Source organism: Canis lupus, chromosome 24, assembly GCF_048164855.1.
Source record: "Canis lupus baileyi chromosome 24, mCanLup2.hap1, whole genome shotgun sequence".
Classification (NCBI taxonomy): Eukaryota; Metazoa; Chordata; class Mammalia; order Carnivora; family Canidae; genus Canis; species Canis lupus.
In genome coordinates this window covers 23,892,064-23,964,152 of record NC_132861.1, presented here as the reverse complement: position 1 = coordinate 23,964,152, position 72,089 = coordinate 23,892,064, and the positions used below count along the sequence as shown (strand labels likewise).

The 72,089-nt window shown below is 33.4% G+C and overlaps 1 long non-coding RNA gene across 2 annotated transcripts; it reads right to left on the bottom strand.

Annotated features, from left to right (window-relative positions):
• Positions 1-19,991: 19,991 nt before the first annotated feature.
• On the bottom strand, positions 19,992-57,263 carry LOC140616451 (uncharacterized). Of its 2 annotated transcripts, none has more exons than XR_012016933.1 (3): positions 57,067-57,263; positions 46,643-46,839; positions 19,992-20,200 (listed from the first exon to the last, which is right to left on the bottom strand). It is a non-coding gene; the product is annotated as an uncharacterized lncRNA (long non-coding RNA). The 2 variants fall into 2 exon arrangements; XR_012016932.1 differs by lacking the exon at positions 19,992-20,200 and adding an exon at positions 23,216-23,397.
• Between the last annotated feature and the right edge of the window lie 14,826 nt (positions 57,264-72,089).

Sequence of the window (72,089 nt, the reverse complement as noted above, 5' to 3'; positions counted from 1 at the left end):
GCCGTGTAAACTAAAATTGTAACTCATAGCCCTTTATTTGGACTTCATCATGTCACTTAGCAGAAATATTTTATATCAGAGTTGTATAAAATTATTTCTTAAACTATATTTTATTCATATTTTAAATTTTTATTCATACTTGAAAGGATGATTGTATTAGTATATTCCCTTTTCAACACTGTCATAAATTTTCATGTTATAAATAATTAAAATCGATTTACATTCACTAAAATAATCCTACTAAGTTTATCTTTAGAAAATTAAATCCTATTTGGATTATAGCAGCTTTTATCAGAAAATGTTTGCCTGGTCTTTGAAAATATGAAAACGAGGGGCACCTGAGTGGATCAGTGGTTGAGCGTCCACCTTCAGCTCAGGGCGTCATCTCGGAGTCCTGGGATCAAGTCCCGCATCGGGCTCCCTGTGGGGACCCTGTTTCTACCTCTGCCTATGTCTCTGCCTCTCTCCCTCTCTGTATCTCTCATCAATAAATAAAATCTTTTAAAAATTATGAAAAGGAAGAGATGAGATTAATTTCATGAACAATTAGCTCTGCCACCTGGTTTTTGTTGTTGTTTTGTTTGCTTTAGTTAATAACTTCTGGTTAAAAGTCATTTTTATTTAAATAAGAAAAACCAAAACTCTTTCATACATGATATTTCACATACCATACAGCTAATTGAACTCTTAGAATTTTGTACAGTAGAAATTTGTAATGAGGAATTTAGGTCATTGAAGTAAATTAAGAAAATCAAATGAGGGCTTTTAAAAAGCAGAAATTACCTATGCCTAAAATATTGATTTGATTAGAATTACTATCCTTCATGGGAAGAACTCACACAAAGAGGAAGTAAGCTGGCCCAAAATAAGCAAATATACAGAAAAATGTCTTTTTCCACAAAAGATAATTAACAATTTATTTTTAGATTGTGGTAGAGAATTTATTGAACAAGTAAATATACCTTAACATGCAGTTATTAAAATTTTATTTAGGAATTCTCTGAAACCTGAACATGAATTCAAAATCAAGTATGAAATGTTTGAGGAATGACTCTAAGTCCCTCAGAGTTATGTGAGGAGGACTTTCCCCTCACAAACTATATAGGTAACAAAAATAATATTGAGCTTAAGATGACAAAAATTGTACATAGTGCGTGACCTCATATATAGAAAGCTCAACAACGAGACGCTATTAGTCTTTTAGGGTGAGAGTTGTGATTTATTTTTTTATTATTTATTTACTTACTTACTTGACTTACTTATTTACTCTTGAAAGGAGAAGTGACTGAAAAGGGTATGTGAGTCATCTCCTAAGATTTAGAGTGTTCTATGTCTTCATCTTGTATACATGAATCAAAAACAAACACACCAAAACCAAACATACCTTTTGCAAGAACACATTCCAATAAAAGTATATTTGTTCAACATATACAAATGGTTATCTTTCTGATGAAGTCATAGAAGTTGTATGAAGATAAAAGGGAATAAACTTAGTGAGAACTCTTATCATTGATTTTACAATATATATCTCTGATTACTTGGTCTAAAATTCCTGGGGCACTTGGGCGGCTCAGTTGGTTAAGCCTGACTCTAGATTCTGGCTCAGGTCATAATCTCATAGTCATGAGATTGAGCCCCGCACAGGGCTCTGAGCTCAGTGGGGAGTCTGCTTCTTTCTCTCCTTCTTCCATTCCCCCTGCTCACACTTGTGTGCCTGCTCTCTTTCTAAAAATGAATAAATAAGTCTTTAAAAATCAAATCAAATCAAATCCTGCAGGAAGTTAGAACCATTACTTTATTCTGCAATGTGCAGAATGGCTATTGATTTACCTATTGTTTTTTTTTTTTTTTTGATTTACCTATTGTTAATTAATTCTAAAGTATCTATACTGTGTGTATATGGCTATATATAAAAATGGAGAAGCCACATAGAAACATGAATTCTACTATGTATGAAGGAATTATTGTCTGCAAAAATATCCTCCTTAAAGCTGTCAGCTATCAACCCCAGCTTTGGCAGTCAACGTGCAGTATATTACGCAGAGGCAGCTCCCAAACTGAGTTCAAAAAATCCCTAGGAATAATTTATAAGCAAACACTCTTTTATGACTCCTTCAGATATCAGATCCTCACACAACAGAAAATAGATATAAACAAATAATTTATTTTGTCCCATGCTCCTGCACAGAAATATAAAATTACAGATGCCAGTGTTAGAAGAAACTTGTAAAGGTCAGCTCATCATTTGACACAGATTTTAGGAAGTGGTCATTCATATAATCAAGCAAAAGTTTCATGAAACCGGAAAAAATAGATCTAGATAGTTTATCTGACTTCCAAGGATAGTTTTAAGGGTAAATCTAGGACCCAGATACCCTTATCCTGACCATATTCTTTATACTATCTATAGCTGCCTCTATTACCATGATTTTAGGAAAATCTACTTTCAAACTAGGAAAAGTGATAGCTTAGATTCAGTTTGAGACAATAATGAAAAACATTATCTATAGTTTATACTCTAAAGATTTTAATATTTAAAGATGTGGTCTTGTATCTAAATGAATTTCCCAAGGTACATTTTAAAAACCATGTCTAATTATTTAATTGTTTATTGCCATGAAAATAGCTTTCAGAATCTCCTTCTTTTTGGAGCTTTAAGCATTCTTTAATGATTTTTATTTCCTCTCCCTTTACTGCATCTCAGAGGTCTGAGTACTTAAATACTTTCTCTAAGTTCAACAGCATCTGTTTGAACTTAGAGAAACAAAAACATCTGTTTTTGCTATTCAAAATTTTTGGTGGTTCCTTCTTCAAACCTTCAAATTATGACTTTCCACTGACTACTAACTTCCTGTCTATTGATATACAGAATATTTTCAATGTCTGTCTCTAACCAAATCTGTATCTACATAACTATATAAAGTTTTCTATAGCTATCTCCACCAAATCTGTAGCTCCATAACTATATAAGCTTTCTATAGCTACCTCAACCTTAATTAACTTTCTACTCTCTCTCTCAACTTTCATTCACAATTAAAAAAAAATCTCAAAAGGAAACTTTGGCTCGCTTGTCCAATATTTCAGTAAACTTTACATCCCCACATGTAGAAAAATGCAACATCCGTCCTGGGATTCATAGAGTTCAAAATCGTATAAGAAAAAGTAATTGAGAAATAAATGGAGTGTGTTACATGGAATAAAATGTTTGCACCTAATGCTATTCATCAAGGATGTTAAATAATGGCATACACACCTAAACAAAACAAGGATTCCAAATGATGGCCTCAAATATTGTACCTTGAATCTCTACAGTCTGGAAAACACTTTACACAATTTGCATCTAGCATTCATCACTGTTTTCTCTCAATTCTCTTGACCACGAGCTTTTTGCTTTATTTTTAAATAGCACTTGACTCTCTACTCTTGGAATATGATAAAATAATTCTCATTTTTATTGCAGTCCTCCTCTATCACAATGATGACATTGCCCTCCATTCATAGACCAATTTAGGTAATTTCCTAATTGATTTCATTAACCTCACCTTCTTGCCCTCCCTGCACTCTCTGCATATTAAAATGTATGATGTTCTCCATAGTCTGGCCACTCTCAATGTTCAAACTAGCACTATAGCATATACATCAAAATGTGGGTCTGGTAATCCATCCAGGGAACCAAAAAAAAAAAAAAAAGGCATGGAATAAGTGCCCAAAATAAATTATACTTGACCAGATTCATTAATAAAACATTTGATGGGGATCCCTGGGTGGCACAGCGGTTTGGCGCCTGCCTTTGGCCCAGGGCGCGATCCTGGAGACCCGGAATCGAATCCCACGTCGGGCTCCCGGTGCATGGAGCCTGCTTCTGCCTCTGCCTGTGTCTCTGCCTCTCTCTCTCTCTCTCTGTGTGACTATCATAAATAAATAAAAATTAAAAAAAATAAAATAAAACATTTGATAATGTAGTTTAAGTATGAGAGAATATTCCAAAGAGAGAGCAACATATGTTCTATAACTTTCTATTAATTTTTAAATTTATAAATCTAATAATATGATACAAAAAGTGGAGAAGATTATGTTTCTCGTTCTCATACTAGACTCTTAGGACATATTTTCCATTTCAGAGGTAGGATAACATGAATTCTTCCCGAGACATATGACATGTTTCATCTACCTATTATTTTATATACAATTTTATATACAGGCATTAAAATATACTTTAAATATATTTTATAAATTTTATATATGTCTTGACATTGTAGCTAAACTATGGTAGCACAATATTGCTATCTCAGCTACCGTTTTATGTGGCCTTGCGGCCTGCGAGGGCCTTGAACTGACTGTAGCCTCTCCTATGAATTCATGCCCTAGACAATTCATGCCCACAGAGTCACAAACAAATACAAGTTCCTGATATGACTTCCCCGGAAGCTCTTGTGAACAGCAGTATCCTCTACATCCCAGGTCTTCTCTTTGTGTTCCCACTGCCGAGATTTGATCAATCTGGACTTAGCCTCCTAAAGCTCTCCTCCTATAGGCCCTAATAAAGGCACGTGCCCCAGGTCCTGACTCTCTTAACATTCCACAGTGATCCCCCAAGGCGTGCTGTGTACCCTCAGGAATTGTGAATAATAAACCTCTCTAGTTTGCAGTCTTTAGTTCACTGTCCAGCACCCCAGGGCTCTACCTTGTAAGTGTTCATTTAACAAAGTTGCAACATACATAAATGCGTATATATAATCAAGAATGTCTTTTAGTTAAAATGTCTTCTTAGATAAGGTTTGGTTTTACCAGATCAAACACACACACACACACACAAACACGTAAATGTATATACACACACATAAATATAAGTCTGCATATATAAATACACAAATATATGTGTATATATACAAAAATATATATGTATCTACACACATATATACACAAACATATATGTGTATATATACACACACATATATATATAATATGTATTTTTATAAATTTGTGTGGACATTACACAACTGGCCACAATAGAGAAGTATTAGCTTCAAATGTACCATATTGTATGAGAACTTGTACCATCAATGTATGAGGATGGGATTTTCCTCATAAATTCTTACCAAATTTTTTTTGTGGTTTTTTTTTTTTTTTTTTATTTAAGATTTTATTTATTTATTCATGACAGTCACACAGAGAGAGAGAGGCAGAGACATAGGCAGAGGGAGAAGCAGGCTCCATGCAGGGAGCCCGACGTGGGATTCGATCCCGGGTCTCCAGGATCACGCCCTGGGCCAAAGGCAGGCGCCAAACCGCTGCGCCACCCAGGGATCCCTTTTTTGTGGTTTTTAAAAATGGTATTTCCAAGTAGTTTTGCTTTGCATTTCTCTTACCAGGACTGCCATTGAGTCTTTTTCAATGCATATTTCAGAGTAATTCTCATTTGCTTTTCTCAGTTTATACTGTCCACTCATTACTGCATTTTTTTAAAGTGATTTTTATGAACTCCTTTGAAATTAAGAAAATTAATCTTGTATGTGATATCAGTGAGTTTCAACTTCCTGAACCAACTGGTCATCTGTCTTTTGATATTTTTAAAAATATAATAAAATGGGTGACTTCTGTGTCATTATAGAATTCTCCCAGTATTTCTCTTCTTTTTTTTTTATTTTTATTTTTTTTTAATGATAGTCACACACACACACAGAGAGAGAGAGAGAGAGAGAGAGAGAGGCAGAGACATAGGCAGAGGGAGAAGCAGGCTCCATGCACCTGGGAGCCTGACGTGGGATTCGATCCCGGGTCTCCAGGATCGCGCCCTGGGCCAAAGGCAGGCACTAAACCACTGCGCCACCCAGGGATCCCCAGTATTTCTCTTCTAAACATGAATAACTTTATTCCTATGTATTCAATGTGTAATTAAAGTAATTTACTATTATATGAGACATAAAGATCCAACTGCTTTTTTTTCAGTAGCCATTCAGTATTTATAATTCCATTTATTACATTTTCTTTCATGGTCTTTGAAATATTCTCTCTGAAATACAATGACACATTTCCACTTTCTGGAAAGACATTTTTTACCCTACTTCTAACAACTAAATTTCTTCATTTCTTACCCTTTTTGGGGCTTTGTGTCAATATTTTTCTTTTTTGAAAATGAGTTATTGCTATCGGTAGGGTAAACAAATATTTCAAATTATAGTTAAAACATTTAATAAGCTATATGCCTGACATGTATGTATTTTTTTTTTTTATTTTAAGACAAATTCCTCTGTTATCACACTGGACAAGGATGATCTATTCACCCAGGCCGATTGTCATGACTTCCATATGTCCCTATAAAGGGAACATACTTTGCTAGCAAAGAAAGTAACAATCCTTCCCCTATATCTGATTGTTTTAGCTTAGATATTTCATATATTCTGTAAAATAGACTTATAATCTACTGAATTTAACTTTCTTCTTTTATTTTCATTTTATTTATTTATTTATTTATTTATTTATTTATTTATTCCCATAATGTGCTCATCCCATCAAGTGCCCTCCCTCGGTACCCATCACCCAGTCATCCCAACCCCCTGCCCACCTCCCTTTCCACTACCCCTTGTTTGTTTCCCAGAGTTAGGAGTCTCTCATGTTCTGTCACCCTCACTGATATTTTCCACTCATTTTCTCTACTTTCCTCTTTATTCCCTATCACTATTTTTTTATATTCCCCAAATGAATGAGACATATAATGTTTGTCCTTCTCTGATTTACTTACTTCACTCAGCATAATACCCTCCAGTTCCATTCACACTGAAGCAAATCGTGGGTATTTGTTGTTTCTAATGGTTGAGTAATATTCCATTGTATACATAGACCATATCTTCTTTATCCGTTCATCTTTCGATGGACACCGAGACTCCTTCCACAGTTTGGCTATTGTGGACATTGCTGCTATAAACATTGGGGTGCAGGCGTCCTGCCATTTTGCTGCATTTGTATCTTTGGGGTAAATCCCCAGCAGTGCAATTGCTGAATCATAGGGCAGTTCTATTTTTAACTCTTTGAGGAACCTCCACACAGTTTTCCAGAATGGCTGTACCAGTTCACATTCCCACCAACAGTGCAAGAGGGTTCCCCTTTCTCCACATCCTCTCCAACATTTGTTGTTTCCTGTCTGATTGTCACCATTCTCACTGGTGTGAGGTGGTATCTCACTGTGGTTTTGATTTGTATTTCCCTGATGGCAAGTGTGTGGAGCATTTTCTCATGTGCTTGTTGGCCATGTCTATGTCTTCCTCTGAAATTTCTGTTCATGTCTTCTGCCCATTTCATGATTGGATTGTTTGTTTCTTTGCTGTTGAGTTTAATAAGTTCTTTATAGATCTTGGATACTAGCCCTTTATCTGATAGGTCGTTTGCCAATATCTTCTCCCATTCTGTAGGTTGTCTTTTAGTTTTGTTGACTGTTTCTTTTGCTGTGCAGAAGCTTTTTATCTTGATGAAGTCCCAATAATTCATTTTTGCTTTTGTTTCCCTTGCCTTCATAGATATATCTTGCAAGAAGTTGCTGTGGCCAACTTAAAAAAGGGTGTTGCCTATATTCTCCTCTAGGATTTTGATGGATTCTTGTCTCACATTTAGATCTTTATGATTATCCATTTTGAGTTTATCTTCGTGTAGTAAGAGAATGGTCTAGTTTCATTCTTCTGCATGTGGATGTCCAATTTTCCCAGCACCATTTATTGAAGAGACTGTCTTTTTTTCCAGTGTATTCTTTTCTGCTTTGTTGAATATTAGTTGACGATAGAGTTGAGGGCCATTTCTGGATTCTCTAACTGTTCCATTGATCTATGTGTCTGTTTTTGTGCCAGTACCACACTGTCTTGATGATCACAGCTTTGTAGTACAACCTGAAATCTGGCATTGTGATGCCCCCAGATATGGTTTTCTTTTTCAATATTCCCCTGGCTATTTGGGGTCTTTTCTGATTCCACCCAAATCTTAAGATGATTTGTTCCAACTCTCTGAAGAAAGTCCATGGTATTTTGATAGGGATTGCATTGAATGTGTAAATTCCCCTGGGTAACACTGACATTTTCACAATATTAATTCTTCCAAGCCATGAGCATGGAATATATTTCCATCTCTTTGTGTCTTCCTCAATTTCTTTCAGAAGTGTTCTGTAGTTTTTAGGGTATAGATCCTTTACCTCTTTGGTTAGGTTTATTCCTAGGTATCTTACGCTTTTGGGTGCAATTGTAAATGGGATTGACTCCTTAATTTCTCTTTGTTCAGTCTCAGTGTTAGTGTATAGAAATGTTACTGATTTCTGGGCATTGATTTTGTATCCTTCCACACTGCCAAATTGCTGTAAGAGTTCTAGCAGTCTTGGGGTGGAGGCTTTTGGGTTTTCTACGTACAGCATCATGTCATCTGCAAAGAGGGAGACTTTGACTTCTTATTTGCCAATTGAAAACTTTTTATTTCTTTTTGTTGTCTGACTGCTGAGGCTAGGACTTCTAGTACTATGTTGAAGAGCAGTGGTGAGAATGGACATCCCTGTCTTGTTCCTGATCTTAGGGGAAAGGCTCCCAGTGTTCCTCATTGAGAATGATATTTGCTGTGGGCTTTTCATAGATGGCTTTTAAGATGCTGAGGAATGTTCCCTCTATCCCTACACTCTGAAAAGTTTTGCTCAGGAATGGATGCTGTATTTTGTCAAATGCTTTCTCTGCATCTATTGAGAGGATAATGTTTCTTGTTTTTTCTCTTGTTGATATGATCTATCACATTGATTGCTTTACAAGTGATGAACCAGGCTTGTATCCTGGGGATAAATCCTACTTGCTCATGATGAATAATTTTCTTAATGTACTGTTGGGTCCTATTGGCTAGTATCTTGTTGAGAATTTTTGCATCTGTGTTCATCAGGGAATTGGCCTATGATTCCCCGTTTTGGTGGAGTCTTTGTCTGGTTTTGGAATTAAGGTGATGCTGGCCTCATAGAACAAGTTTGGAAGTATTCCATCCCTTTCTATCTTTCAGAACAGCTTTAGTAGATTAGGTATTGTTTCTTCTTTAAATGTTTGATAGAATTCCCCAGGGAAGCCATCTGTGCCTGGACTTTTGTGTCTTGGGAGGTTTTTGATGACTGCTTCAATTTCCTTCCTGGTTATCAGCCTGCTCAGGTTTTCTATTTCTTCCTGTTCCAGTTTTGGTAGTTTTTGGTTTTCCAGAAATGCATCCATTTCTTCCAGATTGCCTAATTTATTGGCATATAGCTGCTCATAATATGTTTTTTAAATCGTTTGTATTTCCTTGGTATTGGTGGTGATCTCTCCTTTTCCATTCGTGATTTTATTAATTAGAGTCTTTTCTCTTTTGTTTTTAATAAGGGTGGCTAGGTTTATCTATCTTATTAATTCTTTCAAAGAAGAATGTTGATCTGTTCTACAGTTCTTTTGGTCTCGATTTCATTGAGTTTTGCTCAGATCTTTATTAACTCTCTTCTACTGGGTGTAGGTTTTATTTGCTGTTCTTTCTCCAGTTCCTTTAGGTGCAAGGTTAGCTTGTGTATTTGAGTTTTTTCCTAGTTTTTTGAGGGATGCCTATATTGTGATGTGTTTCCCTCTCAGGACTGCTTTTGCTGTATCCTAAATATTTTGAACTGTTGTATCTTCATTCTCATTAGTTTCTATGAATCTTTTTAAGTCTTCTCTAATTTCCTGGTTGACCCTTTCATCCTTTAGCAGGATGGTATTCAACCTCCATGTGTTTGAATTTCTTCCAAATTTCTTCTTGTGATTTAGTTCTAGTTTCAAAGCATTATGGTCTAAAAATATGCAGGGGATGATCTCAATCTTTTGGTATCAGTTAAGACCTGATTTGTGACCCAGTATGTGGTCTATTCTGGAGAAAGTTCCATGTGTACTTGAGGATAATATGTATTCAGTTGCATTTGGATGTAAAGTTCTGTAAACATCTCTGAAATCCATCTGTTCCAGTGTATCATTTAAAGCTCTTGTTTCTTTGGAGATGTTGTGTTAGAATATCTGTCATTTGAAGAAAGTGCTGTGTTGAAATCTCCCAGTATTAGTGTATTATTACCTAAATATGTCTTAACTTTGGTTATTAATTGATTGATATACTTGGCAGCTCCCACATTAGGGACATAAATATTCATGATCGTTAGGTCCTCTTGTTGGATAGATTCTTTAAGTATGATATAGTGTTCCTTTTCATCTCTTACTACAGTCTTTGAAATAAACTTTAATTTATCTGATATGAGGATTGCTACCTCTGCTTTCTTTTGAGGACCATTTGAATGGTAAATGGTTCTCCAATCTTTTATTTTCATACTGCAGATGTCCTTAGGTATAAAATGAGTCTCTTGTAGACAGCAAATAGATGGGTTTTGCTTTTTTATCCAGTCTGAAACCCTGCGTCTTTTGATGGGATCATTAAGCCCATTCACGTTCAGAGGTACTATTGAAAGACGTGGATTTAGTGTCATCATAATATCTATTCAGTCCCTGATTTCATGGATTACTTCTTTGGGCTTCCTCTTTCTTTTACAGAGTTCCCCGTAATATATCTTGCAGACCTGGTTTGGAGGTCACATATTCTTTCAGTTTCTGCCTATCTTGCTTTTTTTATTTTATTTTTTTAATTTTTAATTTTTTAATTTTTAATTTTTTTTTTTTTAGTTTCTGCCTATCTTGGAAGCTCTTTATGTCTCCTTCTATTCTGAATGAGAGCCTTGTTGGATAAAGTATTCTTGGCTACAGGTTCTTCTCATTTAGGACCTTGAATATATCCTGCCAGCCCTTTCTGGCCTGCCAGGTCTCTGTGGACAGGTCTGCTATTAATCTAATATTTTCCCCCATATAAGTTAGGGCTCTCTTGTCTCTGCTGCTTTAAGGATTTTCTCTTTATCTTTGGAATTTGCAAGTTTCACTATTAAATGTTGAGGTGTTGAACGGTTTTTATTGATTTTAGGGGGGACCTCTCTATTTTCTGGATTTGAAGGCCTATCTCCCTCCCCCAGTTAGGGAAGTTCTCAGCTATGATTTGTTCAAATACACTTTTTGGTCCTCTGTACCTTCGACACCCTCTGGAACCCCAATTAAACATAGATTTTTCTTTCTTGAGGCTGTCACTTATTTCCCTTAACCTTTCCTCATGACCTTTTAATTGTTTTTTCTCTTTTTTCCTCGGCTTCCTTCCTTGCCATCAACTTGTCTTCTATGTCACTCACTTGTTCTTCTACCTCATTAACCCTCATCGTTAGGACCTCCAGTTTGGAGAGCATCTCATTTAATTGATTTTTAATTTCTGCCAGATTACATCTAAATTCTGCAAACATGAAGTCTCTTGAATCTTTTTTTTTTTTTTTCCCAGAGCCACCAGTAAATTGTGCTTCTGAATTGGCTTTCTGACACTGAATTGAAATCCATATTCTGTAACTCTGTGGCAGAGAATACTGTTTCTGATTTTTTTGTGGTGAGTTCTTCTTTCTAGTCATTTTGTCAATGCAGAGTGGCTAAAAACGAGTTGTACTGGAAAATGGAAGAAAAAAAAGAGAAAAAAGAAACAAACAAACAACAACAACAACAAGGAGGGGTATCCTCTGGTTCTTTGTAATGTAAATCCCTCGACTTCCCCTGGCGCTTTCCAGCAGCACTCTGTTAAGAACGTGCTCTTTCCCTGTCCTTCCAGCTGTTCTGGGGGAGGGGCCTGCTGTGCTGATTCTGCCCCGCCCCCTGCCAGGTGCAGGGAGCTATTTATCTTGTGAGGTCCCTGTTCCCTGGCGCCCAGCTCCATCCCAGGCACAAGGTGACACAGGGAGGAACAATCACACTGGCAGCGGCCAGCTCTCCAGCCCTGGCATCAGCTCCCCCAGTAACTACCGCAGCTCCCAGTCTGCACTGGCCTGGATGCTCTGGGGCGGGGGGCGCTGATCTGCATGGTTTGGGGGTGCCTGGCGGCAGGAGTGTTCTTGCTCTCCTGTGCCCTCCCGGTCTCCGCCTGTCCGGGGGGTGGGGAGGCACACGATACTGGGCTGTGTCCCTTGGCGTACTGAAATCTGGGGCCTGAGCTGCTGGAATCATGCTCCCGGGCCACCAACTTTTTTCTTTTAAAAGGAGAGAGGAAAGTAAATAAATTACATCTATTGATCATTTATTTTGTGAAAATAGTTCTCGAGGCATCCCACATAATTTCCTTTAATACTTGTCTTATGATTTATATATATCCTATGATTTCAGTAAATTGCTAAACATTTGGAGGCTGGAGAGCATATGTCCACTTTTTTGTTGCCAAGCACTCTTTTCTGAGGAATTCATGTTCCATGTAACTGAGACAGGACTAATAATTTCAATTTCTCCCCTCTAGGACACAGGCGGTGCTAATGGCCATAACCTGGCCAATTATGTTGTCTCAGCCTCTGAAAAAATAAATATTCTCAGAAGTTGCATATAACCATGTAATTTTTCCAGCCTTTTAGATCACAACTCTTAAGGAAGATGCTCTATTTTCTTTTTAAAAATTAATTAATTTATTATTGATGTATAGTTGCCATACAATGTTATAGAACTTTCAGGTGTACAACATAGTAATTTGATAATTCTGTGCATTACTTAATGCTCACCATGATAAATTAAATAAAATCTTACTGCACTGTCATTGACTATATTCTCTATGCCATACTGTTTATCTCTGTGATTTAGTTTATAATTGCAAGTTTGTACCTCTTAATCCCCTTCACCTATTTCACCCATCTCCCTGTACCTACCTCCCCTCTTGCAACCATTTGTTCTCTGTATTAAGAAAACTGGGTTTTGTTGTTTGTTTTGTTTTTTAGATTCCACATATAAATGAAATCATATGGCATTTATCTTTCTCTGTCCCGTTCAGTAGGTTGCAAACTCTATTTTCAAAGTGTTTTCTCAGTTGACAAGATATAAATATTGAGTTGTCAGACTCAGCAATACTTAATCTATTAACAGAAGGCTTCCAATGTAGTAGAGAGAGTGAAAAATGCCTTACTGATCTCAGTATTTGAATCCATAGATTGAGCGATGCCGATAGCTAACATTTTTCTGAACAGTTCAATTATGTAAGCAAATATACTCCTTCCCTTTATACCTTAATTTAATTTAGAGAAACTTTTGTACCTTATATCTCTAAATGTTTTAACTAAAACAGATTTATAGCTAGAAGTAGGACATTATATATATAATAATTAAAACAAATTGGATTATGGCCATGTGGTATGAAAGTAATTTATAAATATATACATTTTAATTTATCTTGTATATTTTCACCATGTTGTAACTAAAGTTCAAGCATTCATGAACCTGATAATGTCAGGATATTAGATTTTGCTGTTACTTCTTATGACTCTCTGTAAGATTCTACAAACTACAAAAACAAATTTAAAAAATTCTTACAGCATCACTACTAACAATATTAACTTTAGTGTAAACTGGAAAATAGAAAGCACATAGGCAAGAAGTTACAACCTACAAAGAAGACACTCTTTCACTTTTTTTTTTTTCTTTCACTTTTTTACCTATAAAATCATGGGCCATGAATTTATATAATTGTCTTCTCTGTGAGATTACACAATTTATAATTGTATACGCAAAACTAATATGAAAGAGAATTGGTCCTCGTGAAATTGCAGAATCAGCAGTGTAGGAACCATGAACTGTGAAAGCCAAATACCCCTGAAATTTGGGGATAATTCTTCTGTGAAATCCATGCCTAAAGTGAGTAACTCACACACTGGGGCAAGTGAGAAATTGGCTCTGTCTCATTCACTAACCCTTTATTTTAGAAGCAGTGAAAAAATGGGATTATTAATTAAATAATTAAGTAACTGCATAGCTGAGAGTCAGATTTGTTTTAAGGAATTTATAAATATCAGGGCATAGTACATACTTGGAGAGCATGTATACATTGGTAACTAATGCAGAAGATTTTAGAAATCAAATATTGGCAGCTTACTGAAATTTTCAGGTAATTTATTACTAAAGATAACCCAAGTTTACAAACCTACCATATGCAACTTTTTTCAAAATATTTTTATACTGTGGTAAAATATATATAGCATAGAATTTGCCATTTTAACTATTTTAAGAGTATTCATCAGTTGCATTACCTTATTACATTCTTGTGTGAACCACCACTGCCTGTTCTAAAACGTTTTCATTATTTCTATAAACTTGTTATTATTAAGCCAAATTCCCCGCTGCCCCCCTTTTAAAAATGTCAGGAATATGTTAGTAAGTATAATTAAAAAAAAACTTGAATCATTAAAAAATTTAAAAAGTAAAAATAAAAATCTTAGTAATACAATACATCAATATGTAAGAGAATAACATATCATTATCAATGGGTTCATCCCAGAAATAATAGGTTGATTTAACATTCCAAAACAAAAAAATCAATGTATCCTACATACCAAAAAGTAAAGTTATACAATGATCTCAATAGATGAAAAGAACATATTTGACAGAATCGAACACTTAAAAAAGAACTCTCACCAAACTAGGAATAGAAAGTAACTTTATAAGCTGATAAAAGACATTTACAGAAAATGTATTCTACATACTTAATAATAGAAAATTAAACACAGTGTTCTTAAGACTGGGAACAAGGCAAGACTTCCCACATAAACACCTCTATTCAAAAATACACTGAAGATCCAGTACAAGAATATAATACAATGAAAAAAAAAAGCCATATAGATTCACATATTATAAGAACAATGTAAAGATATTTTAATTTACAGATGGTATAATAGTGAGTCTACAAATTTTAAGGCATCTGTTGTATGAAAAGACTACTAGAAGGAATACATGTCTTTATCCAGGTCACAAAATATACAACTGATATCAATGATATTCCTATATGCAAGTAATGAACAACTAGTGAATGAAATAGAAACCTCAACTTATAATAGTGTCCAAACATGTGAAATTCTTAGGAATATATTTAAGAAAATATCATCAGTAGGGAAAAAATTAAAAATGTAGTATTTTGATAAGAGAAATTTAAATATATCTACATATAGAGTTATGTTCATAATCAAAACTCTCCATATTTAGAAGATATACTCTCCCCCAATTAGTTCACAGATGCAATATAATCTCTACCCAAATCAAAATTGGCTGCTTATTTGTAGAAATTGGCAAACTTATTGTAAAATATATATGGTAATGCAAACAATGTCAAATATCCAAACTAATTTTATAAAAAATATTTTTTTGTGTTCATACATTGCCTGATTCCAGGACTTACTATAAATTTATGGCAACTGCTACAGTGTGGTAATGGTGCAAGGATAAACATTAAACGAGTACAAAGAAAAAAATAGCCCACAAATTCAGATATATACCTTAATACACACACACACACACACACACACACACTCACATATATGTGTGTATATATACACACAGATATATATATATATATATATATATATATATATATCTGAATTTGTGGGCTATGTATATATATACATATATTTAACTGATTTTCTTTTTTAAAAATATTTTATTTTAACTGATTTTCTTTTTTAAAAATATTTTATTTATTTATTTGAGAGACAGAGAGACAGAGAGAGAGCATGAGTGGGGAGGTGGGTCAGAAGTAGAGGGAGAAGCAGACTCCCTGCCGAGCATGGAGCCTGATGTGCGACTTGATCCCAAGATCCTGGGATCATGACCTGAGTCAAAGGCAGAACACTTAACTGACCGATCCAAGTGTCCCTATAGTTAACTGATTTTTGACAAAGATGCCAAGTTAATAACATGGGAAAAAGGAGCAGTCTTTTTTTTTTTTTTAATTTAAATTCTAGTTAGTTAACATATAGTGTAATATTACTTTCAAGTATAGAATTTAGTGATTCAACATTTACATACAATACTTGGTACTAATCACAAGCACCCCCTAACCCCCATCACCTATTTAATCCATCCCCCACCCACCTACCCTGTGGTAGGTAGCCATCAGGTGGTTCTCTATAGTTAAGAGTCTCTTTCTTGGTTCATCCTCTCTCTCTTTTTCTCCTTTTGCTCATTTGTTTGGTTCCTTAAATTCCACCTATGAGTGAATTCATATGGTATTTTTCTTACTCTGACTTATTTTGCTTAACATAATACCTCTGGCTCCACCCATGTCATTACAAAAGGAAAGATTTCACTCTTTTTTTTATTGCTGAGTAACATCTCATTATAATATATATATATATATATATACACATATATACATATATGCATATATGTATACATACATTTCTTTATCCATTCATCAGTTGATGGACATTTGAGCTCTTTCTGTAATTTGGCTGTTGTTGATAATGCTGCTATAAACATTGGGGTGCATGTTTCACTCTGAATTGGCATTTAAAAATATTAATTTTATTTATTTATTTATTTATTTATTTATTTATTTGGGAGGAGCAAAGGGAAAGGGAGAGAGAATCCGAAGCAAACCCCACTATGAGTGCAGATCCAGACATGGGGCTTGATCTCGGGACCATAAGATCATCATTTGAGCCAAAACCAAGAGTAAAACGCTTAGCCACTGAACAACCAAGGTGCCTCTGATTTAGTATTTTTGTATCCTTTGGCTAAACACCAAGTAGCACAATTATTGGATCATAAGGTAGCTCTGTTTCTAAGTTTTTGAGAGACCTCCATACCTTTTTCTAGAGTGGCTACACATATTTGTATTCCCACCGATAGTGTAAGAGGGTTCCTTTTATCGCCCCTACATTCTCACCAACACCTGTTGTTTCCTGTGTTGTTAACCTTAGCCATTCTGACAAGTGAGAGGTGATATCATTGTTTTGATTTGTATTTCCCTGATGATGATGATGATGTTGAGGATCTTTTCATGCACCTGTTAGCTATCTGTATGTCTCCTTTGGAAAACTGTCTATTCATGTGTTCTGCCCATTTTTAAACTAGATTATTTGGCTTAGGTGTTGAGTTTGTTAAGTTCTTTATATATTTTGAATGCTAATTATTTATCAGATGTGTCATTTGCAAAATCTTTTCTTACTCTATAGATTGCCTTAACTTTGTTAATTGTTTCCTTTGTTGTGCAGGAGGTTTTTATTTTGATGAATTCCTAATACTTTATTTTTGCTTTTGTTTCCCTTGCCTGAGGAGACATATCTATTAAGAAGTTACTTTGGTCAATGTCAAAGAAGTTACTGCCTGTGTTTTCCTCTAGGAGTTTGATGGTTTCCTGTCTTGCATTTAGGTCTTTAATCCATTTAGAATCTATTTTTATGTATGGTATAAGAAAGTGGTCCAGTTTCTTCTTTTGCATATTGTTACCCAGTTTTTCCAATACCATTTGTTGAAGAGACTGTCTTTCAGAGAATACAAAGAAATAAAAGGCATCCAAATTGGCAAGGAAGAAACTTTCATTATGTGCATATGACATGATACTCTATATAGGGAACCCAAAAGATTCCACCAAAAATTGCTAGAACTGATAAGTAAATTCAGTTAAGTCACAGGATACAAAATCAGTGCATAGAAATCTGCTGCATTTCTAGCATCAATAATGAAGCAGCAGCTGAAGAAAGCAAGGAATTGATCCCATTTATAACTGCACCAAAAACAATAAGATACCAGGAATAAACCTAACTAAAGAGATAAAAGATTTGCCCTCTAAACACTAAAAAAACCCTGATGAAAGAAATTAAAGATGCGACAAAGAAATGGAAAAAATCCCATGCTCATGGATTGGAAAAACAAATATTGTTAAAATGTCTACTACCCAAAGCATGAATGAAATATTTATAAATATACCACCAGCATTTTTGACAGAGCTAGAACAAACAATCCTAAAACTTGTATGGAACCACAAAGACCCTAAATAGCCAAATCAATCAAGAAAAAGAAGAGCAAAGATGAGGCACCGTAATTCCAGACTTCAAGTTCTATTATAAAGCTATAGTGTTCGGGGATCCCTGGGTGGCGCAGCGGTTTGGCGCCTGCCTTTGGCCCAGGGCGCGATCCTGGAGAGCCAGGATCAAATCCCACGTCGGGCTCCCGGTGCATGGAGCCTGCTTCTCCCTCTGCCTATGTCTCTGCCTCTCTCTCTCTCATTCTGTGACTATCATAAATAAATAAAATTAAAAAAAAAACTAAAAAAAAAAAGCTATAGTGTTCAAGACAGTGTGGTACTGGCACAAAACCATACACATAGATCAATGGATCATAATAGAAAACCCAGAAATGAAACCACAACTATATGGCCAATTAATCTTGGACAAAGCAGGAAAGAACATCCAATGGAAAAAAGAACAGTCTTTTTAACAACTAATCCTGAGCCAACTGAATATACATATGGAGGATGATTCACCTTAATACTCATCTCACTATACATAAATATTAACTCTATGTGCATGCTAACTTTAAATGTAAATTTTGTAACTATGAAACTTACAGAAGAAAACAAGAGGAAATCTTGGCTGCTTTGGGCAAATATTATTATTATAGGCAAAGATTTCCTATATAGAAGACAAAAATTATGAACCATAAAAAATAAGGTGATAAATTGCACTCCAACACATTAAAAAATGGTTATTCTTTTAAGACACCACTGAGAGAATGAACACGTAAGCTACAGACTGGAAGGATATTTATTTATTTATAACAAATTATTTGTATCCATAATATGTAAGAACTTAGTAAGACAGAATCCAACAAAAAATAGCAATAGCTTTGAACAAACTTTTGAAAGAAAATACATGCATGCTAACATACGGACATGAAGTTTCTCTCATTGTTAGTCATCAGTGAATTTCAAATTAAAATCAATGAGATTCCATTGTGTATCCATTAGAATGGCTAAAAAATGAAAAGACCGGCAATTCTTGGTGTTGAGCAACTAGAGCACTCATATATCTGCTGCTTTAGGGAAATACAATGGGAAAACCATGTAGGAAAAAGAGTTGGACTGTTTCTTTTTAACTGAAACATGAATTTCCATTTGACTTGGGAATTTCACTCCTAGGTTTCTAACCAAATGTGATGAAAACACATGTCCCTATCAATACATGTACATGAATATCCACAGAAGTTTTACCTATGATAGCCCCATGTTGGAAACAACAGAAATGTACATCAATAGTCGAGTGAACAGAAATATTTGGTTGATATCTGCAATATAGGAGATAAACTATAAACTAAAAAGGTAGGATCTTCTAATGCACACTATAACACAGATGAATCTCGAAAGCACAGGCTGTATGATAAAAACTAAATACCACAAAATGCATACTGTATGCTCTCATTGTTATGACATTCTAGAAATGTGAATGGATCTCTAGTGACTGAAAGCAGATCCTATATGGCTGGTTTCTAGGGTTGGAAAGAATTGGCTGCAAAGAGCCTTGAGGGAAGTTTTTGGAATCGTTAAAATATTCAAATCTTTATTGGGTGGGCAATTATACTAAGGTTTATATCTGTTAATTTTATTAAATTCTACACCAATAATAAATACATTTGATTTTATGTGAATTGTTTTAAGTTAACCTTCAAAGTTCTGAATTTTTGTCTGAATTCTATGATATTATTTCAGAGTTTTGTTTGTCAAGGGACAGAGATATTGTGAATACTTTTATTTGGTTTATGAATGTGCTAAAATACTTAAGACTGCAGCTCAAATTTGTCCTAATGCATTCAGTCTCATTACACCTGGCTTTGGTGTCCACTGGATCCCAGTTGCGTGTTCTTATTAGAAGAACCTGGGAAATAGTGGAATAAAGCAGTGAATTATCTAAAAATCAGGTAAGAAAATTTCATTTTTAGTCTACATTCTGCTATAGTGGGTTTATTTGAACAGTTTAAATTATTGGTCTAATTCTACTTACCTAATAACAAAAGACTTCAAGGTACACTACCACATTACTCCTATTACACTTTCAAATGATTTGAGTTTATATTATTTCAATAAAAAAATATAAGAGAGAATCAACGGTTTTTCATTCATGATATATATTTTTAAAATTTCATCAAGGTTCAGTCAATATTGAGGCATCTGCTTGTGGTGATAAGACAGGAACATACTTTGCTATTTGGACTCCACACGGCAGAAAGCAGAAGTCACAGGATGAAGTGTAATCAAAATTACTTTCTACATTTTTTTCTCCGAGTTGAATGCAGCTTAATCAATAGTCTTGAAGCTTCAGATTATATATCTATCAAACAGAAAATCTGTCTCAGGTAACTAGATCCTCTAATCAAATATTGGCAGATGAGATCCTACGTGTGATAGAAAGATTTAAAATCCACAGTGGCATTATTTGATGCACTTACTCAAGTCATAGTGCACTTACTCAAGTCAAGGTGAAACATATATAGTATATACTTAGTTGTTGAATTAATACTATTACTTGAAACATAACTACAAGTTATCATTACTGTTCTCATTAACACATATCTAAAAGCAAAGGTCAAACCTTTTCCTATTTGCATAACTAAGATATTTAATATATAGCAGTAAGATTATCTAAATCCAAAATACATTATAAGAGTAGAAATGTTCAGATGTGAAAGTAATATTGAATCAGTTTTAATATATGAACATTACTATTAAAATATTTATAAATCTTATTATCTTATTCCAGGTCTTGTGAAATCACTCCCTGAAACCCTAAATTACTTTACAAATTAAGTAGTATAAAATTAGGTAGCTAAATGTATGCTATCTAATAGTAGAGATTTCAGAGAAAGAAGAGAACTTAATTCATTTAGAAATATTTAGTGTGCTAATATGCTATTTATAGTGTTGTATGGCAATCTGGACATTTTTAGTGTGTCCCTGAGTTTGTGAATTAATGAATGGATATTAGAGGGTGTAGTAACCACTATGCTTAGGGTTCAGAATAGGAAAGTGATTTTTATACCCAAGGATATAATCTATGTAGGATTTGAGTATAGTCATTTCCCTATAAACTATTGCCTGTGGACTGCCATGAAAGAGCAGAATCACATTGCATTCATTGTTTAACAATGAAAAATTAATAAATTATATAAATGTGTAATACATTGCAGGAAGTGATGCTTAATAAAATGTCAGTCTATTAGACATGCTTAACAGCATGACAATAAGCCAGAACCCTTGGAAGAAGGCCTAGTTTACATATTACAGTTTTGTAATATGTAAGACATCCAAATCACATTGTGACCTACCATTTTATTGTTGGAATTGTCTGCTAATACCAATACCATTTACTAATATCAAACCCATAGCACTTCAATAAGTTTGACATTTCTTTCTCCTTTTCCATAACCTAGTTCTTCAAAACTGAGAGAAGTTTGAGGAAAGTTTGTTATAGGATTGCAACAGATGGGTTATAGAAGTAAGTCTTCAACAATGGTTCTTCACTGAGATTAAGACTCCTTGATTAGTGCCACCCTAAAGCATCACATTTTATGGCTCCAGAAATGCCAAAATGAAAATACTAAAAATGAAACTCAGGACTTTTTTGCCTAGCTAACGATAACAATACACCTAATTAATAGGAAGAATAGAGGGCTAATTTATTTGTGAAATGTCAGTAAGAATAGAAATATAAGGAGATATCATTTCAGTAGTTGTGGAGTCTAAGAAAAAAAACAGTACTGACTTAACTTTGTGGTACTGATAATTGCTCAAGAAAGAGAACTGACTGTTGTAACTAGATTATTTTAAATGTTTCTAATTTTTAAAACTCTGATTACCATGAGAGGCAAGGCCTTCTATGGCACTCTGTTATAATTTGTGCATGACTCTAGGTCCCTGTATTCTATGAGATGCAAGCCTTAAGTAACGAGAAATGGTCCTTTTTTTTTTTGAAACAGACCTTTCCTAACAGCATTTATCTTAGCCACGAATTAACTCAGGAAATAAAAATTAGCAAGAACTAAGTCCACTCAGAGGAATATCTTTACTATTTATTAGTTTACTATTTATTAGTCATAATTCAAATGAGGATGGAAATGTTCTATGCAGCCCATAGAAACATACTTTTATAACGTATCCCATTTTTAATAGAGAATAGAGAACTTGGCAAATCTTATCCAGCAATTGACTTAAAGGACTTATGTCTATACTTTTTTTTTTTAAAGATTTTATTTATTTATTTGAGAGAGAGAGAGAACATGAGGTGGTGGTGGTGGTGGGGTGTTGTGAGGCAGAGAGAGAGGGAGAAGTAGACTCTCCACTGAGCAGAGAGCCTGGTGCAGGACTGGATCCCAGGATCTTGGGATCATGACCTGAGCTGAAGGTAAATGCTTAACTGACTGAGCCATCCAGCAACTCCAGGACTTATATCTATTCTATGCCATCTTTCTCATCTCACTATCTGCTGTAAGATGATAAAAACAATATATTGAAAGCTTACATAATAATACTGAAAAATAACTAATAGTAAATTAAACATATAATATGTTACAGATACTCTGCTACAATCCTTGTGTAATTGTCACAGAATGTCTTCAGAGCTATCCTACAAGTATCATTATTACTCTCATTTTACAGATGTCAGTGTGCTTATGGTTTGCTTAGGGTCAGACAATTGGAAAGCAGCAGAGCTAGGATTGAGTCCAGTCAAGTGGATTCCATATACAGAGACTGCTACCCTGTGGTTGACTCAGAGTTCTATTACGTATAATGCTAAACTTTCTTAAACGCAGAAGCAGCAGCTATGGATTATTTGCCAGGTAAAATACTGTGTGACATTGATGTGTTTCGCATAGCAGTAATCATACTACCAGGGTCACAAAATATTTAATCCTGAAAATTATTAGTATGTTGATTTTTTTTATAAAACAAAAGACAACAGAATTTATCAACACATGTTGTTACAATAATCCTCAATCATCCATTCCTAAGGAGATTCATATAATGTGAAGCATGCTGTCAAATAATACTTTTACATTTTTCCGAATTAAAAATATGTCAGTTATCCTGATATATAACCAAGAAGCCAAAGATGGGGTCCATGTAATATGACTGATAAGATCTAATTTCCTTTTTGTTTGATATAACCTCATTTCTACCTTTGAGTATAAAAGTGAAATTTTCTTAAGTATGATATTATTTAAAGTCAATAAAATCACGTTTACATTGTGTAAATCATTCATTTTCTTCTAGGAAATGTATTAAATAAAATGCTATTTTAATGAAGTGGAGAGTCCAATCAGAGATATGAATACTGCAATTTAATAATTTTAAGTATCATATTTTAAAATGGCTCAAACTTCTGTGCACATACTATTATATACTATAAAAGTAAATATGAGTAAATTTTGTGATCTGTATATAAGCATCCAACTCTTGATCTTAGTTCACGTTCTAACACCACAGTCATGAATTCAAGTCCTGGGTTGGGCTCCACACCCAGCGTGAAGCCTACATTAAAAAAGAAAAAGAAAAAAGAAAAAAGAGAGAGAGAGAGAGAGAGAGAATTATCTTTAAAAATTCTTGAATTGGTTTCATTTAAATTTTAAGAAAATAGTTTTCAACATTAATAAATATTTCTTGAATAAATTATTTAATTATAACAAAATAGATTTCTAGTTCAAATATGATTTGTTCTTATTTTTAACACTGTCTCCTGAATATGTTCTTTCTTTTTTGGTAAGATTTTATTTATTTATGAAAGACAGAGAGGCAGTGACACAGACAGAGGGAGAAGCAGGCTCCTCTCAGGGAGCCTGATGTGGGACTTGATCCCCAGAACGGGATCACACCCTGAGCTGAAGGCAGATGCTCAACTACTGAGCCACCTAGGCATCCCTCTCCTAATTATTTTCTAAGTGGTGGAGATGTTGTGGTGATAAGAAAACTTTTTTCATGAGTTTTAGCTTTTATGTATTTAATCTTTTCAATCTGCAGAAAAATATTGAATTTGGTAAAGATTTTTCCTAAAAGATTTGCTTCCCCTAATCTTCAGTGCAAAAATAATTTTTATATACACCTAAAAAATCCATTCTACTGAAAATTAAAACTTTTAAATTTGATGAACCAGTAGTATATTTACATGTGGGAATTTTAATTGGATTAATAAAATGATAAAAGAGTAACCTTTTTAAAAAAAATTTCAATGCCAGTAGAGTTATCATACATTGTTATATTATTTTCAGGTGTCAATGTAGTGATTCTACAAATTTATACATTATTTAGTGTTCCATCGTGGTAAGTGTACTCTTAATAGCCTTCACCTATTTACCCATCCTCTGACCCACCTCCCCTCTGGTAATCATCAGTTTGTTCTCTAGGGTTGAGTCCATTTTTGGCTTGTCTCTGTTTATCTTCGTTCATTTGCTTTGTTTCTTAAATCCACATATAAGTGAAATATATGGTGTTTTTGTCTTTCTCTGACTTATTTCATTTATCATTATTCTACCTGGATCCATCCACCCATGTTGTTGCAAATGGCAAGATTTCATTCTTTTTTATGACTATTCATATGTATATATTTCATTGTGTGTGTGTGTGTGTGTATATATATATATATATATATATATATATATATACTCAGACCCCTATATTAACCGATTTTTCAAATACTTCCTCATATTCCTTATCACTATAACGATTCTAGTCACCACAAATAACATATTCCAGCTATTCATTGGCTGAGAAGGGGTAGGCATCATATCCTTCCTACTTATTGGGTGATGATATGGCCGAACTGATGCAAACACAGCCGCCCTACAAGCAATTCTCTACAACCGCATTGGAGATGTAGGATATATCATAGCTATAGCATGATTTCTATTAAACCTAAATACATGAGACCTTCAAAAAATCTTCATAACAACTAGCAACAACCTCAACCTACTGCTACTTTGCTTACTACTAGCAGCTACTGGTAAATCTGCCCAGTTTGGCCTATACCTATGACTCCTCTCAGCCATAGAAGGTATATATATATATATATATATATATATATCACTTATTCTTTATCCATTCACTTATTCTTTATCCATTCATCTATCAATGGACATCTGGGCTGTTTCTATATATTGGGTATTGTAAATACTGCTGCAATAAGCATAAGGGTGCATATATCTTTTCAAATTTGTGTTTTCATACTCTTTGGATAAACATTCAGTAGTGGAACTATTGGATCATATAGTAATTCTATTTTTATTTTGGGGGGAACCTCCATACTGTTTTCCACAGTGGCTGCATCAGTTTGGATTTGCATTCCCACTAACAGTGCACAAGGGCTCCTTTTTTCTCCACATAGTCACTAACACTTGTCATTTCTTGTCTTTCTTATTTTACCCACCCTGATAGATGTTAGGCAATAGCTCATTTTTGTTTTTTATTTGCAGTTACCTGATGATTCGTGACGTTGAACAACTTTCATGTGTCTGTTGGCCATATGAATATTTTCCTTGGAGAAATATCTGTTTTGTTTTCTCCCTATTTTTAATTTTTTGGGTGTTGAATTGTATAGATTTTTTACATATTTTAAAAACTAGCCCTTTATTGGATTTGTCATTTGGAAATATCTTCTCCCATTCTGAAGGTTGTGTTTTAGTTTTTAATTTTTTTTTCCATTGTGGTACAGAAGCTTTTTATTTTGATCTAGACCCAAGAGTTTATTTTTGCTTTTGTTTCCCTTGGCTGAGGAGACATGTATAGAAAAATGCTGCTTTGGTCAATGTCAGAGAAATTACTGCCTGTACCTTCTTCAAGGATTTTTATGGTTTTAGGTCTCACATTTACATATTTAATACATTTTGAGTTTATTTTTGTCTATAATGTAAAAAAAGTGACCCAGGTTCATTCTTTCACATGTAGCTGTCCAGTTTTTCCAATCCCATTTGTTGAAGAGACTATCTCCCATTGCATATTCTTGCCACCTTTGTCAAAGATTAATTGACCATATAATTGTGGATTTAATCAAGGTCTTTATTCTGTTCCATTGATCTATGTGTCTTTTTTTGTCCAGTACCATACCGTTTTGATCACTAAAACTTTGTATAATATATCTTGAGGTCCAGAATTGTGATGCTTCCAGATTTGCTTTTCTTTATTAAGGTTGCTTTGGCTATTCGGGGTCTTGGATGATTCCATATACATTTTAGGATTGTTTGTTCGTGCTCTGTGAAAAGTGCTGGTGTTATTTTGATAGAGATTACATTAAATCTGTAGATTGCTTTGGGTAGCATGGACATTTTAACATTATTTGTTCTTCCAATACACAAGATAGAATATTTTTCCATTTGTTTGTATATTCTTCAGTTTCTTTGTTTTAAATATTTTATTTACTTATTCACGAGAGACACAGAGAAATAGGCAGAGACATAGGCAGAGGAAGAAGCAGGCTCCACACAGGAAGCCCGATGTGGGACTCGATCCTAGGACAGAAAAGATGGAGAAAGGCATCCATTTGCAAGAAAAATAGGAGGAAAGAATACTGAAAGAAATAAGGGATAAGTAAGAAATCCAAATTAGACAGAACAAAAATAATAGGGCCAGAACGATATGCTGGGGATAGTATATGCTAATTCCCATATGTGAACATGCCTTGCTTGTGAGACTAAGTAATGATGGAATTTACTAAGAAAAATTATAACCCTTTAAGAATCTTAAACAAGTACAAGGAAATATTTACTATATCACTAGATGGATGGATGGATAGATGGAAGGAAGGAGGAAGGTAGAGAGAGAGAAGGAGGTGAGGGAGAAATACACAGGTAATATGTATATATATCTTCATGTAATTTCCAAAGCAACTTTTCATTTAAGTAGTAATTTTATCATTTTACAGAGAAGAGAATTGAAGTTCAATAAAGATTTAACTGGTATTTGAACCCAGATCTTTCTGACTTAGTACTTATTTTTCAAAATTCAAAATGAGAATAGGAATAAACAATTCCTGTAATGTTTAGTAACTCAATTTGACATGAATTTATAATGTTTTAGAACCTCAAGCCTGATTGGAGGAAATCACTTAGAAAACTACTGCTGTATGACTTTATCTAGACTTAAATTATTATAGTAGCAATGGGAAACCAAAAGAAAGTGACAGTAATACAGGTAACTTCATATTCTTTCTTGCCTAGAAATTTACAAATTACGTGATAATCTAAGTGCTGTGTTCATAGATCAATTAAACAAATGAAAAATATACAAATCATGTTTTCACACTGAAGTTTTATTTCATTGAAATATTGTTAATATGGATGAGAGCTACATATTTACCAAAAAAATGGCAATTAAGGGTTCAATCACAGCATTTGATGAAAGCCCATATCATTTATGCATTAACTCTCATTCTAAGTAGTAAGATTCTATAAATGGATCTACTGGTAGTCTGATAATCTGCATTAGTTTTTATGGGTTTGTTATTTTTGTTAGTATAAAGAAATACTTAAAATATGTATCATACCCAGATGAAAGGAAATTATTTTGATTTATTGGCATCAGACTTCAAGTGGAGTTATTTATTCAAACCTGGAAACAGTATTTTAAAATACTAGAATTACTCAGAGAACACAATAAGAATGAAAAGTTGTTTGAAAATTAAGAATGATAACAAAAAGAATGGAAAGAAGCAAGTTTGTTAAAACAAACTGATGAAAGAAATGGCAAAAACAGAATAGGTGCAATTGATCTAGTCATTTAACAGGAAAAAAAAGTGCTGTTGGAATCAATATGCAAATAAGAAAAGTACGTTAATATTTGTTAAGAGTATTTTAATGAATATTGGAACACATTCAAGTATTAGAAACCACAAAAATTTGGAAATATGAGTCTATTTATATTTCATTTGAGTGAGGTAACTGTTTCTCTCTGCAATTTCCAGGGTGAACTATGTCAAAAGAACATGTCCTATGATAGGCAAGTCTGTTCAAGGGGCAAAGAAATGAAGTGCCGGAGATGATGGAGTTAAATCATGCTCCTGGTACATCTTAAAGATCTCCTTGTCTTGCTGTAAAATTAGAGCTTCACGAGTTCTACTTGCCATATATCCATTGTCTGTAATGTCAGCATGTAGCTAAGATGTTCATGAGAGATCTGACAGAGTGTATGAAATGTCCCTACATAATTATTTTTATTCACTGTCAGCCCTGAAATTCAAAGAATGCTATAAATTTGCCAGTACTAACAATTCAACACAGAAAGATGAATTCAGACATTTGATGTGCCTTATTAAAATCACATTTTATAAAACCAGTTGTGGGAAATAAATGATATTAATTTGCCAGCAGTTTAAAAAAAGTTTAGGGACTATATGCAGAGTGATCCCAAGATTATTCATTTTTCTAAGAACATCCTATCTATCAACAAGTTTTATCTTCTTTAGTTTCAAATACCATGCTAAATCTGACCACTTGCACTTCCTCCAGTACCTTAACATAGACTACTATGGTCTTTAACCTACACTTTTTGGGTAGACCTCAAAAGGGTCTCCCTACTTCTATCTTGCCTCATATTGTTCTATTCTCTGCATTAAAGCCAAAAGGATCCTTTTAAAAGCTATTGACCTTAAATAAAATAGTGTTTAAAAACAGCACAAATTCCTTCCGGCCAAAGACTCTGTCTTTGTATCTCTGCTCTGTCCCCATTCCCCATAGCAGTGCCTGGTATGCAGTAGTCCTTCCATATATATCTTCTGTTGCTCATTAAATAGTGTGGTATTTTCCTTGTGTTGTGCCTACAGCTCTGTTTAGTGAGGCCTAAATTAATGCTTTTGTGAAAAAAAAAGCAGCATATGACTGGATGGACTATAAGCAAAATTCTATACCTTTTATAAGGAGTCCAAAGGCCTTATGAAAAAAATGTATCACTTTATTCCTAAATTTCAAGGCTACTTGAAACTTTTGAGAGTTGACCCGGAGAGAAGAAAATAGGAAATTTAACAAGCCCTCTGAGATAAAACTCTAAGGAAATTAGAAAAGAAGCAGTGGTCTGATCCCTGTTCTAGAATGAGTACTAGAAAGGGAAATATTCTAGTTCTGAGTCTGTGCATGGAACAGCAAATCAAAGATCCTCCGGCCAATCAACTTTCATGGTGTAGAGTTTGTGTTGTCTGGGAACACATACTTGTACAAAATCAAAGTGCTATAATACAGAGGGCACAAGACAAGACTGGCAAGATTCAGTTTTGGCTCTAGGCAGCCTATAAGGAATAGAAGATTTGTGTTAGCCACTCAATTTCAGCATGATAGGTAATGATTCTGTATTCCAGTTCTAAAACTGAGTGTAGTAGCAAGTTTCTAGCTTTCTCAACATGAACAATACACCTATTTCTGGTAGATCAACCCTTTTACAGTAGCATTGATAAAACCTCACGATGAAATCTACAGACTCAAATGGAATAATGAGTTCTTTGGCTTAAGTACCAACATAAGTACCTGAGAATTTGACCATTTGTTCTAGGGGTGCCTGTTGGCTCAGTTGCTTAAGCATCTGCCTTTGGCTCAGGTCATGATACCAGGGTCCTAGAATTAAACCCTGTTTCAGGCTCTGCTCCTTCCTTTCTCTCTGTATCTCCCCATACCCTCGCTCTCTCATGCACACTTTCTCTCTCAAATAAATACATAAGTAAATAAATAAGTAAATAAATAGATAGATAAATAAATAAATAAATAAATACAATCTTAAAAAATACTAGTTTTAGAAGTATCAGTTTGTAACTTGAAATATTTTTTGTGTTTGCAGTTGCATGCAACATAGGCAATACAGATCATATCAGTGATGATATAGATGCCTTCAAACAGATTCTTGCTTTTTTTTTGACCTAGTAGGCTGCCAAATCACAGCATTAATGTATTTACACTGTAAAACATCAAGGTTTAATATATGTAATTTAATCATTATTTACACATCTATTCTTAACATCTGTCAATTTTTTTTTAATGTTTGACCTACACAATGGATAACATGAATTACTTAAATTTGCCTCAGTATAGTGCTATGGTATATCACCTGGAAAAAAAACAATGAGGGATTTCTGGTTCCCAATTCACCATGTAAGGAGCTTAAAAGTTCCCACGTTGTGCAAACAATTAAAAAGTTGAACAGACTGAAAAATCAACAACTGTCCTTTGATCCATTAGAGTAGTGAGGTCACAGGAAAGAAATACTGCCCCCAAACTGGAGACACAGACAAGCAGATACAGAGAATCAAAACATACTGGAGGAGATATCCATGCACAGAAACCAGTAAAGAGGTAGGAACACCTCAGCTATAATTGATGAATTATTGAAGACTCAGTGTGGACAAACCTAAGAGAGAGCAACTCTAAGAGGATTCAGTCATAGAAGGGCCTTACACTTTTGGTAATTTTTACCTCCAGGATTTCTACAAGGTCCTCATAGTAAATATCAGAGAAAAGTTTCCTAAGGCTCTTGGTTAGGTAAGGAAAAATGAACCACTTCAAAATACACCAGAGCATTCTGTTCTCAACAAGACCTGCCCTCAGAGAAACATTTTACCAGAGCCTAACCTGCTAGGGATATGTCACAGCCTAACTGACCAGGGAAAATGGAAATACTTAACTCCAGCTTCTACAGTTCTCCACCTGGGACGAGGAAAACATACAAATTCAGCCTTCCCCAGTCATCCTCTTTGATCTGAGGGCTAGGGGCATATAATATGCACCAGTGAAGTTCACAATCTAGAGGCATACATTCACTAAAAGACTGAGTTCTAATCATAATACTATAGAACCCTATCTCTACTTCCCATATCTTACCACTACATTACTAACAGCATATTTAACAGAGTTATTTCTACCCAATACATCATGTCCATCTTTCAGTATAAAAATTGCAACACATACTAACCAAAGCAATCTATATATTAAATGCAATCCTAATCAAAATACCAATAGCATTTTTCACAGAACTAGAACAACTAATCCTAAAATATATATGAAACCACAAACGACCTAGAGTGGCCAAAGCAATCTTGAGAAAGAACAAAGCTGGAAGTATCACAATCCCAGATTTCAAGGTTTCAAGTAATCTTGAGAGAGAACAAAGCTGGAGGTATCACAATCCAAGATTTGAAAGTCAAAGTAATCAAAAACAGTATGGTACTGGCACAAAAAAACAGACACGAAGATCAATGGAACAAGATCAAGGACCCAGAAATAGCCTCACAAGAGATGGTCAATTAACCTATGACAAATGGTGTAAGAATATATAATGGGGAAAAGATAGTCTTTGAAAGAATTTACAATGAGGAAAAGAGTCTTGTCAATAAATGGTGTTGGAAAAATTGGGTATCTACATGCAAAAGAAGAAACTGGACCACTTTCTTACATCATACACAAAAACAAACTCAAAATGGATTAAAGACCTACATGTGAGACCTGAAATTTCATAACTCCTAAAAGAAAACATAGGCAGTTATCCCCTGGACATCTGTCTTTGAAATATATTTATGAATATGTCTCCTCAGGTAAGGGAAACAAAAGCAAAAATAAATTATTGGGACTAACTATGCCAAAATAAAAAGTTTTTGTTTTCTTTCATTTTGTTTTGTTTTGCACAGCAAAGGAAATCAACAAAACAAAAAGGCAATCTACTGAATGCAAGAAGATACTTGCAAATGATATAGCTGATAAGGGGTTAATATACAAAATATATAAAGAACTTATACAACTCAACACCAAAAAACAAAAAACAAACAAAAAAAAAAAAAACAATCTGATGAAAAACTGGGCAAAGGAACCAAATAGATATTTTTCCAAAAGAAATATACAGATGGTTAAGAGACACAAGAAAAGATGCTCAACATCACTACATCACTAGCTACCAGGTAAATTCAAATCAAACCACAATGAGATAACACCTCACACCTGTTAGAATGGCTAGTATCAAAAAGTTAAGGAATAACAAGTGTCAACAAGGATGCAGAGAAAAAGGAGTACTTAGGCACTGTTGGTAGGAATGTAAATTGGTGCCATCACTATGCAAAGCAATGTGGAAGTTTCTTAATCATTTAAAAATAGAAATACCATATGATCCAGTAATTCCACTACTTGGTATTTACCCAAAGAAAATGAAAACACTAATTTGAAAAGATGTGGACACTGTAATGTTTGCTGCAGCATTATTTACAATAACCAAGATAAGGAAGGAACCCATCTACCCATCAAAAGATGAATGGATAAAGAAGATGTAGTTTGTATATACATGGAATATTACTTAGCTATAAAAAGGAATTAGATCTTGCCATTTTTGACACCACGAATGACCCTACAGTGTATTAAGCTAAGTGAAATAAGTCAGAGAAAGACAAATACCACATGACTTCACTTATATGTGGAATATAAAAACAAAACAAAACAAATGAACAAACAAAAACCTAAGCTGACTCTTAAATATAGAGAACAAATTGATAATTACCAGAAGGGAGGTGAGTGGGGCAAATGGGCAAAATAGGAGAAGGGCATTAAAAAAGTATAAACTTCCAGTTATAAAGAAATAAATCACAGAGATGAAAAGTACAACATAGAGAATACATTCAAAACACTGTAATAATATTGAATCGTGACAGATGGTAACTACACATATCATCATGAACACTATAATATATACAATTGTTGAATTACTAAGATATACACTTGAAACTACTATAACATGTATGTCAATTAAAAAAAAAAGCTGCTGAGATGCCTGGGTGGCATAGTTGGCTAAGTGTCTCACTCTTGATTTCAGCCCAAATCTCCATCTCAGGTTTGTGAATTCAAGCCTTGTATACTTAAGTTTTTTTTTTATTATTATTTAATAAAAGAACTCTTCCAATCCAATAATAAAAAAAGAACCCAATTAAAAAAAAACACTCAAAAACCTGCTGACACAATATATAGCATATGGAAAAAGTGGCACATCAACACTACAGCTGTTTCTGAAGGGGCTCTATTCAGTGACATAATCACAAAAGAAAAGGTGAGACATAGCAGAAGATCACAAACTAGACAATGCATTTCTACATCAATTTCATTAATTCAACTGAGCAGTTGCCTCAGGAGCCATTCTCACAGGAGCCAAATCCCATCAAACCTGTATGGGAGGTCTGAAATTCCTTCCTCCAGCCCAAGCATCTCCACCTGGACATTTGCAGATTCTAAGAAATGGGCTAATTTCCTATCTTCACTAGAGCTGGAGATCAAGCAGACAAATATCTTTTTTTTTTTTCTTTTTTTTTCAAATCTTTGTATTAAACTGCATTCTGTCTCTCCTCCATCAGCAAGGTAGCCACATGTTGACAATCCCTTGGAGCTCCCCTTCTTCCAAAAGCAATGGTAGACCGTGGGGATAGGCTCTACCTATATATTCACCATGTGTGCACACTAGGGCCCAGAGCAGGATCAGAAATCAGCCATAGCCTGAAGGGGGAAGGAGTGGGTTTCTCCTGAAGTTAACTCTTGAGATGGTTAGAAAATGCCTTGAGTTTTATATACATTGAAAGAGGACATCAACTACCTCTGGTTTTACCTCAGTCTACTTTCTAATTGATTAAGTTCTATTCAGCTCGTCTTTTCACTCAGGCAAAATACCCAGCAAAGTATCTGTGATGGGAACTGAAACTACCCCTCTCAGGCAAAAGGGATTACCCTTAGTAAGACCCTGGATGACCGACACCAGAACAATGATCTACCTGACCTTTACTGCCCACTTGTACACACTAACCAACTTTGTCCCATGTTTTCCTTACATAAACCTGAAAGTTTAGAGACAGTCTTTGAGAAATTAGTCCTCTGTCTTCCTGGATTGTCCTCACTGGAATGAATTCCTTTCTTATTTCACTACCACTCATCTCTGTGTCTTTGGGTTTTGTCCGTGGGGAGTGGCCAAACCTAGCCTGTTCCGGACTCTTAGAGCCAGGTGCTTTTGCACGCTTGTGCCCTGTTTATAATATCAATGCCGAAAAATTCTAGCCCATCTAAGAACAGATTATTCTTTTTTAGCCTGGCTATTGCCAGCCCTCCACACTGGACTGAATATTTGTGTCCCTTCCACGATTCATATATGGAAGCACTATTGTGATGATATTTATAGGTAGAGTAATTGGGAGATAATTAGTCACAAAAGTGGAACCCCACAAAGGGATTAGAGTTATAAAAAGAGGAAGAGAGCTAGTCCTCTTTTTGCTTTCTCTTACTTGAGGACACAGGCAGAAGGCCAAAGTCTCCACACCAGAAGTAGTTCCTCCTCAGAATCCAACCATACTAGTACCCTGATCTCAGACTTCCCAGCCTCCGCACTGTGAGAAATTAATGTTTATTGTTCAACAACAACAACAACAAAAAAAGGAAAGCCACAGAATGGGAATTTATATTTTCAAAAGATATAACTGATTAAGAAATGCAATGCAAAATATACGAAGAATTCTTAAAACTCAACAATAAGAAAATGGACAACCTGATTGAAAATGTGTTAAGAATATGAATCAACATTTCTCTTAAGATATACAGAAGGTAGAAAGCATATAAAAATATGTTAAATGTCATATGTCATTAGCAGATTAAACAATGAAATATAGCTGCAAACCTATTAGGATGTATAAGATTCAAAACACTGAAGACACCAAATGCAGTGAAGATGTGGAGTTATTGGAACTCATTCATTGCGGGTGGGAGTGCAAAATGATATAGGTACTTTGTAGACAACTTGTTTCTTATAAAACTAAATATGCTTTTATCTTAAGATATAGCAATCACACTCCCAAAGGAGTTGAAAATTTAATGTCCACACAAAAACCTTCACATGGAAATTTATAGTAGCTTTACTTATAATGCCCAAATTTAGAAGCAATCATCAAGATGTTCTTCAGTAGGTAAATAGATAAACTGTGGTATATCAAGACTATCAAATATTATTTAGCATCTAAAAGAAATAAGCTATCAATAAATGGAAAGACATGGAGAAAGCTAAAATGCATATTACTAAGTGAAAGAAACCAGTCTAAAAAGGCTTCATATTGTATGATTTGAACTTATGACATTCTGGAAAAGGCAAAACTATGAAGAAAGAACAGTGGTTGCCATGAATTAGTGTGGAGAAAAGAATGAATAATTAGAACATAAAGGATTTTTATGACAGTGAAATTCTTCAGTATAATGTTACTATTATAGAATGTACATCCCTACACATTTATGAAAACCTACAGAACAAGCCAAAAGTAAATCCTAACATAACTATGAACTTTGTGCAATATTGATGTGTCAATGCAGGTTCATTAATTATAGCATATATACCACTCTGATGTGGGATGTTGATATTCCAAGAGATTGTATGTATGAAAATGGGCTGAAGATATGGAAACTATGTTTTCTACTCAATTCTGCTATAAACCTAAATCTGCCCTAAAAATGGAATTTATTTTAAAAATTTGTAATTGTAACAGTGGGGTAGTATTAGTCAATTCATGATATTTTAATGGTAAATAAAATAATCATGTAACATACATAATGCAGTGACTAGCACATAATAATCTCTCAAAAAATGTGTGCCATTTATTTATAATGAATGTGTTGTGTTTTTTTCCTGTATACGCAATATTTGGGGATTTTCAGGGATTGAACATGCTGTTTAACCAAAAACAACAACCTTAAAAGAAAAGGAGGAATAATCTTTAGATGATTATTTTCAATTGAAATATTGAATTTATTCTAATTGCTTAAATATGTTTAGAAAAATATCAGTCAATGAATAGTTCCAAACTCATCAATTCATAGTTACAAAAGACTGTTTCTTTACTTGATATGGTTGTCTTTCATTCCTTTTTTTCTTTTCTCTGCTCAGCTAAATTTTTTAAATCCAATACCCAAACAATTTATATCTGTGTTTTTTAATCACTTGAAATATATCCAGTGCATTAATTAAAGTTAGTTTTGAAGAAACAGGCACGGTACAGTGTGGCCAGACAGTGCTTGGATTTAATAGGTTATTTGATGTAATAAGAATAAGAAAAAAGACAATTGATGTTCCATTCTCTTTGTCATTTGCTAAAAAGGGCTATAATGTTAAATAAAGATACAAACTTCTAAATGACTAAAATATAAAGCTCAAGAAGTCAAATAAGCTCAATGTCCAGAAATTTACCTTTATATTATATTTCACTGTAACAGGAGTTCTATACTCAAAAAATAAATGAAACCTTTAATTGTTGGAAAAAAGTTAATGTCTAATATCTATGTATCTGTGCCACATACAGCTAGTAAATGGGTATACAGAGACATATGTTTGAAAATAGGAATGGACACATTTGAATTTATGTTATAAATCTTTGTCTCAAAATAATTGAATACATTGTCAGATTAATCTTCACACTAGAAATAACAACTAGTGTCAATTTGACAGTTGAGAATGATACAGAAAAACTACAGTATGCTTCAAAATTAACTCTTGAAGGTAGAGTTAATCTTGTCTAAGGATGACACAGTTTTCTATCCAATTGGACCTTAATTATTTTGGTTATTATTAAGTAAATAGTTATGTTAAAAAAGAGATTTACCTTGTTTTCTAAGTTATATATTTCTATGTACATTCATCAATACCACATTTCCAGTGGAAAAAAAATAGGGAGATAATTTTGTAATACAAATAATGACTATTTCTTAGCACTCAATTTGTGCTAAGAACTGTGCATAACTTTTAGGCTTATTAACATAAATTCTTTTTTTTAAATAATAAATTTATTTTTTATTGGTGTTCAATTTGCCAACATACAGAATAACACCCAGTGCTCATCCCATCAAGTGCCCCCGCCAGTGCCCATCACCCAATCACCCCTACCCCCCCCTCCTCCCCTCCCACCACCCCTAGTTCGTTTCCCAGAGTTAGGAGTCTTTATGTTCTGTCTCCCTCTCTGATATTTACTACCCATTTCTCCTCCCTTCCCTTCTATTCCCTTTCACTATTATTTATATTCCCCAAATGAATGAGAACATATAATGTTTGTCCTTCTTTGATTGACTCATTTAATTCTATTTTAATCGTGACAGTAACCCTAAGAGAAAGATACTGGTAGCATTTCTGAGTGACAACAGAGACTTAGAGATGTAATTTTCGTAAGGTCAAAGTACTAGTAAGGACTACAGGGAGAGGCTCAGCTTCTAATCTTTTTCGCTTTAGAACTTTTACTCTTAGCCACTATACTACACATTTTATAATCAAATATGTTTTTCATATCCATCAAGTGACCATAAGAGTTCTCAGACATCCGCAGCACAGGGATAGGCACTAGAAGTCACCCAATATTTTAATTTTCATTGCATATCAGACAGTGTTTATCTTATTCAAAAATATTTGAGCAGCTAAAACATATTTTTTTTTATAGAGGAGAATCCATCCAATTCAAATTATATTTTAGAGCCTCAGTAAATATGAAGCGGTAGTAGATCTGCTTAAGTAAATTCCAAGGCTTTCTTAAATTTTCAAAATAAATATTGAATAAATTAGAATAAATAAAAATGGTTTGCTCTACTGACAGAATATTAATAAAGCATTTTTAAGGCATTTAAAAATATATTGCTTATGGTAGTTCAAACCTAAAAAGAAACGGAGATATTGTATGAAATTTTTTGGTTGAAAACAAGTTCATCTTTTATTTTTATTTATTTTTTTTAAGTTCATCTTTTAATAGGCATCTTTCTATACCAAAACTAAAAGCACCCCTGTGTTATTTCTAGCTTATATTCAGTCCTAAAAGTAATCGCAGACCTTTATAATAATAACAAAAGATTAACATTGAGAAAAACAATAGAAATAACTAAATCCCTTATTTTTGTTTGTTACACTATTCTTTTTTTAAAGATATATTTATTTACCTGAGAAAGAGAGAGCATAAGGAGGGGCAGGGGAAGAGAACCTTCAAATAGACTCCTTGTTGAGTGTAGAGCTCCATGCAGGGCTCAATCTCATGACCAAGACTCATGAGATCATGACCAGAGCTCAAACCAAGAGTCAGATGCTTAACCGACTAAGCCACCCAACCACCCCACTTTGGTATATTATTCTTTGTCATTAGAAAATATAATGGCATAACAGCGCTAAACACACAGAATTCTTAACATTTGACTGTTTTTTAAAATAAAGATTTTATTTATTTATTTGAGAGAGAGACAGAGACAGAGTATGAGTAAGAGGGAGGAGGAGAGGGAGAGGGAGAAGCAGACTCCTGTTGAGTAAGGAGCCTGACATAGCATTCTATCCCATGACCCTGAGATCATACCTGAGCCAAAGGCAGACACTCAACCGACTGAATCACCAAAACACCCCTTGACTATTCTTTATATATAGTCCTTGTAAAAATATGCATTCTCATTAATACCTAAGTAAATCTTAGCAGTATATTTAATATTCTCCTGGAAAACTCACTGTTCAGCTCAAGTAATTTAATGCTATCAAATACAAATGATTCTTTGAAATGCAGTTGAGGTAAGGAAAGAAAAACCAACTGAAATTTTGAGAATTAAAATGATCATAAAGTAAAATGTCTGCTTACTTGAAGTACCATAGAGCCTAAAAGTCTCCCTTTATCTTGAAGAAAACATTCTATTTATGTACTAAAACTGAAACTCCTTCACTCTTCATGAAGAGTTTATAAAAAAGTTTATATTTATTTGCTTTGTAATAATCATCTATAAACTGTACAAAAGCCTTTCCATTAAGTTTTATAGTGCGAATTTCAATAAATATCTAAAAACATTTAACAGCTTCTGTTATATCTTTTGTGAGATATTCCCCAATTGCAAATTAGGTGGTTAGTGGTTTGAAAGAGTTAATGTGTCTCTAACACCTCTCTTATTATCTGGGAATAATTGTAGGCATCAGGCTCATTAAGCAATACATTGACCCTCCTTTACTAATACAATAAATTCACATGTATTTTTTTTATTTATTTGACATTTATTTTATTTCCATTTCATTCTTTTTAAATTGGCTAGATTTGGTTCAGCAATATCAGGTTACATTTTATATACACATATAAATTTGATCAAAGCTCTTTTTTAATATCTTTGTTGAATGACATAATTTATATGAATATGTTTTTCTCCATGTCACGAATGGTCTCACCAAATGCTAAATACAAATAAATCATATTTACAGCAATCCTCCAAAGGTCAAGATTATAACTGTGTTCTATCAAGATGCTCAATCATTTTATCCTGATCCTCTAACTGTAATTATACCCTGTTGGAATTGATGAAAAGATTGATGGAGTTCTTGTACATCAGTAGAGACCGGTAAGTATTAATGCTATATGCTTTGGTGTTTACTGCTTGTATTATCATATTTAATTAATATTAGTCACTATATTTCTCTCCTGTTGTGTGTATGTTGTTATTAACCTCTATCAGATCATTTTGTGTTGCCAACAGGAAAGACTCTTCTACTCTTCATGAAGGAGTTTCCCTAGTAAAGTTATATAAATCTTTTCTATATATCATAGCTCATAGGAATTAAAAAACAGGACTAGCTTTGGGGATGATCAACACAGAATCTTTTATGTCTGTATTGTCTCCAAAATACAGGCTTTGCTGCTCAGCTTGATGTAATTCCTGTGGTTCTTTCTCTGTTTTTACCATTTATAGATTTTGAGTCTACATGATGGCTTTATGTGTATCTGAACCATCACTGTGCCATGGGATCAAATTCTTGTTAACAAAAATATCCTGCCCTACAGTAATTAAGTAATATGTGGTGCAATTCTTTGCAGAAATCTTGAATGTTCCATTTCTTGAAAATTCTAGGCATTACTGGGTTCAGTGTGGCCATCTATAGGAACAGCCTCTAACTAGGCCTAAAATTGTCTATATCAAAACACAAAACTTTTAAGATTATAGTATTTTCAAGAAAGTTAACACCTACCTCTTCTTGGCTGTTGTCAAATGTTTTATGCAAAGAAATGTTAACTATTTGTTATCTTCTTTATAAACCTACACATAATTCCTTTTTATCACCATATTCTAAAAGTCAAATTATAATCAATTGAACTTTATTTACATTAAAAGAGTTAAAAGGTCACCAAATCCTAAAATATTTCAAAGATATAGATGTCACAAAGAATAAGTAGAAAAAATAAGTTGTAGACTCCTTGCTTCCAAAAACAAAAGGATAATTATTTCAGACCATATATCCTCTTGAAAAATACTATAAAAACTTGAGATTTTATATATATTAACAAACTTCTTCTTAAAACCATCCAAGAGCCCAACTAAAGGCATTTTCAGGCTAAAACTAAAGGGAAAACATAATTCAAAGAAGAAAAAAGCCTAGTACATGCTTTTTCTCTGAGTGTGTTGTCAGTAAGAAGAAATTTAATTTTTGTTTTTAATGATTCCATAACTCAGGATGAATGAAGGATTCTGAAAGGAAACTCTTCCCTATAAGAAGGGCTACATCTTCAAATTGAGAATTGAAGAATTGGAAATGTACCAATTCTGGAGAGCCACCACCCTTTTCATTACCTGAGTCATCCAGAGAATCTAAAGCTTCAAAAGAGCTTTGTCATTGTTCTAAAACAGAATTATACTCAGGAAACTATCCCTGGTAAACTGATATATACTCAGAAACTCTCTGGAATAATATACCATAATTAATATCTATACATTTTTATTAAAATATTTTAGGGAGATGCCTGCATGGCTAAGTGGTTGAGTGTCAGGTCATGACCCCAGGGTTCTGGGATTTAGTTTCACATCAGGCTCCTGACAGGGAGCTTGCTTCTTGCCTATGTCTCTGCCTCTCTCTCTGTGTCTTTCATGGATAAATAAATAAAATCTTAAAATATATATATTTTAGGAAATCACATGGCAAAATACAAAAAGTTATGCTGAGACTCTCTTCTTCATGAGCAAGACTACCAGAAATGATGGGCTGCAGGGTGTGGGTTGGGGGAACTCACATAGTTCTACAGTTGTTGAATATCAAATACAAACTATAAAGTGCATATATTTACCATGTTTTAAGAAAGATGAGCTGGAAAGGTTATTACAAAAAGTCACAGAGTTAATTAGAAAAAGAATGATTGAATGTTTTATGAATGAAAATTCAATAGTCAACATTAAAAATTCAGTGGATAGGTATAATAGCAGGTAAGAACTAGCTGAAAATAGAATTTGTAAACCCAAAGGTCAGTTAACATAATGTACAGCAGCCTATCAAAAATTATCAGCCATGAAAAGAAGCAGATCAATGTCGTTCATAATGAAGAGAAAACTCATTCAATAAAAATAGAGCCAAGACAACAGAGATGATGGAATTAGCAAACAAGAATGTTAAATGTTAGCATGAATTTGCATTACATGTTCAAGATGTTAGAGGAAAGCATAAACAGATGAAAGGAAAAATAATAATTTTTAGAAAAGACCAAAATGGTACCTGTAGAATTGAGAATACTGTATTGGGTAAAGTAAATCTTAGACTGCAAAGTAAGAGCGAGTAAAAAAACTAGCAATAGAAACTTTAAAATGCAGCACAGAAAGGAATAAAGATTGAAAACATGAAAAGGTGTGGCTATATAATCTAGTGTTAAATATGTATAATCAGAGCCCTGGGATAAAAACTGGTAATAGGAGGGTAAAGAATGCAATGAAAACTATAAACAAAGCTCAAAAAAGCACAATAAATGTAAGCAGAACATTTTAAGAAAATTACAACAAAGCATGTAATCACCAGATTGTTGAAACCAGTGAGCAAAAAATATCTTAAATCAGCCAAAGAACTAAGACATGTAACAGAAGAACATAGATAAGAAGTGCAGCAGTCCTCTCATTAGAACCTACATAAGCCAGAAAATAGTGGAGACATAAATCGTTGAAGGCTTTGTATAATGCCTTCATAAGAGTATGACATTTTCTTATAAATTTATATATATACATGTATTATTTGACCAGCATTTAAACTGGATATTTATTTGGAAGGAAAAATTATGAAGTTCCAACTAGTATAAAATAAAAATTTAGAATGATAAAGACCAATTAAAATTTAGCTTTGTTTAAAAAATCCAACGGCCTATAATTCTGGAATCAAGGGATAAAAAGTTCACTATTTTCTTAAGAGAGTTGTATTGACAAAGGGAAATTCCCTGAGACCAAAGGCTAACAAATCTTCTTAGAACCAGGTAAGGCATATTTTCAAGTAACTATTTTGTTTGTGGACCAAAAGAACATGGCAACTGGAAGAAATTTCCAAAGGCTAGGCTTACAAAGAATAATAAATAGGCATGGCGATCCATCTAAGGGAATAAAATTAGAGCCTAATCAAAGCATACTATCCATTAGTGGGACAGAGGACCTTAAAAATTCTGCACTTTGGATTATAGAACAGCTTTTGTACAGTGATTTCTGTGGGTCTCTTCTATTAACCCTAACAAATAGACATATTAATTTCTTTCCTTGCCCAGTGATAATATGTTGGCATATTTTGAGAACAAAACATTATTTTTACTGTTCAGAGGAATAACATCAAGATATGATGAAAAGACACAATGAATTAATAATTCCTTATGTAGATATTACTTTATGTAGAAATCCTGGAATTTGAGACCATATTGAGACTGAATTGGATTTTTGAACTTTACCTTTGGAAAACGAATGTGATTGATTTTGCCTACAGGAGGGACAGAGGCCCAAATATTTGGTGACCACAGGACTGACTAGTGTCATATATTGAATATTTCTGCCTCTTTAGTAGTTCACTAGTGCCATATATTGAATATTTCTGCATTAACATTGATCTCTCTCTAATAAGATTTTCATACCCTCTACCCTTCTGAAATGACATTCTTAAAGATTCAGTCTTGCCAAATTAAGTGCTCAATTCTGGTTTCTCATTTTATTGAAACTAAAAAAGCAAAAATTTACAGTTATTCACTTTCTCCTTCCTGAATTACTGTATGTTCTTTGTTTCAATGACACCATCTCTCATTTTATCTGTTTACTTTATAGCTCCTGCTACTCAATCTTTTTGCAGTTTTCTCCTTCTCTTATAACTTCTAAATATGAGAATACCCAAGAACATATATATCACAGCACAGTTTTTTACAGGAATATTTTTAGAAATCAATTTAAGTGTCCACCAATAAAGCACTAGTTAAATATATTATGGTATATCTATATAATGTAATACTCTAAATTGTATGAAATAAAGGATACTTTAAAAATTTTTTACTATCCCAACCACTGTTGAAGTGTATAATTCAGTAGATGTTAAGGACATCCACATTGCCCTTAGATCCACGGATCACTAGCATTTTTTCATCTTGTAAATGGAAAGTCTATACCAAATTAATAACTCCCCACTCTCCCCTCCCATAAGCCCTTGGTAAACACCTTTCTCCTTACTATCCCTAAGAATTTGCCTACATTAGATATTTCGTATAAGTGGAATCAGGCAGTGTTTGCTTTAACGTTTGTTTCACTTAGCATACTGTTCTGAAGGTTCATTCACATTTTAGCATGTGACACTATTTCCTCCCTTTTTAAGGCTTAATAATATTCCATATATAATGGAATACCACATTTGTATATCCATTCATTTGTTGATGGATTTGGGGTTGATTTTACCTCTTGGCTATTGAGGACAGTACTGGTTTGAGCATAGATGTGGTGAGTATTTTTCCATTGTACATATTTACTGTATAATTTTTATCCCTTCATCTGCCAATGGGCATTTGGATTGCTTACACCTATTGACTATTGTGAATAATGCTTCTGTGAATGTGAGTGAGTAGATATTTCTTAAAGACCATGCTTTTAGTTATTTCAGATGTATATACAGAAGTGGGATTGTTGGATCATTTGGTAACCATTTTTAATTTTTGAGGAACCACCATACTGTTTTCTGTAGTGGTTTCATTCTACACTCCCACTAATAGTGTCCAAGGGTTCCAATTACTCCAAATCTCAACCAACACTTCCTATTTTATTTCTTTGTTTTGTTTTGTCTTATATATATATATATATTTTTTGGTAGCCATCCTACAGAGTGTGAGGTGATATCTTACCTGCATTTTGTGATTTTGACCTGCATTTCTCGGATGATTAGTGATGTTAAGCATCTTCTCATATGTTTATTGACCATTTATATATTCTCTTTGGAGGAATGTTTATTCAAGTTTTTGCACAATGTTAAAAGAGATTATTTTATTTTTCATTGAGTTATAAGAGTTGTTTATATATTCTATAAGTTAACCACTTATAAGACATGTTATCATAAGCATATTGTCTCCCATTCTGTGGTTTCCCTTTCCCACTCTGTTGATTATGTCCCTTGGTGTATAAAAGTTTCCTTTTATTCAAGTTTCTCTCTTGGTGTAGAGAAAGTTCCATATATCCCACTGTCCCCACACAAGCCTAAACTCCCCCACTATTGACATCCTGAACTGCAGTGGTTCCTTTGTTATGATCAGTGAACCTACAGTGACATATCATAATCACCCAAAGTTCATAGTTTGTATTAAGGTTATTCTTGGAGTTGTACATTATATAGGTTTTGACAAATGTATGTATCTAGCCTTGTAGTCTAATACTGGATAGTGTCAATGACATAAACGTCCTCTGTTCTCTATTTATCCTAGTTCCTTTACTCATCCTAGTCCCTGGCAACCACTGATCTTTTTTTTTTTTTTCTTTTCCAGTCGCCATAGTTTTATCTTTTCTAGAATGTCAAATAGTTGGAATTATATAGTATGTAGCCCGTTTAGATTAGCTTATTTTCCTTAGTAATATGCATTTAAGTTCCTTCATGTCTTTTCATGGCTTGATAATTTATTCATTTTTAGTACTGAATAAGGCTTCATGGTGTACCACAGGTTATTTGCCTACAAAAGACATGTTTTTGCTTCCAAGTTCTGAGAATTATAAATAAAGTTGCTGTATATATCTACCTGCAGGTTTTTGTGGAGGCACAGATTTCAACTCCTTTGGATAAATACCATGGAGCATAATTGCTTGATTGTATGGTATGTTTAATTTTCTAAAAACTGCTAAACTATATTCCATAGAGGCTATACCATTTTGCATTTCCACTAGCAATGAATGAGAGTTCCTATTGTTCCACATCCTCACTAGCATTTGGTGTTGTTAGTATTTTAGACATTCTAAAAGGCATGTAAAGGTATCCCATTGTTGTTTTAATTTTCACTCCCCTAATAACATACAGTATTTTACATTTTTCATGTGATTATTTGTCATCTAAATATCTTCTTTGTTGAGGTGTTTGTTCGGGACTTTTAACTATTCTCTCATCATTGGGTTTGAAGAGTTCTTTTATATGTTGAATAACAACCCATTATTATACATGTTTGACAGATATTTTTTCCTAGTCTGTGGCTTGTCCCCTCACCCTCTTTACATTCTGTTTCACAGCCCAGATAACTTTTAATTTTTTAGACTTTATTTTTGAGAGAGAAAGAGAGAGAGAGAGAGAGAGAGCACAAGCAGCTTTTGGGAGAGGCAGAGAGAGAGGGAGAAGTAGACTCCCTGCTGAGCAGAGAACTCAATGTGGGGCTGGATCCCAGGACTCTGAGGTCATGATCTGAGCTGCAGGCAGACATTTAACTGGCTGAGCCACCCAGGCATCCCTAGATGGTTTTAGTTTTAATGATGTTTAGTTTACCAATTATTTCATTCACAAATTGTGCCTTTGGTGTTGTTTCTAAAAAGTCATCATAGCCAATGTCATCCATGTTTTATAGAAGTTTTATAGTTTAGTATTTTAACATAGGTCTTTGATCTATTTTGATTTTTTTTTTTTTGAAAAGTGTAAGGTCTTGTTTTGATTCACTTTTTTGCAAGTTTTTTTTCCAACACCACTTGTTGAGAAGACTATCTTTGCTCCATTTTATTTCCTTATTCCTTTGTCAGAGATCATTTGAATGTATTCACATGGGTCTATTCTGGGTACTCTGTCTTTTTCCATTGATCTATTTGTTACTTTGCTAAAACTACACTGTCTTGATTACCATAGATTTACAGTAAGTCAAAGTTGGTTAGTGTTAGTATTCCAACTTTGTTCTTTCCTTTCAATATTGTGGTTGGCTATTGGAGTCTTTGGCTTCTTCATTTAATGTTAGAGTCACTTTACCAATACCTACAAGATAACTTGCTGGGAACTTGCTTGTGATTGCCTCGAATCTGAAGATTATTTTGGGAAGGACTGACATCTTGACAATATTTAGGCTCCATATCGATAAGCATGGACTATGTCTCCATTTATTTAGTTCTTTGACTTCTTATGTCAGAGTTTTATAGTTTTACTCATATAAATCTTATACATGTTGTTAGATTTATACCTATTTCATTGTGGTGGCAATAAAATAAATGGTAATATATTAATAATTTACTTTCAGAGGAGGAAGATAAGTGACTGGTAAACACAGAGACATAAAGACTTAGTTTGAAGGTATACTTTTTGTATCATGTTAATGTTTTACCATATAAATAAATATTTTAAATGGTAAGGTAGATGCAAAAATGTTTCCCTTCCTCATGAGTTATTTTATTTTCCTCTATTTTTGATTTTTTTGGAGGGGCAAAGATTATCTTGCCCCTTCCCATCCCAATTTTCAATGTGTTTGATACGTAAGAGATTTATAATTTTGACAGCAAGGGATAAGTCACATTAATTCTAATAATGAATGAATATAAACTCAGACATTTTTTACCTGAAGCAGTTTAGATGCATTTTATTAAACTTAGTTATTTTGGGGATCCCTGGGTGGCACAGCGGTTTGGCGCCTGCCTTTGGCTCAGGGCGCGATCCTGGAGACCCGGGATCGAATCCCACGTCGGGCTCCCGGTGCATGGAGCCTGCTTCTCCCTCTGCCTGTGTCTCTGCCTCTCTCTCTCTCTCTCTCTGTGACTATCATAAATAAATAAAAAAAAATTAAAAAAAAAATAAACTTAGTTATTTTTGACCAGAATTATTTTTATGAGCTCATTCATTAACTCTTGCAAATAAAAGAATATCAGCTCAGTGAATTGTTAATGAAAATGATTCTATTTAGTTAGAAATATGGCTACAAATAGAAAATGCATCTAGAATCTTTAATAGGTAATACATTTTTATAGAGACAGAGACAAATGAGAATATATTGCCCAATTTTGAATTTTAATGCCAAACTACAAATCACATCAAATAGCTACAATTAGATAGATGGATTTGATTGTTATCCAGTGAGTTGGGCAACTCAATGATAGTAATTAAATAATATACTAGGAGAGGAAATGCATCTTATTTGACCCTCCTATCCTCTCTTATTAGTAAGCCTTTCTAACACTGCTTCCAAGGCACGGAATCAAATTAATATTTCAAAATATAACTTCCTACTACAAGGTCCCCATGCCTTCTAAGGTAATACACTTAAGTGTATGTTCCAAGATGTTAAATCCTTTGTAACCTCTACTAAAATGCTCCAGAGCTCAAAATTGATGTCAAATGTTAATCAAAATCTTTTGGCAAGTATAGAATTTTAATGGAATTGCTTGGTTCTTGAATTAAAGAGATTTTTAGTCCCTGAAGTATAGGGCAAAACCTTGGCATATTAGAGATCCATTCTCTGGCATTCATTTAAAAGGGCAATCAGGAACATAAAATGAATGCTATTCATACAAGCTAGTGGCATTAAGTACATTGGTTTGAACATTAACCTTATCATTTCATGAATCTAATTGATTTGTCTCTTTTAGCCTTTGACAAAAAAAGAGAGAAAGAGAGAGAGAGAGAGAGAGAGAGAGATTTTTATCACTATTACTCATTTATCTTTCTTTCAAAACACATTTTAACCCATTGTAATGGCTAGTTCTCTCTGAGACTTTCAGAACTCCAGAAAAAGAGCTTCCTTAATTTTAATCTTTTGCCTCTCATTTCCAGATTTAAGTAGAAGTAAAAGTATTTTTATCTATTAAGAAAGGCAAAATAATTTATATCTGAAAAGATCTTTCTCTGAAATTTGAAATCAATAAAAAGTGGCTATTCTACTTCTCAGAAAGTCTTTGAATATGCATATCTTCAAACACTAAGTTATATTATTATTCTTTTAAAGAAAAACACATCTTTTGTAATTTACAAAAAAGAAAAAAATTAAAAGTATTTGTATTATTAAAGAATGAGTATTTTGTGTATTTCAAGAAATATACCAATGCCTTTTATAATTTATATTTAAGGAAAATTTTTATTTTTATTTGATAAGCAACTGTCCACTATTTTGCTAATTGTGGCCCTACAAATGAGAGATCATGAATTTCTATACAGGACTCACTAGAATGTAGTAGGTAAAGTTGATTGCAGGGCCATGAAGCAAATTTGGCATTGTCAGTCATATTTTCAGAAATTATTTGTATGCTAAATATGTTTATATACATTTACTTTCTTCAGTCTGCCTTATTTACTGCTGTATATATAGTTAATTATTTAAGAGCAACAAACAAAACATTACAGTATAAGAAAGTTGAAATTACACATATTTACTGCATCCTTCTAGCCACAGTGTAACCTAAGTACTATGTCATAAAATTTTGTGATAGGCACGTTTGAAACTGTATTGAGGTCTTTCAAGTATAGGAAGTACTTTGCCTCATGCAATTTATAAGTCACTTTGCATATTTATGTTTATATTAAATTCATTTATATTTAAATTGGTTCTTAATTTCATGATCACACCTTTACAAAAACACTAGAAATATTTCCTGGAAACAAAAGAAGTGTAGGTAGAAAGAATAGTATACTGTACATCTTTCAATTCTAATATTTACTGAAGTTACCTTTTGTTTTTTTGTGATTATAACTAACTTTAATGTGACTATAACTAACTTCAACGTGATTATAGAAAGTTAACTTTACAAACCATAATCAGGATATTAAAAAGACAGTATTCTTTCAAGGCACTGTCTTTGTTAAGTTTTGTTATCAGGCATATGCTACTTTAAAAAAATGATTTGGAAGTATAACTGTTAAGTAATTAATTAAAACTTATCTGTAAACAGCATAATTCATGAAGTGTAATCTGGGCTTTAGAAAAAATAGACTTTGGTTTCCTACTTACTAATGAAAGTGAGTAAGCTATTAAAGTTTTAATTATAAGTTATCTCACGTGGATAATCTATATTAAGTAGATAATAATATACCTCTCACCCTAAAATTTGAGACTACTGTGATATAAGTGAAATCTCTGATAACTATGTGGATAGGGCATTAGTAATTCCTAAAATAATCCTTGACCATTGCCATGGTGTGTAAATTTCTGCATTTAAACCATCATAAAATTAAAAAAAATAAACCATCATAATTATTTTTAACATTTAAATTTTGTAATGAAATTCTTTATCTTATTAATTATAAATAATTTCATTCTGAATAAGATTAAATTTAGAATTCTCTTAGAAGGTAGGGCCTTTCTGAGTATAGAGTTACAATGTGTTTTAAAATGCCTATAAACTATTAATAGACATTTTGCTTGTAACTATAGATCTATTTTAAAACTATTTTACCTATATTCTGATTAAAAATATAATAAGCAAGATGAAAGCTTCATTAAATATGATTGTACAGCATAGTAGTAAGTGTAAAGACTATATAACCACTACTCTGGTCTAGTGAGTCCCTTCTTATTAAGAAACCCCTATTGGCAGGTGGTGCAGCAGTTTAGCGCCGCCTGCAGCCCGCGGTGTGATCCTGGAGACCCGGGAATGAATCCCACATCCGGCTCCCTGCACGGAGCCTGCTTCTCCCCCTGCCTGTGTCTCTGCCTCTCTCTCTCTCTGTGTGTCTCTATGAATGAATAAATAAATAAAATTTTTAAAAAAGAGAAAGAAACCCTTATCCTCCTTCCAAGGTATAACTTCTTTCATCATCACTTATACATTTCCCCCTTATATTCATAATACTGTCTAAATTATTTTATTGGTTTTTTATACATTCATTTTTAATCATTTTTAATCCTTCCAGCCTTTTATTATTTATTTTTATTTGACTTTTTTAAATTAATTTTGTATTTAAATTCAATTAGCTAACATATAGTATATCATTAGTTTCAGTTGTAGTGTTCAATAACTCATCAGTTCCATATATTATTTCTTTTAAGCAATATTTTTCTTCAATGCATATTTCATCTTTTAAAAAATTATCTCATTTAAAACAATTTAGCTCATCTATATGAATTATTTACTTCTATTTGAGAGTTTATTTTGGTATTACTTTGTAGACTTCTTGGGATGAACACTTGATCATTAGATTTAGCTTTTCTTCTACAATATAAGCACTTCATGCTATAAATTTTCTATTAAATACTATTAGGATGCTAGAAATGATTCTATGTAGCATTTTCATTATTATCCAATTCAAAACAGTTTCTAATTTCTCCTTTGAATAATGATTTTTTATTTATAAATTATCAGCATATTTGAAATATCCAAATACATTATTAGGAATAATTTGAGGTTAGTAATTTATTGATTTCTAATATAAATTCATTTGGCCAGAAAGCAACTTATATTTCAGTGATTTGAAATTTATTGAGATGTTCTTAAAACTGTATAGCTCAGTATATATCGAATTTCATAAATATTTTGTTTAGACTTCAAAAAAAAGAATGTGTGCCCCATGCTTATTGAGTATAGTGTTCTACATGTCATGTTTGTTCATGTTTAGGCCATGTTTCTTAAGCTCATTTAAATCATCTATATATCTGAGATAGAGATAGGTATAAGTATAGATATTTTTTTTTTCTATTTGTTCTGTTAGAGGTATGTAAAGCTCCCCACTCTGTGGATTTGGAATTGTCAATTATTTTCTTGTAATTTTCCAAATTTTCCGTGTGTGTGTGTGTGTGTGTGTGTGTGTGTGTAGAGAAAGAGTACTTTCGTGATGCAGAAATTTCCAGTGACTGTTATCTGTCCAAATAGTAGGGCCTTTTATGTGCCTGTAATGAAGATAGATAGATACATAGATACATAAATATATAATACATTGACTTCAATTACTACTTTTTGACTTGACATGTATTTTGATTGATATTAATGTAAATAATCACACATATTTTTAATTACTTTTTATTGACAATATTTTGGCTTTTACAAATGTTTTCATTTGCATCTTGCTTAGTACACTTACAGTCTGTATTTATAATTAGGCTTTTTGTATCACCTAGGCTGATAATTTTTTTAGCACATTTAAATTTTAATATAATACTAATAGATTTATAGATTAAATATATTTTTGCATATGTATAAAAATACAAAAACTATAGAGCAGTTTAAATCTCATTTTATTCCTGACTACTATTCATAAATTATAATCACATTAGGTTTTAAGAATGTAATATTATAAAGTTATGTTTATCTCACTTCATTAATTTTATGTCAGGATAAGCAGTGATTCTCAACTGGGGTGATTTTATCCCCTAGGAGCCATGCAGATATATCTGGAGACTTTTTTTTTATTTAACAATGGGTTGGGGGAGTTCTACTGATACTCAGTGATTACAGGCCAGGGAGACTGCCAATGATAGCCTAGCATAGGACAGCTCTCCACAATAAAGAATCATCTAATTCAAATATAAATAATTGTGAAATTGAGATAACCTAAGCAAAGTTATACTAAGGTTAAATAAAAAGCCACACAATTGAATGTCTACTTAGCACTCATACCACATGTTCCTAAACTAGATTAATCTTTTCTCAGGCTTCCAGACCGAGGAAGTAGCCATAGCCATACGCTGAAGATTTGAATGTTAATGAGAAAGGTTAGAAGCACAAACAAGAATTGTTCTTTGTAAACAAGCCTTTAACAAACCTTTTAAATTATTATGAAGGAGAATTGAGAAATAAAGCAGAGTCTGGAGGAAAATTTGAGGTCAAGAAAGGTTTTCATTTGCTGTGGTTTTACCTTTTGTTTATTTTTTAAAGTTTTTATTGTGAAATAACTAGAACCACAATCAGTGGTAGGGAATAATATTGAGAAATCCTATGTATCCTTTAGCCAGTCTCCTCCAATGAGAATATCATGTAGAATTATACTTCAATATATAACACGACATAGCCAAAATAAAAGATATCTTCATGTCCATAAGGATTCCTTATGTTGCCCATTGATAGTCACTCCATTTTCCTCCAGTCCCTCTCCTTATTAACACCTAGCAAGCAATAATGTATTCTCCATTTCTGTATCTTTGTCATTTCAAGAATGTTACATAAATGGAATCGTACAGCATGCAGTCTTCTGGGGATTAGATTTTTCATCAAAATAATTTCCTAGAGAATCATCTGTGTTGTGTCTATCAATAGCCTGTTTCTTTTATTGATGAATAGCATTCTGTGGTATGGATATACCACAGCTTGCTTAACCATTTATCTGTTGAAGGACATCTTGACTGTTTCCAGGTGGGGCTATTACAATAATGATGCTATGGATATTCTTCTCTAAGTTTTTAGATGGAAATACATTTCTCTGGGATAAATGCCCAAGAGTGAAATGGCTAGTCTATATGGTAATTATGTGGCTAGTTTTATAAGAAACTGCCAAAATAGTTTCCAGATATTTAGGCCATTTTACATTTGCTCCACGCCACCCAATAATGTGTAGGTGATCCAGTTTCTCCATATCCTCACCAATATTTGGTATTGTCACTATTTTGTATTTTAATCATTCTGATGGGTGAACAGTAATATCTTTTGGTTTTATTTGCATTTTCCTGATGAGTAATGATGTTGAACATCTTTTCATGTGCTTATTTACCACCTGTATATCTTCTTCAATAAAGTGTCTGTACAGGTCTTTTGCCCACTTTCTAATTGAATTATTTTTGTACTTTTTATGTTTAAAATCTCTTTGTATATTCTCCATCCTAGTTTTGTCTGATAGGTGTTTTGCAACTATGTTCTCCTAGCCTGTAACTTATCCTGTCTTCCTCTTAACAATGTATCTTTTTATTGTTTTTGTTTTTGGCAGTAAATTATGCAATATTATCAGCTGAGAATAAAAACAAATTTTAGAAGCTTAAGATGAGAAGATATGAGATGATCTTTTATAGGAGTTTAAAGCGTGCAGAAAATTATTTTAGGATTGTCATGACCATACTGAAAGTCTGTGGACACAGACATGAAATGCAATAATCTAATATGACTTGTGCTTAAACCTTCCAATGATAAAGAAAACATAGAAAATTGAATTAACTGGGGTTGTGACTTTACCAAAAAGTTGGTGGGAGAATGAGGAAATTGTATTGATGGAATATAGGAAGCATTGATTGTACTAATGGATCATAGATTATTATCTCAGAAATGAAGGATAAAATCCAATCAAAAGGTTTTAAGATCAGTGAATTAATGATAATACTGGGAATCAAAGAACTGCTACCACTGAGGAACTAGGGAGTTCCTAGGAAGACAAAATCTAAAAGGGCAGTATAGAAAAAGGAGAGAAAGAATGCCCCAGGGTTCCCTCATTTAGTAAGTAAAAGTGATTATTAACAATTTTACTGTAAATACAATTCAGAGAATATCAATTCTGGAGTCCCATAACATTGAGATTGAGTCCCAGTGCTGTCACTTTATACAAAGTTTATGTAAGCAACAAAAACTCTATAGTGTCAGATACTTTATTTATAATGTAGAGATAATGATATCATCTCTCATATATATATCCTTGGAAATACTCAGTGAGATATTTCATATAAAGAATTTAGCACAATAAACAATCAATATATGTCCAGATAATATCATTAAGATTTTAAAAGTTCAGTCTCTGTTTATCATGTTGAGTAATCAGTACATAAGTTTCCAAATTTAAACTGTTAGAATGCAAGCACCTTAGACATGGGAGATATATCACACAGAGCATAATCATAATATATTTTAAGTGTTCATTTATAATGTTACCAAATTTCTATACACATTAAAAATTTCTGTGCTTTGAGTCTACATTCTAAAACTTTTAACTTTTCTTCCTGGATTTTGATAACAAAATGTGAGGTTCTGTAGAGATTTTTTTTGAAGGTGGAATAGGAGCTCTCCATACATACGGAAAATTCCATTGGTCTTTTATATAGGAGAGATATTGGGCCAAAAACTGCATACTTACTTCATTAGACTGAGAATTCAGGTTTGGGAAAAGAAAGAAATTTACCCTTTTAGGTTAACAGAATTCCTATCCACATGGCACAAATAGAAGATTAGTTTACTATGCTTTATTATTAACATTCTTTTTCAAATGTGTCAGAGGAAATGCTTCATCCTGAAACAAGCAAATAGTTACCTTACTTTCAGCCAAATAGCATTTCCCAGGGCAGCTTAGTTACAGATAGCATATGATTATTTTGTTTCTGATTGGCTAGAGAAAATAATGCTGCAATTACTAATGTGCTTACATTTTTAGCTGTTGCCAGGTAATGCTCTGTTGGAGGCTCACTCTGCAGTAGTTAACCACTGAAATTAATAGAGCAGCAACATATGCTGCTGTGAAGAGCTGTAGTATTTTCTGTATAAGCTCATTTTCCCTCAAATATTTATTTATGTATTTGTTACTTGTCAAAATATCATATAAAAGTGAACTGGTAGAGAGAATGTGAAGTTATGAAAACAGGTTATGATTGATACATCTTTCTCACCATCCCTAGAAAAAAAGATCAAGAGACAAAAGCCTTTCATGTTAATCTCTTATTGAGGTGGGAAAAAGGAGGTTCCCAGGGAAGAAGAAGTGAGAGAAAAAATGAGGTGAAGAAAAACTGAAGAAAAGAAACTAAAGTAGATGCATTACCAAGTTTGTTACAACTACATAATAATGTTATTAGTTGCTACCTCTTACTGGTACATATTCAGACAGGACTTTTAAAACCACTGAATCTCAGAACATTTAATTGGAATAGATGTGAAAGACGTGCAAAATATTTTTGCCTCTCTTACTTCCATTTCCCAGAGAAAACTTACAGAAGTAAGTTTATCCAATACCATACCAACTCTCCTATATTCTGGAGTTGTGTCATCTAGCATCTTGAGTCAAGCCCCAGAGAAGTCAAAGCTTCTGGGGGTTGCTTTTAGCTAGTGTGTGTGCTTGCCAGTCTCTCTCTGTAATAGTAGGCACACATGGAGGTTTTATTTTTTTATTTTTTCTTAAATATTTTTATTTATTTATTCATAAGATACACACAGAGAGAAAAGCAGAGACACAGGCAGAGGGAGAAGCAGGTTCCATGCAGGGAGCCCGATGTGGGACTCTATCCTGGACCCTAGGATCATGACCTGAGCCAAAGGCAGACGTTCAACTGCTGATCCACCCAGGTGTCCCCACATGGAGGTTTTAGAGGCAACGTCAGTGGCAGGTATGTGAGCACAGGCTTACAAACTCTCACTAGGACCAGCAGAACCAATTGCCAAAATCTTGGAGGGGCGGTAGTTAAGACTGTGACGATCTGTGATGACACATGAGCTGAATCCAGTCTACTCCTTGTATCATTTTGATTCACTCAGCCCTCTCTCATGACGTACTGATCTCAATAATGGGCCCTCATTTCTTTGTAAAGAGAGGAAGAGATGGAAAGTTGCCAGATCTTTAAAAAAAAAAAAAAAAAAATTGATTCAACTGCTGATCCCAGGATTACAACTGGTTTTCATTTACTGCTTCCACCAACTTTTTAGATTTTTCTGCATCGCCATCCAGAACTTTGGCTAGGCTAATTGGTGGCTAGAATAATGATCCAAATCTAAAAGCCTGACTAAGGTAAGGAAGTGAAGTTCAGTACATTAGAGAAACATGCTTTGTCTCTGATGAGAAGAACTGCAAAGCTATAAAGCAAAGGGAATGGATCTAGGTAGAGAGCTGAAGCCAATAATTCAATCTACCACAATGAGATATCAGCTTTGGTTCTTGTTGTTGTTGGTGGTGTTATGGGTGATGGTGAATCTGGGATAAACTTCATTAAATGCCTTTTTCCATCTGCTCTTCCTTCTTCCCTCCCTTGCTTCCCATTTTCCTTCACTGCTGCTTCTCTGAAATTGCATCCAATAAAACTTTAGCAGGGAAATTTTTGCTTTGGACTCTGTCTTCTGGGGATTACGGACTAGGATGGTAGATATGCAATTAAAAACAGACCTTAGAATGGGATTTGGGAATGGGGTTATATGCACCATGAGGGCAACAGGTATCCCATTATGACTGATAAGGAAGGTGCAGTAGGCAGTGATAGCACAGTGAATAACAGTTTCATTTGTGTTAAAAATATATAAAATGAAGTAGAAGGTAACCATACTGGGATATCAAGTACTTGCTACATTTAAAAGCAATGATCACAAAATGTATTGTTACTCTTCCTGATGATATTTCAAACCCATTAGTAGAAAAAGTATTTATTTGTCTGTACTCCATCCCGTTTCCCAGATCACACTTTGAAATTCTGTTTTCATGGAACTTCAACCTACACTAAAGGTTGTGCTACCCAGGGCCTCAGAGCAAATTCTGGCAAAGTCAGGTCCTTTCTCTATCCAGTCCTCAAGGTGCAGGAGTGGGCTTTACAGCTATGAGGATACTGTGAGTTTTCACTCCAAGCCTCTTTGTCTTGGAAGTGAGAAAACTAGCCAAGGCCAAGAAAGAGTAGTTTACTCTGAGATAATATGGGATAATATATAAACCATGAATGCAGTGGAAAAGGTTAGTCCATGAAAGACTGAATGAAGCTGAGTTTTTTTTTTCAAATATGCTGTCTTTTATAGAATAGCTTCTTTCTCCAAATTTATATAACAAACCCTGAAAAATTGAAATCATTTTTAGTTAAACCTGATATTTACCTTATCTATCTATTATATGTATACAACTGATTTGAGTATATTTAAGTTAATGAAAACATGAACAATTTACCTAACCTTAAGTATAAATCCGAAGGTTCAATTTCAAGGGAATAATATAGTTTAATTTGTAATTACAAAGAAGTACTCAAAATATACAGGCACACACCAACATCACCCCCCCCCCAATACACACAGAATTGGAAGGGCAAATATATAATAGATATGAATAGAATTTGAATTTGGACATACATACATAGACAAAAATCTCTGATGCTCTGCTTCCTAGTTACAGGAAAATGGACAAAGGACTTACCTTGTCTAAGTCTCAGGGTCATGATTGTACAATAAGAATGCTATACTTCTCACAAGAATGATGTCACAGTGTCTTCTCTTGGGTACATTCCATTATGTAATGGAGAAAAGAAGATGAGAAAGTCCTCAAGAATCCATCCCACATTTTAATGGAAGGGTCAGAAAACTGATTACATCAAAATGCTCTGATATCTGACTGCTCAGGACATTACTAGATAAAAATAAGATAAGCCTTTTGGATAGGAAATTAAGTTCTGCAGTAAATTAACATATTAAAATAAAGCATTGGGTAATAAAAGTACTACCTCAGTAATATCAAAGCAATTACCACACTAGAGACATGTTCCTTAGGATACTACATCATACACACATATTCCTCAACATTTTGAACAATATATAAACACGTCCACACCTGACAAGCACAATTCTGACCCCTTTTTAAAAAGTATATTTAGAAGCACCTGGGTGGTTCAGTGGTTGAGAGTCTGCCTTCCGCTCAGGTCATGATCCCAGAGTCCTGGGATCGAGACCCACATCAGACTCCCCACAGGGAACCTGCTTCTCCCTCTGCCTATGTCTCTACCTCTGTGTGTGTGTGTGTGTGTGTGTGTGTGTCTTTCATGAATAAATAAATTCTTTAAAACTAAATAAAAAGTATATTTAATTTAATCCAGTCATCATATGAGACTGAGCAAGTAGGACTTAGCTTAATTCCTTTAATCATTGTTACAATATTTATCAATTGGTAACTAAACTATGCTTCATTCACCAAATTACTACATATCAGTCAATTGTATACAGCACAATTAGATCGTATTTTCTTGAAGAACAACCTTTGCTAATATGTTAATTTGTGTCTCAGTTTTTCACTTATTGGTTTGTCACTTAGTAATGACTCTCTTTTGTTTTCAAGTTATAAAAAGCAAAAGATCATTGGTGAAGGACATAAGTGATAAATACATTTGTAATATATTTCTTACATGGTTAAACAATTTTAAAAAATGTGCTCACAAACAAAGAAGCACAAATACTATGTGTTCTCACTCATATGTATAATCTAAAACAACAGCACAGCAAAACCTGAATCCACGGATACAGAAGACAGACTGGTGGTTGCCAAAGACAGGAGGTGGGGGTGAGTGAAATATGTGAAGTCAAAAGGTACAAACTTCCAGTTATAAAATAAGTCCTGAAGAAGTAATTCACAGCATGGGGACTACAGTTAATAATACTGTATTATATATTTGGAATTTGCTCAGAGAATAGATCTTAAAATTTCTCATCACAAGAAATAAATGTCTATATGTGGTGATGGATATTAAATAGACTTAATGTGGTGATTGTTTCACAATATACATACATTGACTCATTATGTTCTATAAATGAAACTACTGTTATATGTCAATTCTATTTCATTTTTTAAAAGTGTTCAATTTGGGACTTTTTGGGTATTTTAGCTTTTTATTAGTTTAAAAGACTTAGAAGATAGATAATTCCATGTTCCTGGTCAAACTACCAGTTATCTTGATAGTTTTCATTTTTATATTATTAATTTCATTTGGGAGATGAATGTACTTAGGTGTTTATAGGTGTGTGTGTAGAAGTATGTGGAGATGTCTTCCTTTGGAACATGAATATTAATGTCTTCATCCACTTTTTGGGCAAGTGGTTTCCCTATCTCAGGTCTTTGCATAGAAGCCTGCATTCAAGGTGGGTCACTTGTATACATTTTTTATTATTTCTTGGCCTTATTTCCCTTGTAAATAAAATTGAAAGATACTGTTTTGCTTAAGACAATTTTGAGGTCAATTGAGAAAAAAAAAATGTCACAAAGTAAAAGCTGATTTGCTACATCCTTTTTTTTTTTTTTTGGACAATCTGCAATAACTTTTTTCCATTTTCTCCATTTAATCATCTTTATTAGAATGCCTAGTCTCAACATAAAGAGAATGCAACCAAGAAACATAAAAATCAACATTATACTGTCTTATAATGTTTATTAATAATAAATACATTGAAATTTTTCTAAAACCACCAATGGTTATGCTAGAAACAAACACATCCAAAAAAGTGAATGAAATTACATCATCAATGTCTTTTACCTTTGATGTGGTGACAATGATAGGTACAGAAGGAATATAATTTCTTTGGCAGCATGGTTGACATGACTTATGATGTAGCAAAACGAGTGGACAACTGTTCTCTAGCTGTCAGTTTTTGGCTGGAATCCCAAGTGAAAATGAGCAGAACAAAGAATTTTGAGGCAGACAGTTACAGAATACAAATCACATAGTCATGTGGTTGACAATTTTTCTTTGTAATGACCCAATGAATCAGATGTAGGAAAGTCATTTCAAAGCTCACCAGAGAATCAATATTGACTTATTTCTGAAAAGTTGTCAAAGTCAAGTTATTAGACTTAATTGGGAAGAATGCTGTCTAATGATTTTTTGTTTTTTCTAGTATTCCATTTTTAGCAGTTCAGTAATGAGCTATATCATTATTTATAAATGACTGTATGCCTTAGCTTTATAAAAAAGTTAGAATGCATTTTTTATTTTAATCATTTTGGGAGAAATATACAATTATGTTTATATTTTTATTTCCATGACTAAAAATCACAATCTTAAAATCTAAAGCAAATAGGTCATTTGAAAGCTATATTTCTTTGGGGTAAAAATTCTGATTTTTTTTCCTTTGCACATATTGTAAGTACTAGAACCTAAGAATTTAATTAAAACTTCCAAAGGATGTTTTGACAGAGATTACACTAAAACACTAACTGCATGGTAATATATATAGGATAATAGAGTTGGTTTTTTTTTAGAATTTAACATGACTATTTTCTTTCACAACTCAGACTTTGAACCAAATTGAAGTAGAAACATAACATTGAATTATAAGATGGAGAACACATGTTATTTTATGCTAAAAATCAGTAAAGTTTATAAAAAACGATTGTTGCTTATTATTTTAAAATAAATCCAAAAAATATACATGTATATATTTCACTCTTTATACATCAGTAACTTCCTGTTCATAGACGAGAGTGGGCTAATTTTGATAATTTTTTTAAATGTTATTTATTTAAAATGAACATTTCTTCTGAAAAAAAAAACAGAGTGATTAAGAATCTTCTTTGTAATTTTAAATCACTTTGAAATGAGCAGTATATTCCTATATAACCTATTGCATTCAAATTAAACTATAAATTAATTATAGTATTTAAATTAAAGTTATTAAGGCTTGTCCAATCTGCAATCACTAAAACTATAGAAAGTTATTAAACTGCTATTTAAAAATTTAGAAAACATTTAGTATGGTTTAATTTTACTAATAGATTCAATGATATAGACTCAAACTAGAGAAAACTTGGTAAAAATAATCTTTCTTCCTAAAATTCTGTTTTGTGTTACTTATATCTGTTTCCTTAACCTAGTTGTAGGTCCCTAAGGGGAGAGATGCTTCTAGCATGTTCTTGTATCTTTTGCATTTACTGCAATGCTGGTCACATAAGAAGTACATGGTGGCTCATGAATAAATGAGAAAGTGAGTAGAAATACAGGCAGATAAATAAGCAGATAAGAATAGAAACATAGATAAGGTGAATTTGAAAGTCAGGTAAATACATCCTATCCAAGGAGGTGACATAAATATCTGAAATAATTCAGTTGCTTCATGAAGCTATTTCTCCAAATCAGTCCATTGAATTAATAAGTGTTGACACAATATTGAATTACTAGTATTTCATATCATTGTAGAAGTTTCTAAATTAAAATTGACCCCAGAAAGTAGTTTAAAACTTTATCTAGGTCTTTTACACCATAAGATTCTCTTACAAGCTGGTCATTGGAGTCATGAGAAAAAAATATATATTTCCTCAAACTTAGCTGCTGAGGTCATGTAGAAAACAGCAAAAAAATTTATAACTGGAAGACAACTTATACATGTTTTATAAAAACATTCCTTAAATATGTAAAAAGTATACAGACAGGAACTTTCTTATTAGCAAAACAAAATAACCAGGCAACTATTTATCTAAAAAGGATATATTTTAATCAGAGGAAGTGGATAAGTTGTAATTACTTTAAAGTTTCAGTATATCATGTTAAGTGTGATTTATCAGGCTTGATAATTATAAACTGTAATTTTCTAATTAAAGAAATTCATCCATCTTAGCTAGTATTCTGTTAGCTAAATTTGAAACCACATTTGCTAACAAATTGATGCCCTCCTGTGTAATGGTCTTCTGCTGAGCATTTGTAAAGTCCTAGAATTTGAAAAGGAAATTCTGATCTGGCATGAATTCTACAAAAAGGCCATAGGACTGAATTCTTTGGATACTCTATTCTATATCATTTATAGTATTTTAAGTATTCTCTAAAGCTATTTATAACAAGGGATTTTTTTGGGGGGGGGTACATTTTGAGTGCTTCCTATCACAACTTCACACTATTTCAAGAATTTTAGGAGTGCCTCAGACCCACATCAACTCTTCAGAACATCAAGTGAATTTTAATAGAAAATAATAGAGAAGTCCAAAAGGGCAATATACAAGGAATGAATAACATATGAATACATATATACTTTGTAAGTATCTAATTATAAGTATCATTGTGAAACTTTAAAAGCATCTGGTTATGAAAGTTATTGCTGGAAGGGGAGTTCTAGATGATCTATTCCCTAATAGCATTAAGAAAACCTTTGATTCTGGGATGTCTGAGTGGCTCAGTTGGTTAAACCTCACTCTTGATTTGGCTCAGGTCAGGACATCAGGGTCATGAGACTGAGCCCTGTGTGAGGCTCCATGCTCAGCCTGGGGCCTGCTTAAAATTCTCTCTCTCTCTCTCTCCTTCTGTCCCTCCCCAACTCACTCAAATGCTCTCTCAAGAAAGAAAGAAGTAAAGAGAAAGAAAGAAAGAAAGAAAGAAAGAAAGAAAGAAAGAAAGAAAGAAAGAAAGAGAAGAAAGAAAGAGAAAGAAAGAAAGAAAGAAAGAGAGAGAGAGAGAAAGAAAGAAAGAAAGAAAGAAAGAAAGAAAGAAAGAAAGAAAGAAAGAAAGAAAGAAAGAAAGAAAGAAAGAAAGAAAAAGAAGAAAGAAAGGAAAAGAAATCCTTTGGTTCACCAAAACCCACGCCTTAGGTTCTGCTGAAATCTCCATCCAAAAAAAAACAGAGGGTCTTTAGGCAAATCTTCCACATGAGAGCAACAATAATTAAACTGCTCACACAGAACAAGTATTACTTCTATATACATGCATTTACGTATATGTCTACTTATCCTTATTTATTGTTCTTTGACAAAATAAGACTTGGGTGAAAACAGTGATGTATCAGAGTAGTTGTAATTTGAGTGCTTTATCTCTTGTAATCTCCATCAGCTTTCCAAATTATTTTAATGACATTATTTATATTAATATTAGTAATAATGGTGCTAAATTTTCTTAGGATTATAAAAAGCATGTTTAGAAAACTTCAATTATTCTAATGGTCTACAGCGTTAAATCGAAATGAACAAGCATGCTCTGCAAATGCAGCTGTAAAATAAGTGGCCTAAGCTGATCCCCATTTTATACCAGACTATATAGATATAGCTTTTTAGTCTACATTAAATATAAAGCACTCTAGAAATTAAGCTGAAACTAATGTGAAAGAGACCAACAAAATAATACAAAATCAAATATTATACAAGTTATTTTCATTTGTAGATTATATGCTCTGACATTTATGTTAACTATGGTATATTTCTATATAAATTAATTTTGACTCTTATAATTGCATTTATCTAAGGGCGATATTCATAGCCCATAGAATTTATTTATCCCATATTTTATCTTTTGTTGTGGTGGACAAAAAAGAAAATAAAGAAACATCTGATCAACTATACATGTATATACGTTGCCTAAGGAAAAGGAGTATCCGATGGTACTGAATGAACTTTGCAAGAGCTCTTGAATGGCCTATTATCAGAGGAAAAGAACTATCTGATTATTTAAATATTAATAACAATTCTTGACTTAGATGAACTAGTGTTACATCAATTTATTTTCAGAATATTGCATCACTAAGATAGGTTAGAATTTCTGCCAATGAATATAAACCTCTACCTGGTACATCCAAAAAAATTGCTAATTCTAGCTCTGCTCCTAACTCATTCAGTAACTTTATTAAGTTTCCTGTACTGTCTTGATTTTAATTTCCTCTGATGTAATTTCAAGGGTCTGATCTAATATTCCAAGATTATTTGATTCTGTAATCTCTGAATTGCTAGCCTTTGCTACTCAGCATGAATAACTATATTCAGCATTTATGGAGAAAATGAACAGATGACAAAACAGAGATTGAGTTTACTGATGGTATTTTAAGCTTAACCTATTGATTCGATATATTTGGGTGAAAAGATGTTTGGGTAATTTTTAAAGTTCTTTCATAAAATTATTACACACTTTATCCCCCACAGTAAAAATTATTATAAAAATCTTCAAATGGGGGTGCCTGGGTGGCTCAGTTGGTTGAGTGCTGACTCTTGGTTTTGGCTCAGGTCATGATCTCAGGGTCATGGGATAGAGTGCTCTGTGAGGCTCTGTGCTCAACAGAGTGTCTGCCTGGGATTCTCTCTCTTTCTCTCCTTCTATCCCTCCCTGCTTGTGCATATGCATCCTCTCTCTCTCTAATAAATAAAACCTTTACAAGATAAAAAGAAATCTTCAAATGTCTTGCAAGTGGAAAAATTATATATTGTATTATATCATATTAATAAATAACTCATCTGCTGTACTATTTTTAGTTCACAGCCAAAGCAATATTGTAGTTTATAATGTCATTTAAATTAATTCCTTGATCAGATTTAAGGATATTTTATATCCTTTATAGTACATATTTTTCTTCAGCAGGGCAGATTTTGATTTACTATTTCACTTAGATTTAAAGTTCTGGGAATTTTAACTGCTCATACAGCATACTAAAAATTAGAACTAAAGTTTGAAACATGCAAATAATAATTTATTCACATAGAGGTACACATAACATTCACTAGTTTCTCAAAGTCAAATAATGTTTCAAAGAATAACAATGTGGTTATTTTAATGATTTGATTCTCTATTTTTAGCAATATTCTGTATCTTTTACCCTGACAATATTATGCAAATAATAATAACTTGCATAATTTTCTTAACTATATTTTTGTATTATGGAAAGCAACCACATAATTTTGAACATATGAACATTAATTTATGGCCAATTTTAAGGTTACTTTCAATTTATTTTATAACAAGAAAAGGGACACCTGCGTTGTTCAGTGGTTAAGCGTCTGCCTTCAGCCCAGGGCATGATTCTGAGTCCCAGGATGGAGTCCCATATTGGGCTCCTGCATGGAGCCTGCTTCTCTCTCTGCCTATGTCTCTGTCTTCCTCTCTCTCTCTGTGTCTCTCATGAATAAATAAAATATTTTTTAAAAAATTATTTTATAACAATAAAGGAACACTGTATAGATACCATATTCTAATTATAAGCTTTATCACAAAATTTATATATACCTAACCCTAAGACTAAAAAAGGTTTTATATTATATGAAGTTTCATCTTTTACTTAATCTCCATAATCTTTTCATTTGGGGGATACTATGTTTCAAATCCTTTAAGCCAGATTTATCAATTCTGAAAGCTGTTCCTTTTTGTAGAAGCCATTTTCAATATCTCAGATCAGTTGGAGAACCACTTAGGGAAGTCAATCAACCCTGTTTTTCACTTAACTAAGAGTTCTAAGTGTCAAAACTAAGTTGGCATTCAATGAGATACCACCACCCTGACCCAATCAAAACTGCCGTCCTGACCGTTGGTTACTTTCTATTCCTTTAATTGTGCTGGGGTTAGAAAAACCAACAATGTGATGATCTAATTCTAGTAGTTCCAAGAGTTTACTCTCAATATTGAGCGAAAAGGCCACAGTCTTTCCCTGTAAGCCACTGAGACAGAATTAAGAATACTAAAGTGAATGGCTCAGAAAGGGAGCAATCAACTCTAAGCCTGATTTAACCAGGCAAGGATCCAACTCCTTTGATTAGGATCTGTGTTACAGAGCTTAGAGGCTAAACATGATTTTATTTGAAAACTGCATTAATAGCAATACCCAAGGTTTTTGACTCAGCCTTATCTCTTAGCTCTGAGTTTCATCCCCAAGTAAGGGGTAGCCTATCAATCTTATACTTACTGTTCACTAAGCATAGTTGTAATTTCATTTTACTTTTTTTGCTAAGTTGCATTCTTCAAATGCAGCCTTATTTCCGTAATATGTTAAAGAGATAAATAGAAAAATAAGCAATCACCAATTTTTGAATAATAAGAGGCAAAAATAAATTTAGGATCTCAATAAAGATATGTATTTCCTACCAGTTTTGAAAGAGTTACATGTACTAAGGTTAACAATACATTGCTCCATACTTTTTTTTTTCTCCATGATATAGTTCTTGAATGCTTTGATATGGATATGGATACAAATTACCAATATTTTAATCATTTTTGTGATGGCTTTCATTTCTTCCTTAAAAAACTTTATCTTTTTATTTATGAAATCCAGAAGAAACTTGTTCTGCCGGGTATATACTCATAGATGCATAAAATCTTCATTCCTTCTGATTCAAACAACAGGGTTGAAGCCTTGGCTCCACTTAATTAATATAGAACAGTTGAGGGTTCCTCAGGTTTTCTGAGTTTCCTTAACGGTAAATGCAGATGTAATACTGGCTTTGTAAAGTTCATATACAAAGATGTTCTTTTAAAAATTAACTTGTCAGCTATTGAGGCTGGAAGTCAATATCTTCATAATATCATTTTCATGAATTCCATTTTCACAATTTTTAGATGGGAAACTAAAACCAATAAACTGTCAGCTCTGTTCATGAATTCTCTTGTTCTTTTTTTTTAAAAAATAACTGATTTTGATGCATAATGTTATATTTCTGCAGTTTATTATTTTTCAGGTGTGATATCTTGCTCATGGCCTTATTAATTTTAATTCTATTTTTTAATACAACATTAGGGTCACTTGAAATTGAAATTAATACTGGTTGTGACTCAGTCTGAACTCAATGTCATTAGCAAATTCCCTAAGTACATTCTAAAGGACACTGACAGAAATTTGAAACAAGGATGAATAAATAAAACTTTTTATGCCTCCACTGAACACTGATATATTGATAAGAACACTCTAGATTCCTTATCTGATTTTTACAAACAGTGAGATAAATTTTGTGTATATTTTTTATAATTATGCATGTCAGAATTACTAAGAAATGACAAAATCTATTAAGCTATTTTATCAAAGAGGAATTTTATATTAATGTAATGTGATGTGATATTGTGAGAAAATAGGAAATAATCATAAAACACAACTTAAATATTTGGGCTACGTATTTTTTCTTTATTTTAAATCCAAGTCTTTCCATATCATTTTAACTACCAATTAGACATATATTACATACAATTTACTTCATGTGTAGTTTTGCCAATAGCTATTTTATTTAACACAAATTACTTAATGAGTACTGAGTTATACTCTTCCAAAAGTTAAGGTCTAAACCTAAGAGACTTCAGGACACAGAAGAAAACTACAAGTGTATTTTAGTGTCCACATTTACCCATCAAACAAATTAATGAGATGGATTATCTAATATCTCCATAATTATGGGTTTTGCTTTAAGAATATACTCAAAGAAAAAAATGCAAGATATTTCAAATTTGAAACAAATATTTTTATATTGCTTTATATGTTTTAAAAATTATCTGCCTTGCTTAATTAGGGATGACTAGTCGCTCAGACAGACGTTAGAGGTGGAATATTACTAGTCAGAAAAGAAATGCAGAAATGTCTTTATATTTTCAGATACCAGTAGCTGAAGGAAATGTTTAAAAAAGCAATTCAGTGTCCATTACGTTGAATTAATCCTGAACTGCAGGGAAATTTATAGCATATGTTTATGAAAATGGTTGCTATTGACAGACAAGACTGACAAAATCTACATTGAGTTGGCTAAGTTGAAAATTCCTTGCCAATAAATTGACAGCCATAAGCAAAAGTGTTTTAGAATACAAAAATTGTTCAAACCCAAAGAACTTCATTTAATTTCTGCACAATAATTTTCATAGACTATACTGAGCTAATCCAATTTTCTAGTCAATCAGAGTCCAATTATATTTAGATGAGTATAAGCTATTAAAAATAACTAGAGCTATATCTAAATATATGCTTCTGAAATTTGCACAGACATTAAGACCTAGTTCAAAACCTTTGAACTGGCAGGTTATAAAGTACAAAGTCAAAGTATTCAGAAAATGAATTTAGACAACTTTGAAAACACGAGGAAATCAATTTTATAATGTCAAATATGTATACATGTTGTAGAGAATTTCTAATTAAATCCTTTAAAGTTTTTGCTCTGCTTCATTTTTGTACACCTTTGAAGAATATCTTTGAACATTATTAAAAGTGAAATGTGAATGTTATTTCTTTAGAATAAATGTAGCTATTTTGACTAAGCACTACATTGTATAAATGATTTATGGAGATCAGATCTGCAACTCAATTTATATACTTTTATTCCTCTCCTTTCAGCATATTGTCCTTGGTTGTTATCGCAAGGTCTTGAACACACTATTTCTTCATAAAATCAAAGGTTATTAGGGAGGCTGCTAAGTTATTTTACATTGAGTTGTACCTGATGAGAATATGACGATGCTCAAATATTGGCATTTATATGCAATAAGTTGTGTACCATAGTTTTCCATAAGTATTACTTCCAGAAATTGTTTGTTCTGTATAATTGGAAACAAATTCAAATATAAAAAGCCTTAAAATAATTGTGAGCTCAATATGATAATATTAACTCATTTTGTATTTATAACTTTTCCATATGAAAAATTTATCATTGAGAATAGTATTATCTAGATATATACAATGATTTGAGCTTATATAAGCTTATGTGAAATATGAAGCTTCTATTTTTCTATTTTCTAAGATATCTGATACTTAAAAAGGCATTTTATTTAAAATCAAAGCAATTATAAATATTTATTTTATTAAAGATGAAACTTAAAATCGGAATTAGTTTTATCTGATAATAGTATTTAATGAATTTAAGATAACCGAATTTAAGCTATATTTTATATCTTATATCATTTACATCATAGTAATTAGTATATTTTATATATAGCAACACATTAGTTGATCCATGATTTGAGCATGCTATTTTAGCCATGCTATGTGTTAAAAGCTATATGGTGGAGTCCTGGGTGATTATAACAGACCCAGCAGTTATTTAAATCATAATCAGGTTAATAATATTATAGAGTTAAGTACGGCAGTAAATGGATGCCTAATATTTTTGTGTCATTCTCTAGTTCAATGTTACTTAGAAATATCACTTGACCATGTATTCTCAAGTGAACAGTGCCAAATCCTTTTCACTTGTTCATCAAGAAATGAGAAAAGAAAAAAATACAAAGAAAATTCCTTTTGGAAATGACTGCCAAATGATTTTCCAATAGAAAACAACTCAACAACAAAAAAAAAAAAAAAAAAGAAAAGAAAACAACTCAACATTTTGTGTCCTGGGTTACTGTTGTAGAAAAATACCTTTTAACATTTTAAAGACATCTTTATAATTTATCTTGTGAAGAGTCTCATTTCCTTGGATTTACCTGGATACACATTCATCTTTTTGCATTAGCAATGGCATCCAAGAGTGAGATAGTGAGAGTGGTTTACAATTAGTGTAGGGAATTAGAGTAATGCATTGTTTGCAAAGAATATAAAAAGCATCACCATGTGATGGTTATTTTCAGCATTTCCACCATCATGTCTGAGCCAACGCAGCAGAGGCACCTCAGTGCTTGTGAGGGAGCTGGTACTTGCCTCACTAATGATTCTAAGGCCTTATGGAGGGAATATCCTCTGGTCTGTCTTGTGAGATGTAATATGTGAAGTATATGTATAGGTGCCATATAATAAACACACTCCAACATTCCTATCTCCTTAAGCCTTTGAATTCTATCATCTACATTAGGCCAAGAAACATTCTAACATACCAATTTCATTAAGCATAGGGCTCTGTTGAGTACAAATTTCAGTCAACCAAACAAGTAAGCTGTTAGGGACAGTTATAGCTGAATGAACAAACATTAAATCCAGAAATTCTGGTAAGTATATATATATGTCAAATCTGGTGTTATATTCAATTTTACCTGGTATGTCACCTTTGATATACATTGCCACTCATATTCTTCAGGATTCTGCTGATATAAATTAGCAAAATCTTTGAATTATTTTGATATATAAAAAATTTCTTCTTTTATCAGTCATTTACTTGCTCTGTTTGAAAATACTAGGATATAAACCCAGCAATAAGTATAATGGGAAGAAGGATTATTTGGGGTAGATTTTAAGGAGAATGGTGATTTCTCTGAAAGTAAAATTACTCTGTAATTCTTACTGTCTTTCTGAGCAAAGGAAGTATGAATATGTATGTATGTGAGAGGGAAAGCCGCTTACAACTAAATGTCTTAATTAAAAATTTTAGGGTCACACTTTTTATTTAAAAAATGCACTACATTTTATAAGACTTGATGAGATATTAGATTAAAATTATGTTTTAGTTCTGCAACAAGTAAAATTACATTAAAAAAATGTTCACTACGATTTGGCCTGGTGGCTATAAGAAATAAAGGAATCTGTTAGAATATCACAGATATACTCTGTCTTTGACTGTGATTCGAGGTGAGAGTTCAAATACTTCAAGTTTGACATGTTCTTTCTCTAAGTACTTTAGTGCACTGAACGAAGTACATCCCACATGACAGTGTCTGTAGTCACTATTACTGTCATATCAGTCAAACACAGTAGCTGCGTGGTTCCCAAGGCACTGCATTAGTAGAGACTTCATCGCAATCAGCAATAGGTAAAATTGGATTGATCATAATACCACCTTATGGCATAGATTACTAGATTCTAATCTCCAATTTGCAAGGGAATCAGCCCTCTATTCAAGCACAGGGATAAAACCAAACCAAATCAACACTTTATAATTTAGAATCTATTTCTTGCCATGACCCCTGGTACCAATTTCTGTTACTATTGAGGTCCTATTATAGGATGAAAGCGACACCAGTTACTTGAACAATAATAGCAAAATTAATGTAAAGAATTCTAGATAGTAGGATGCCTGGGTGGCTCAGCAGTTGAGCACCCGCCTTCAGTCCAGGGTGTGATCCTGGAGACCCGGGATATGGCTCCCCGCATGGAGCCTGCTTCTCCCTCTGCTTATGTCTCTGCCTCTCTGTCTCTGTGTCTTTCATGAATAAATACATAAAATCTTAAAAAAAAAAAAAAAGAATTGCTAGATAGGTGTAAAACTGGTAACCAAAAAGAGAGAGAGAAAAATAAAAATAAAACATCTAACTTGTCACTGGAAAAAACAATTCCAGGAAGGCAGCTAATACTCCTAGGTTTGGTGGAACAAAGGAAAGAGGAAAGCACCATTCAATTTAGGTATTTTTGGCAAAGGAGTCACAGATCTGAAACTTAGACCTCTGAGGAGGAAGGGCTGCCTGGCTGATGTGCGTGCATCTGACCTAGGAGGAGGGGGTCTCAGGAGCAAGTGGATATCTCACAGAGTGTTCTAGGCTTCAAGATGTGATGAGGAAAAATACATGGGAATGAACTGGTGCTGCTGGAATGAAGAAGTGTGTGATTCTAACAGTATGAAAGAAGGAGGAAGCAAACAGCAAGTACACAGGAAACAAAAAAGGAAAGAGTAAGTTCATTCTTTCTCTAGTCTTGGACTCTCCCACTAGCACACACTTATAACAGAGCTCAAAAAAAGAGTCAGATGACAAAGAAATGTTAACAGACTCTCAGCACAAAGCAAAGCATAGACAGGTTGATTTGGACATGAGAGAGAATTTCTTAACTGCCACATCACAAAGATAAAATTTTTAGGTATATCAGACAAGTCCTCCAAATAAAAAAAATCAGTGAAATCTCAACATTTTTTTTTGAAGATATGGTCCTCCATTCACCATCTATACTATTATTTTAAAATAGTTGTTCCTGGGACATTGGGTGGCCCAGCAGTTGAGCATCTGCCTTTGGCTCAGAGCATGATCCCAGGATCCTGGGATCAAGTCCTGCATCGGGCTCCCTGCATGGAGCCCGCTTCTCCCTCTGCTTATGTTTCTGCCTCTTTCTCTCTGGGTCTCTTGTGAATAAATAAATAAAATCTTTAAAAATAAAATAAAATAGTTGTTCCTAAAATGAGCTTAGTCCATTCATTCTTCTTTTTATGTCCACAAAAGTCTTAACAAGGAGGCTCACTGGTGAAACAAGAACAAGGAGTTTATCAGTAAGGAAATTAAAAACAAACAAACAAACAAACAAACAAAACCTTCATTTAAATATATTCAAGACATATCAGGTGCCAGTCAGGAGCTTACCTACTGCAGTTAATTGAAGAGGAACATTTAATAAGGAATGAACTGTTACCTGATTTAAAAGATCACTTACTAGTAAGAGTAGTAAAACAAAATTCTAACAGGACCAGATGTAGCAAGAACTGTAAAGCAAATAGTCTAGGTTGAGGAACCTGCGGATAACATAGGCACCAAGGTCTTTGAAGAGAGGACAGGTCAGGTGGGTATTTAGACCTCTTCAGTGAAGGAGCCACCATGGAGCACAAGGTTTACCCATGGCCCAGGAACTTGCCCAATGGTTTGGGCAAGCAGACGTTAGTCATGGATGATATTCAGTAGGAGTACCCTACAGTGAAAAGATAGCTCCCTGAGGCTATGGCTGGAACTGCTGTGGAAGCAACTGCCAGATACAGAGGGCAGCCCAAGAGTACTGCAGAAGCAATCCCTGAAGGCAGTGGGGTCAGGCTCCCAGGATCTCTGCACATCAACCCATGGGTTACTATACTTTTTTAGAAGGAAAACTAGAAGGGACAGTTTCCTGCTGTAGCATCTGAAAACAAAGCAAAGA